We start from the raw sequence: 72,089 nt of genomic DNA, 5'->3' as shown, positions 1-72,089 counted from the left end.
ATGGCATCACCCTTCGTGCTTTACGCTCTTCCTCACCCAAACAACAATCACAAGGAAAATAGGATAAGGGAATCTATAACATCGAAATAAAATCAAGTAACAACAGAAAATCAGTAAATAAATGTAAAGGACAACATAACTCAATTATCAGTAAGAATCAGGTAAATCAAAGACAAGCGCATGACATCACCCTTCGTGCTTTTCTCTCGTCCTCACCATAAGAATCAATATAAATTGTACGGCATCACCCTTCGTTCTTTTACTCTCATCCTCACCATGAAATCAATATAATAGGCACATAATGGTACATCATGCGGCACGGTATCCCCCTTCGTGCTTTACACTTTATCCTCACAAAACAAATAATGCACGGCATCACCCTTCGTGCTTTAACACCCTTCCTCACCCAAGCAACAATCACAAACAATAGGGCAAGGAAATAAGGGAAATTTGCAATAAGAATCCCGACAAGGGAGCAACAAGTCAACAATTAAATCCCGTCAAGGGAACAACATCAATAATATCCACATCCCGGCAAGGGAGATAACAAATAAATCAACAATAGCCCGACAAGGGTGACAACATAATGATCTTTTCTCTTTCTCACTTTTACTTCACAATTCACTTCACAACTCGAGCGAATGCTCTAGAGGTTCAATTATCACTTATACCTTCACAACTCATTTCACAACTCTAGCCAATGCTCTAAAAGTTCAATTGTCACTTACACTTTCACAATTCATTATACAACTTGAGCCAACGCTCCTCAATGATCATGGTTCACAATTCTTTCCACAAACTTTATACAACAATTAGAAATCTTCACCAAGGCATGAATAATACAACGAAATCATGAAAATCACAATATAAGACTCACGGTCATGCTTGACACCAACGTATAAATACTCGTCACTATACTGATACGTCGTACTTAACAATTACCACATAGAAAATAGGACTCAACTCCTAATCCCTCAAGATAAGGTTAGACCAAACACTACCTCGATGCCACGAACACAACTCAAGGTTCAATTATAGCTTTACCCCTTGATTCCACCACCAATTCATTTGTATCTAGTCACAAGTTACTTAATTACATCAATAAATGCTAAATGAATCAATTTGAATGCATGAAAATGAGTTTTCTAAAGTTTTACCCAAAAAGTCAAAAATTGCCCCCGGGCCCACATGGTCAAAACCCGAGGTTCAAACCAAAACCCGATTAGCCATTCCCCACGAACACAAATATATAATTTGTTTTGAAATCGGACCTCAAATCGAGGTCCAAATACCCAATTTTTGAAAAACCTAGGTTCTATCCAAAACTCCCAATTTCCCCCATGAAAATCATTGATTTGAAGTTGAAATCATGTTAAAAGATGTTAATGATTGAAGAAAACTAGTTTAAAAATGACTTACAATTGATTTGGAGAAGAAAGGTTGTTTGAAAAATCGCCTCTTATGTTTTTTTTGGGGGTTTTGATAAAAGCCTATCCTGAATGATCCTGACCTTGTCCAAGGCATCCTCAACCAGATCTGTACCCAACAACCGAACCTCTCCCGGCTCAAACCATCCGACCGGAGACCGACACCGCCTACCATATAAATCCTCATAAGGTGCCATCTGGATACTCGACTGGTAGCTGTTGTTGTAGGCAAACTCTGCTAAAGGAAAAAACTGATCCCACGAGCCTCCAAAGTCGATGGCACAGGCTCGGAGCATATCCTCCAAAATCTGAATAGTCCGCTTAGACTGTCCGTCCGTCTGAGGATGAAATGTTAGACTCAACTCAACCTGTGTTCCCAACTCTCACTGAACCGCTCTCCAGAAATGCAAGGTAAACTGCGTACCTCAGTCCAAAATGATAGACACGGGCATACCATGAAGACTAACAATCTCCTGGATATACGTAGCTAACCTCTCGGATGAATAGCAGACTGCCACAGGAATGAAATGCGCTGACTTTGTCAACCTATCAACAATGACCCATATTGCGTCAAACTTCCTCCGAGTCTGTGGGAGTCCAACAATGAAATCCATAGTGATCCACTCCCACTTCCACTCGGGAAGTTCAATCCTCTAAAATAAACCACCAGGACTCTGATGCTCGTACTTAACTTGCTAACAATTCAAACACCGAGCCACATATGCAACAATATCCTTCTTCATTCTACGCCACCAATAATGCTGCCGCAAATCCTGATACATCTTCGCAGCGGCCGGATGAATAGAGTACAGAGAGCTATGGGCCTCTTCTAAAATTAACTCCCGAAGCCCATCCACATTTGGCACACACACTCGACCTTGCAATCTCAAAACTCCATCATCATCTAAGATAACCTGCTTGGCACCTCCGCGCTGCACCGTGTCTCTAAGGACACATAAATGGGGATTAGCATACTGCCGATCACGGATACGCTCCAATAAAGAAGAACGAGCGACCATGCAAGCTAATACCCGACTAGGCTCAGAAATATCCAACCTCACGAAACGATTAGCCAAGGCTTGAACATCCAAAGCAAGCGGCCTCTCACCGACCAGAATATAAAAAAGACGGCCCATACAGGCTGACTTCCTACTCAAGGCATCGGCCACCACATTGGCCTTTCCCGGGTGATATAAGATAGTGATATCATAATCCTTCAACAACTCCAACCACCTCCTCTGCCTCAAATTCAACTCCTTTTGCTTGAACATATACTGAAGACTCTTGTGATCCGTGAACACCTCACATGCCACGCCATACAGATAATGCCTCCAAATCTTCAATACGTGAACAATGGCTGCCAACTCTAAATCATGAACCGAATAGTTCTTCTCATGAATCTTCAACTTCCGCGAAGCATAGGCAATGACCCTGCCCTCCTGCATCAACACTGCCCCAAGTCCAGTACGTGATGCATCACAATAAACTGTATAAGGTCCTAAACCTGTGGGCAAAACCAACACCGGTGCCGTAGTCAGAGCTGTCTTGAGCTTCTGAAAGCTCGCCTCACACTCGTCCGACCATCTGAACTGGGTACTTTTCTGGGTCAACCTGGTCATCGAGGCTTCAATAGATGAAAATCCCTCCACGAACCGATGATAGTAGCTTGTCAATCCCAAGAAACTCCGATTCTCTATAGCTGATGCTAGTCTAGATCAGTTCTTGACTGCCTCAATATTCTTTGGATCAACTTGAATACCCTCTGCTGATACAACATGACCCCGAAATACAATTGAACTCAACCAGAACTCGAACATCGAGTACTTAGCATATAACTGACTATCCCTCAAGGTCTGAAGAACCACTCTAAGATGCTGCTCGTGCTCCTCCCGGCTGCGGGAATATATCAAAATATCATCAATGAAGACTATCATAAACGAATCCAAATAAGGCATGAACACTCGGTTTATCAAATCCATAAAAGTTTCAGGGGCATTTGTCAACCCGAATGACATAACCAAGAACTCATAATGCCCGTACCGAGTGCGGAAAGCTGTCTTAGGGACATCTGATGCCCTAATCCACAACTGATGGTAGCCAGATCTCAAGTCAATCTTTGAAAATACCTTGGCACCCTTAAGCTGATCAAACAAATCATCAATCCTCGGTAATAGACACTTATTCTATATCGTAACCTTGTTCAACTACCGGTAATCAATACACATCCTCATCGACCCATCCTTCTTCTTAACAAATAACACCGGCGCACCCCAAGGCGAAACACTGGGTCTAATGAAACCCTTCCCAAGCAAGTCTTGCAACTGTTCCTTCAACTCATTCAACTCAGGCGGGGCCATACGATACGACAAGATAGAAATGAGCTGAGTGCCAGAGCCAAATTAATGCAAAAATCAATATCCCTGTCGGGTGGCATACCCGATAGGTCTAAAGGGAATACCTCAAGGAACTCACGAACGATGGGCATAGAATCAATAGATGAAACCTCAACACTGGAATCACGAACATATGCCAAATAGGCCAAACACCCCTTCTCGATCATATGCCGAGCTTCACATACGAGATAACACTGCGGGTAGAATGACCAGGAGTCCCTCTCTACTCTAAGCGAGGCAAACCCAGCAAAGCTAAGGTCACAGTCTTGGCATGATAGTCCAAGATAACATGGTAAGGTGATAACCAGTCCATCTTTAATATGACACCGAAATCATCCCTATCTAGAAGAAGCAAATCTACACGAGTCTCAAGACCTCCAATAACCACTATACATGAACAATGGACGCGATCCACCACAATAGAATCACTAGGCATGACCAGATATGTCGCAAATAAAACCGAAGCTTCTCTACCACAAACCAGAATAGTACCTGTACCTCCACCTCTATTACCTCTACCTCCACCTCCACCTCTTGCTAACTGAGCGAGCTGGACGAGTCCCTCAATTAACCTCCTCACTCTCTCTCATAGTGGGAAGTATGATAAGAGCATGACGAGCCAATTCGATGAATCTAATCTCGTACTGAGTAACAGTCATAGAACCCTGCTAGAGACGCTCAAACTACCTCCGATAGGCCCCTCTCTGAGTGATGGAGAGAAATTTCTCTAGAAATAGATGCATGAACTGTTCTCAAGTCAAAGCTGATGACCTGACTGGTATAGCCAATCAATAATCTCTCCAACAGGTCTTGGCGGATCCAGGCAAGCGAAAAGTAGCAAAATCGACTCCATTGGTCTCCACGATCCCCATGTTCCTGAGAACCTCATGATAATTGTCTAGATAATGTTGGGGATCCTCAGAAAATGTACCGCTGAAAGTAGTGAAGAGCTTGGTGAAACCTATCCAACCTCCATAAAGCCTCCGAAGACATAGCTGATCTATCACCGGTCTGTGTTGCTGCTCGGCAGAAGAAGCGGTACATGACCTCGTCATTCGTGAAAGGACAAGAGTAGAGGTTTCAATTCAGCATTGAGAACAAAATTGCACGATAAGGAAGAATAGAAGCAAAACTTTTTCTAACTCTGTAGCTTCTAGGGGATAAATACAGACGTCTCCGTACAGATCCTTCAGACTCTACTAAGCTTGTCTGTGAACTGTGAGACCTATGTAACCTAGAGCTCTGATACCAACTTGTCACGACCCGGATTTCCCACCCTCGGGAATTGTGATTGCACCTACTAATGTGAGCTAGGCAAGCCATTATGTGAACAGTTTACCTTTTTAACCCATCTTATATTCATTAACAATTGCGAAGAGATAACATTTAAACAACGGAATATAACATAAGCGAAAGAAAAAAACAATATGCTATCTGAATTTGAATATCTAATACAACTATTTGGATTTTGACTACCCAGACTGGTGTCACAGTTTCACAGACCGTCTATGAATACTACAAATAGAGGTCTGAATGAATTAACTACAACACTGTCTCTGGAAATACGTGTAAGAAACAAGAAAGTAGATAGAAGGAGACGCCAAGGCCCACGAACACCTGCAGGGATACCTCAGGTCGCCTGATGAACAAGATTCAACAATCTCACTATGGTCCGAAGTCTACAACACTGGGGTCTGCACAAAAGAGTGTAGAGTGTATTATCAGCACAACCGACCCCATGTGTTGGTAAGTGCCTAGCCTAACCTCGGCGAAGTAATGACGAGGCTAGGACCAGACTATAAAATAAACCTGTACAATTTAACTATATACAGCAGAAAAGAAGTACAGAATGAAACAATCATATACAGTCAAGCATGGGAGGGGAAAAACATGCTGCGGGGAAAACATTAAATAGTAATAGAAGAGCAACAAATAAGTATGATGATCGCCACAGTTCAATTGAAAATAGGAAGGGGAAATCATGTTGCGGGGTACAACAAGTATCAACAGGAAACCAACAATTCAGTGTAGAGAAACCGTAACACAGTTATCCATAAAAATTAGGATATCAAAGACAAGTGCACGGCATCACCCTTCGTGCTTTTACTCTCTCTCACCAAAATAATACACGGCATCACCATTTGTGTTTTAACACTCTCTCTCTCCAAAATAATACATGGCATCACCCTCCGTGTTTTACGCTCTTCCTCACTCAAACAACAATCACAAGGCAAATAGGCTAAGGGAATCTATAACATCAAAATAAAATCAAGTAACAATAAAAAATCAGTAAATAAACGTAAAGGACAACATAACTCAATTATCAGTAAGAATCAGGTAAATCAAAGACAAGTGCACGACATCACCTTTCATGCTTTTACTCTCATCCTCACCATGAAATCAATATAATAGGCACGGAATGGTATATCGTGCGGCACGGTATCCCCCTTCGTGCTTTACACTCTTTCCTCACAAAACAAATAATGCACGGTATCACCCTTCGTGCTTTAACTCTCTTCCTCACCCAAGACACAATCACAAATAATCGGGTAAGGAAATAAGGGAAATTTGCAATAAGAATCCCGGAAAGGGAGCAACAAGTCAACAATTAAATTCCGGCAAGGGAACAACATCAATAATATCCACATCCCGGCAAGGGAGATAACAAATAAATCAACAATAGCCCAGTAAGGGTGACAACATAATGATCTTTTCTCTTTCTCACTTTTACTTCACAATTCACTTCACAACTCGAGCCAATGCTCTAGAGGTTCAATTATCACTTATACCTTCACAACTTATTTCACAACTCGAGCCAATGCTCTAAAAGTTCAATTGTCACTTACACTTTCACAATTCGTTATACAACTTGAGCCAACGCTCCTCAATGATCATGGTTCACAATTCTTTCCACAAACTTTATACAACAATTAGAAATCTTCACCAAGGCATGAATAATACAACGAAATCATGAAAATCATAATATAAGACTCACGGTCATGCTTGACACCAACGTGTAGATACTCGTCACCATACCGATACGTCGTACTCAACAATTACCACATAGCAAATAAGACTCAACTCATAATCCCTCAAGCTAAGGTTAGACCAAACACTTACCTCGATTCCACGAACACAACTCAAGGTTCGATTATAGCTTTACCCCTTGATTCCACAACCAATTCGCTCGTATCTAGTCACAAGTTACTTAATTACATCAATAAACGCTAAATGAATCAATTTGAATGCATGAAAATGAGTTTTCTAAAGTTTTACCCAAAAAGTCAAAAATCGCCCCTGGGCCCACATGGTCAAAACCCAAGGTTTGAACCAAAACCCGATTACCCATTCCCCCACGAACCCAAATATATAATTTATTTTGAAATCGGACCTCAAATCGAGGTTCAAATCCCCAATTTTTGAAAAACCTATGTTCTACCCAAAACTCCCAATTTCCCCCATGAAAATCATTGATTTGAAGTTGAAATCATGTTAAAAGATGTTAATGATTGAAGAAAACTATTTAAAAAATGACTTACAATTGATTTGGAGAAGAAAGGTTGTTTGAAAAATCGCCTCTTATGTTTTTTTGGGGGGTTTTGAAAAATGCAAAATAACTAAAAATCTTGTCTATTTATACCCTTCTCAGACCCTCTGTGCGGACCGCACAAAATGGGCTACATCTGCATAGGCCTTCATGAGGGTACTACGGTCCAGTGCCCTGTGCGAATCGCACGAAATGGACTGCGGCCGCACAGGCCTCCACCGCGCACCGCACAAAGCCGACCACGCACCGCACTGGCCCCCTTCCGTGGTTGCACACATTTTAGTGCGGACTGCACTGGCGGGTTCAGAGACCTGCAACTTCTCTGAACCTGCCACAACTGTATTTTTAGGCCTAAGACATCCTAGAACCTACCGGAAACTCACCCGAGCCCTCGGGGTTCCAAACCAAGTGCACACAAAACCTCAAAAACATCCTACGGACTTATTCGTGTAATCAAATCATCAAAATAACATCATGAACATCAAATTAAATCTCGAGATCAATGAAATTTTCTCAAAACTTCTTTAAACATCAACTTTGCGATTTAAGTCTGAATCACGTCATATGACATCCGTTTTTCACCAAATTTCACAGAAATATCTTAAATCATATATAAGACCTGTACCGGGTGCAGGAACCAGAATATGGGCCCGATACCACCATGTTCTAAGCAAATTCCATTTCAAATTCCTTTAAACAATTTCAAAAAACAATTTTCTTTAAAAAAAATCATTTCTCGGGCTTGGGACCTCGGAATCCGATTCCGGGCATACGCCCAAGTCCCATATTTTCCTAGTCCGTTTACCCAAAATGTTGACCGAAGTCAAATTTATTCATTTTATAGTCAAAATTTATCATTTTTCACAGATTTTTACATATAGTCTTTCCGACTACATGCCCGGACTACGCATGCAAATCGAGGTGATGCTAAAAGAGGTTTTTAAGGCCTCAGAACACAGAATTTTATTTTAAAACAAGTAATGACCTTTTGAGTCATCACAGAGTATATGCCTAAGGGAGGGTGCTACTTCTGTAAAGGATCACATCGGGCAAGTGAATGCCCAGAATTGGGGAAGCTTGCAGCAATGATTGAGAACTTTGCTCAGGTGTGACACAGGAGGGACCGCATGCACTAGGGGCGTGCACTTGGAATCTAAGCCAAAAGTAGGGGACTCCAAAGCCTATCGTGGCGCCATACAAATGGAGCATGGTGGTAGCAAGAAATGTTGGGTGGACATAGTTAAAGAGGATGATAAGTTAGAAAGTGATGGCATGCTATTGAACTTAGACAATGCACAAGCATAGGGGTCAAGTTTGCTAGCAAGGCTGGGACCACGGAGGGTAGCCAAATAGGGAATGAAAGCATGGACCTAATGCTTGAGAAGCTGCTAGACTTGGTGTCACGACCCGGTTTTTCCACCGTCGGGACTGTGATGGTGCCTAACATCACACTTGCTAGGCAAGCCAATGTTAGAGTTATATTCACCTTTTCCTTTACATTTTCATAATTTAGAATTAATAAAACTAATTCGAACGGAAATAAACGCGAAAGTATATATTAAACCGGTTATCTATATGCTATTAACAACTCCAAAACTGTTACCACCCAGAAACTAGTGTCACAATTCATGAACTTTCTACAAATTACTACAGACACTGGTCTGAAAGAAAAAGTACATCTGTCTCGAAAGAAAATAAAACAGAAATACAGAACATAGAAGGGGACGCCAGGGCCTTTAGATGCCTGCAGGGCTACCTTGGGTCTCCTTGATGAATGCTTGCAACCGACCTCTCGATCAGCCACAACCAGCTCCAAAATCTGCACAAAAAGTGCAGAGTGCAGTATCAGTACATCCGACCCCATGCACTGATAAGTGCCAAGCCTAACCTCGACGAGGTAGTGACGAGGCTAATGCAGGGCATTTATAATATAACCTGCATACAGTTTATAATAAAGCAAATAGAAGTACGCAACGAAATGGAACAGTAAATTGGCAGTAAAAATAAATACGAAACTCAATTATCTTGCCAGTACTCAGCTATATCAAATCCTTATAAGAGTCACAATGCTACATAATAGAATCACAATAGAGGAAAAATACATAAACAATAAAATAATATGGCGCGCATCCTGATCCCACCATATAATCAGTAACAATATGAACATTCACCCTTATTACTCCTTGTTGCGGCATGCAACCTGATCCCACCAGTCCACCCTTAATACTCCTCAATATATATCACCCGTATTCCTCCTGTTGCAGCGTGCAACGCGATCCCACCTGTCCACCCTTATTACTCCTTGTTGCGGCACGCAACCCGATCTCACGAAACAATCACATTTCACCTTTATTCCTCATGTTGCAGCGTGCAACCCGATACCACCATAACAGTACCAATCACATAATAAAAATATAAATTTCACAGTTTATCTCAAAAACCCTCCACAATATTTAAACCTCAAACCAAATCAAATAGAAGACTATACAATTACGACATCTCATCAATTATTACTACACAGCAAGACCAACCAAAATGTATCATGAAACACCAATAAGACAACTTGAATCGATAATGTAATAAAATAAAACTACGAAACAATTAATACCTTCAATAAAAAAACTACATCTAATAAGAATCAATTAGAAATGGAAGCATCAATAAGCATGTAGCAATTAGGATAGGAAGACAATATATTGGAAACGGGGAAGGGAACAAGCTAAACAAATAATTTGGCGGTGCATAAGTACTCGTCACCGCACCTATACGCTACATACATGGAATTCACATAGCAACTAAGTCGGGGATCCCTAGTCTCACGAGTCAAAGTTAGACCAAACACTTACCTCAATCCAATAGCCAATTCAAAGCTCAAGTACCGCTTTACCTCTCGATTCCACCTCCAATCCACTCGTATCTAGTCATAATTAACTTAATAACATCAATTATCACTAAAGAAATCAATTCCAATGCATAATGATAAGTTTCCCAAACATTTTCCTCAAAAAGTCAAAAATGACCTCGGGCCCGCTTGGTCAAAACTTGAGGTTCGAACAAATACCCATTCACCCACATGCCAAAATATGCAATTAGTTTTGGAATCCGACCTCAATTTGAGGTCTAAATCCCCAAATTTTGAAATCCCTAATTTCTACCCCAAAATCCCCCAATTCCACCATGAAAAATCTTAGATTCTAGGATGAAATCTTGTGAAAAGAAGTAAAAGATTGAAAGAAATGAGTTAAGAATCATTTGCCTATGATTTGGGGAAGAACTAGCCTTTGGAAAATCGCCTCTTGAAGTTTAGGTTTTGAAAAATGGGAGAATGAATGAAAAATCCCGTCTAAGTCCAAAGTTATTAGCTGCAGATGTCGTATTTGCGAGCTATCGCAAATGCGAAGCCCTTCACAGTCCTGCTGCTTTCACAAATGCGAGGAAATTGTCGTATTTGCGACCACTGTTCCTCGCAAATGCGAGTAAAAGATTGCATTTGCGATCATACCCTTCCCAACCTCCATTTGCAATTGTGAAGGTTTGTTCACATTTGCGAACTCTGCCGGCCAGGCCTTCTAATTGCAATTGCGATGAAAGGCTCGCAAATGCAAACCCTACAGGGCTCGCAATTGCGATGCCTGATCTCGCAATTGCGAGATCAGGGGCCTGCAACAAGCTGAAACACACCAACAATATTCCCTAAGTTCCAAATCACTCTGTAGCCTATCCAAAACTCACCCGAGCCCCCGGGCTCCAAACCAAATAGGCACACAAGTCTTAAAATACCATACAAACTTGCTCGCGGGATCAAATTCACCTAGAACTACGAATTTAGCACCAAATTGCATACAATTTTCAAGATAGTTTCAAACTTCTATTTTCTCAACCCAAGGTCCGAATCACGTCAAATAAACTCCGTTTTCACCAAATTTCATAGACATGACTTAAATATTATATTAGACCAGTACCGGGCTCCGGAACCAAAATACGGGCCAGGTACCAACGTGATCAATCATTAATCAATTTCTTTAATTCCTTAGATTTTCAGTATTACAATTTTCATGAAAAATTTATTTTTCAGGCTTGGGACCTCGGAATTCGATTCCTGGCATATGCCCAGGTCCCATATTTTACTACGGACCTTCCGGGACCGTCAGAACACGGGTCCGGATCTGTTTACACAAAATATTGACCGAAGTCAATAAAAATTAACTTTTAGGCCAAAAATCATTATTTTATAAAAAATTTCACATAAGGGCTTTCCGGATACACGCCTGGACTGCGAATGCAAATCAAGGAGAGATAAAATGAGGTTTTTAAGGTCTCGAAATACGGATTCGAATTCTAAAGCAGAAGATGACCCTTTGGGTCATCACACTTGGTCGAGTCATGGGGTGATTCAGGCCAAGAGCAAGGAAAAGCATATCCGATGGGCGGAGCATTGAAGCCATCATTGCAAGCCGTCCAAAGTACAAACGAGGCAAGAAGAAAGGTGACCAGTAACGTGTGACATGGAAAGGCGAACTGCTCCATAGGGCATCATGGCTAATGTACAAAGATCTCCAGCGACGCCAATGTGAGGTGCACACGTACGTGTTGATGCTTTGTGCCGAGGGCGGCACAAAATTGGGTGGGGGAGAGTGTCATGGCCAACCACATCATCATGTCACATAGATGCCACTTGGCATATATTTTTTCCATATGGAAAGTTTACATAGGAAAGAGGTTAGAACTTGTAGGAAAGTTCTAGAGAAATATAGAGGTTTCCCTAGGAAGACCCTAGAACCCTATAGATTTGTTAGAAAAGTCCTTAGAAGATCATAGCTATATAGAATATTCTAGAGAAGGGACTCACTTGTAAATATTAAGGACGTGTGTAATAATTAATATTTACACACTAGCCCCTAGGTGACTAATATAAATAAGGGACATTCATTTATAACTAATCAAACAAAACAATCAAGTTCTCTCTAATACAAAAGCTTCCTTTGGCAATTCTCTTCTGTTCTAACGTTCCCTTAGCGATCTTGAGTGTAGTAAGGCTGACTTGGCTTAGCAAGAACGTAAGCAAGTTGTGCAAGTGTTAACCTCGAAAATGGTAATAACAATTAGATTTGGTTTTGCGGTTCTAAAAATACGTGATTTATTTTTATGCCAGTTGTTAGGCAGTAGATGCTAAGTGTGAGACTAGAAAATAAGATAAGAACTTGAAAATAGAACGCTATACAAACCGAGAGGTTGAGGATCGGGGCCTCGGGATCGAGCTAAGTGCTAGGCTAGGGCCGATTGACGAGGAACAAACAGTTCTAAGAGCTTTAATGTGGGCTCTTTATGATCAATGATAAGTAATAAATGAAGAACAATCAATGAAACACAATAAATGTAAGCAATAAATCAAAGGAAAGAAAGTAGAGAATGTTTTGAGTTAGAGAGCAGAGAATGTTCTTGTTGTTGTATTGAATATCATGTGTGCAAAAAATAACAATGGTCCCCTTTAAATAGGAGGGGGAATCCCAACATAGTGCATATGCATTTATTACAAAAATATGCAGTTGGTACAACCACTTAATGCCACGGTATGGGCTTGTACTATTCTCATAGACTTGGTCAACTTTAACCACTTGCCTTGGGAACCTCCCACTTATTCATGATAGTCATCGATTTGTGCTGCCCCGAGGTCAGCATCGGGAATCCTCGGGGTCAAACCTCGAACTGTGCTTTGAGACTCCTGAAGACGGGCTATGGAATGCCATAATGATCATAAAATTGGGCTCTCCGATTTTAGCCGTATACAGATAGTCCCCGCATTTTTTAGAATGGAATGATATGAAACGACTTTGACACTGATCTCCTCGAGCTTCTTATGATGACATCATGCTTATGAAGTAGGCTTTTGTGATAACTAAGACGTCCCACCGGTTCATCTTTCCAGAAACATTCAATGCATCGTCGATTTATTTTCCCAAAGCAATGATATCGTTGATGATCCGCTTCCCAAAAAGCATTTATTGCGCCTGTCGATACATTTCCAAAGGCGTTGATTGCACCGTCGGTTACGTTACTGCCTTTCCATAAATGGAAGGTTACTTGAACCAAAATTCCACCCAGACATTCTTCAACAACCTTTAACCTTTTTCTTCTCTTCATCCTCATCCAAACTCTTGCTTCCATGGTTCAAGCCTATGACCGTAAGGTCACAAGGCAGCAGTTTTGCCAGTTATGTCATGGCTCCTTTTTAGAGTTTTTCTCCATTGAGTGGGATTGTACTGGTTTGTTATTGTTGTTGTTGTTGGACCGAACACTGGAACCGGACATCGTAATCCCTCTTGTTCTTGATTAGTTAATATGATATTTCTTGAGATTTTTTATCACCCCTCGGACTAAGTCTAGATTGATCTGGTACATACTTAGGATGCCGAGACTTCTGAGTTCGAGTTGAGTGAGAGCAGGGTCCCGATTTTCTTTGAAATAGGGGTTAGCCCTTTTAGGCCTTGCTGCTAACCCTCGAGTGAGAGTTTGCTCGATCATCTGAAAATAAAGATAGCCTTTAGATTTTCACGAACAGTCCCCGAATGAGAGTCTGCTTGAACTTAGGAGGCCTCGAAAACTTGATTTGAACTTAACATGAAGATAGCCCTAAGGCGTTGTAGATGAGCCCTGAGTGAGGATACACTCGAGCTTGGATGGCCACTGGGCCAAAATAACCGAGAGACTGTTTAAATTGATCTGAAGGCGAAGATAGCCCCGAAGCCTTATTAATAATTCTCGAGTGAGAACTGGCCCGGGCTCAGGTAGCCCGAGGGCCAAAAAATCAGGTGAACGACCTGCACTTGTAATAGCTGAGATCCTCGAGATAGGGTACCATCTCGAGGTTAGGTTTATGTGGATAGCTTCTTAGAGCCCAATTTCACGTTGATAGAGATCCTCGAGATCGGGCACCATCTCGAGGCTAGATTGGCATAGATGGTCCCTTAGAGCCCACTATTATGGTAGCAGAGATCCTCGAGATCGGTCACCATCTCGAGGCTAGGTTGACATGGGAATTTTTGATCCCTCGAACATTGTATGACAGCGTCGTTTGTATGGCGCGGTCATGAAGCGACCGAGATGGACCCGCCGGTACACGTCTCCGAAAGTGATAATGGCCTAGTTAGAGCCTGTTTGGCCAAGCTTATGGGAGGCCAAACGTACTTTTTTCCCCCAAAAAGTACTTTTAAAAAATATTAATTTGCTTGGCCAATACAGAAAAGCACTTTTTGCCAGCAGCAGAAGCAGTTTTTCTGCTTTTGGGAAGAAGCAGAAAATTCTAGCTTCTTCCAAGAAGTAGAAGCAGAAGTAGAAAATTAATTTATTCAAGACAAAACTATCCTCGCTATATTTATATTTTCCAAATTATCCCTTATTAATTTAAGTTTTTTCTTTTCATTTTTGTTTCTAGTTTTTACCATCCTATTAAAATTAAAGATATCACATATATGAATCATCTTGTAACTTTTCAAAAAATTTATTGACTTTTTTTGTTTTTGATCTTTTCTTTGTGTAATGTCTCGTAACTTTCCAAATTATCTTCTTCTTTTTTCACACTAAAGTAAATTATCTGCATCTTTTTTGAATTATCAATTCTCTTCCTACAAATAATTATTTATAATTTCTTCTATTATATGCTATTAGTTCCCGAATCTTTAAAATAATTATCAAATCTGATTTGTGAAAATGACCTACAAATTGGTAATAAATTTACAATTGCATTGTATAATCTATCTATATATTATCTATCTATATATTATTAAAAGAAGAAGAAAATGCATCCATATTTAGTCAAGTGGCAGCCTCACAATAGGCCACTTGGCATTTTAGGACAAAGTTAGTAAGGTTAGGTAATAATTAGTTTCTTTTTGAATTTAAATTTTAAAAAATAAATAAATTATATATTATGTGTTGTTAATATTAGTTACTCTTTGAATTAGAATTTAAACATACTTAACTATTTCTTTTACAATTTTTTATATATTTAAAATTATTTTTATTTTACGCTTAATGCCATCTTTCAAGTTTGACACTCTATATCATTTAGCTACAACTACCATGGCTATATATAATTTCATTTGACAATATTATTTTACCGATAAAGAATTCAACTATTATGCTAATGAAGATATTACTGCAGAGATTGATGAAGGAGATCAGCCTTCTGATATTCCTTTAGAAATGCGAAGCAAGTCTTCTACTAATATTGAAGCGTTGTGTGATAGAAGTAGAGATGAAATTATTGAGAAGTATTATCATGTGTGAGTGACTTTACTTATTATTTCATGATGGATTATTAATATATAGTAATTTGTGGATAGACTTCTAATTTATACTGAATGATGTTATTTTAATGATTCAAATCATCATATGAAAATAAGTAATTATACTAGATAATATCATATACTTTAGTATAACTATATATGTAAAATTGATTTAAATCTTTAATATATTTTTTTACTTTATGTTTTATATTTTAATTAAATAAAATAAAAAATAATAAAAGTCTCTTACGATAAATATTTAAGTTCATTTTTATGTTTAAAAGAATTATACGGCCTTGATACTATCCTTTTTGGTAATTTGACACTCAAAAGCACTTTTTGAAATAATTTGCCAAGCACAAATTATTTACCAAATGTTCCAAAAAATACTTCTTAAATGAATTGGCCAAACACAAACAGTTTTTTTTTCAAAAGTACTTTTAAAAAAAGTATTTCTGAAAAAATACTTTTCAAAATAAGCAGATTTTGACAGCTTGGCCAAACGGGATCTTAGAATTAATTAGCCTCGAAAGTAGACGGACAGTCGCCGCTTGCTATATATGAGTTTGCTCTCCCTCTTTTTTGTGGATTCTGCTACTTTGAGCAGCTATCCTTTTTACAGAGCTCTCCTTCCTTGCGTCAGCTTTTTCATCATTTTAATTTGAAGTTTTTGCCTGAGTCTTCATTTCCCTTCTCTTGTTTCACCATAGCTATGTCTGCTACGCCCAAATCCATTTACCAAGAAGAGGAGGGTTCCGCCTTTGCTTCCCGCTCGATCGGTGGTACACCGCTGGCGCCTAACGAGCTAACCTTGAGATGCTTTGTCTCGAGGAGGGACCTTTCGTTAGATTAGACCTCCCAATGTTGAGGGCCGTTGGGATCATGCATCGAGGTTCACTTCATCAATAGGAGAGGGACACCTCGAGGCAATGAGGAGAGACTACGGTTGGGGAGAAAAGGTGGTACTGCAGGTACCTTCCCTAGAAGAGATTATCACGGCTCACGTAGAGGGTTTTTTGAATGTATATACGTATCCCTTCAAGTTGGGTCCTCTCGATAGGGTCGTGCTTGAATTCTGTAGAAGATATCGAGCTACCCTGGTATAGGTTCACCCGTCATTTTGGAGGATAGTATTGATGATGAGGCTCTTTGCGGAGGAAGCCGAACTTGAGTTCACCCTTAGCGATCTCATTAGATTGTACCAGCCCTTTCATTGCCGAGGCCTGATAGCTTTACGATGCCGATCCGCCAGGCCCTTTGTTGCCGATGATGAAGAGAAAGGGGACCAAGGGTGGATGAATCGATTTGTCCGAGTGCGGACTATCGATATCATCCATGTGGAGTTCCCGCCATTTCCTGAGGAATGGAATTTCACACGTAAGTGGTACACTTGTATTTTTATCATTTTATTCATGGTGGAAAACAATTCAGTTTTTACAAAAAAATATTTTTTTTTCATGTTTTTCAGTTTTTGTAAAGCAATTTTTTTGGAAAAACTGGAACTTTTTTTGTAAAAACAGAAAAAGTTGTTTTTCATAAAATATTTTTTTTTCAATTTTTTCAGTTTTTCGAAAGCATTTTTTTTTGTAAAAATTGAAAAAATAAATTTGTAAAAACTGAAAAAGAAAATTTTAAAAATTGAAAAAAATATTTTCGTTTTTTAAAAAAAATATTTTTGTTTTTTAAAAATTGAAATTTAAAAAAAAAACTGGAAAAATGAAAAAAAACTGAAAAAATGAAAAAAAAAAAAGTATTTTTCAAAAACAAAAATATTTTGTTGAAAATATTTTTTTTTCAGTTTTTAAAAAACGAAAATATTTTGTTAAAATTAATTTGTTTCTTCTGTTTTTACATTTTTTTTCAGTTTTTACAAAAACAAAATGCTTTAAAAAACTGAACAAAATATTTTTTTGTAAAAACTGATTTTTTTTTTAAAAACTGATAAAAGAAGACTTTACTAAATTAGTGGACTACTGGTTCATTAGTTTAAAAAAATAGAAATATTTTGCAAAATATTTTTTTAAGTAATTATTTTTAATTTAGCATTGACCTAACAGTCAAAGGGCATAGGTGAACCAAAAAGGTGGATGGAGGGGTATTTTTAGCCCAATAGGTGAATAAAGGGTATTTTTAAACCTTTTCCAATAGTTTAGAGGCATTTTAAACCCTTTTCTGAAAAAAATTCCTGCTTTTAAATTTGTTTACCTCGAAAATGGTAATTACAATTAGATTTGATTTTGTGGTTCTAAAAATACGTGATTTATTTTTATGCTAGTTGTTAGGCGGTAGATGCTAAGTGTGAGGCTAGAAAATAAGATAAGAGCTTGAAAATAAAATGTTTGTGCAAACCGAATGGCCGAGAGTCGGGGCCTCGGGCTGGCCTATACGGGGCCTCGAGGTCGAACTAAGCGTCAGGTTGTGGGTGGCCGATGAAAGAATAATAGTTCTAAGAGCTTTAATGAGGGCTCTTTATGATCAATGATGATCAGCAAATGAAGAACAATCAATGAAACACAATAAATGTAAGCAATAAATCAAAGGAGAGACAAGAGATTGTTTAAGTTAGAGAGCAGAGAATTTGTTATATTGAATATCATGTGTGCAAAAAATAATATGGGTATCCTTTAAATAGGAGGGGGAATTCCAACATAGTACATATAAATTTATTACAAAAATATGTGGCTGGTACAACCATTTAATGCCACGGTACGGGCTTGTACTATTCTCATAGACTTGGTCAGCTTTAACCACTTGCCTTGGGAACCTCCCACTTATTCATGATAGTCATCGATTTGTGTTGCCTCGAGGTCGGGCATCGGGAACCTTTGGGGTCGAACCTCGAATTGTGCCTCGAGCCTCCTGAATACGGGCTATGGAATATCACAATGATCAGAAAATTGGGCTCTCCGATTTTAGCCGTGTACAGCAAGATCATGAGCAAGTTGTCAAGTGCCACATGTGTACTTAGTTAAAGGCTAATGACGTGACATAAAACTTACTATTTATAATTGTACCTAGGGAAGAAGGTCCTAGAATCAAGCCCTTTTTTAATGTCAATTATGAGGGCCATTGAAGAATGTGTAACAAGAGGCATGAATGTCAAATTCTTTGTAACAGGCAGTGTACTAAATGTTGTAGAATATTCGTCGCCAAATACTACTTGGTGGCAGACATTTATTTCATCTTTATGAGTACCATTCTTTACGGTAACAACGGTTTTAGCTATCCCCTGCCTTTGGCTCCACGTGTCACTTCCTTATGATCATTTAATATAACATATTTCACTTTATACAGTAAGACACCTTTATAATTTTGTTGTAAACCAATTTCCTTATATTGGATTCCTTTGCTCTTTCTCTCTAAAATGAGAAAAGGAAACTCATTAAAACTAAATTTGGTTAGTTTGGTTACAACTAGTATTGTATATATGATCTTTTTCAGAGGTTAGAAAATATAATACTAGTTGAAATTATTTTAAGACGGCCAAAACAAAAAGGGATCTTTACACAAATAGTCGGATAGATTTATTATTTATTTTTTCTCGCAGGTATACATATATTATGCACTAATTATACATAGTTATACATATGTTATTATATTTATATTATATATTTACTAGCTATTTCTAATTAAAGCGATTGGGTGAATGATTAATCGAGTTAATTCTTCAAACAAAAGAAAACAATTGGGTGGGGTTCCTCCCACCTTCCAACTTGAGGACGGGGTGTCATAAGTTGAGCCCAAACTAAAGGGCATTATGGTCATTACACACTAAGTTAGTTTAACGGTCGTTCAGGTAGTTAGTCAGTTAGAGATTTCCAAAAATTAGTTAGTGTATAAAATTCTCATTTTGTACTCTTTGGGGTTAACAGAAGAAATACAACTTTGATTACTATCTTCTCTTTTCTCTCTCTCATTCATCTTCTTCCTCCTTCTGTTCTTGAAGCTGTCAACTATTTCATTTCGGTTTACTTTGTGGTATTTGAGCTTTTGCTCATAAATTCGAAGCTGAAAAATAAAATTATTGATTCAATCTTTTTCTGAAAGTGTCGATTTGGGAATTCATGAAAAGGGTTCTATTGAAGAACAATTAGAAGCCACAACTGGTATTGATTCCAGGGAGCGTGTGACTTAGACCAATGAAAACACGATGAATGAGATGAATTCAGTCTCCAGAGTTGATTACAATCATCCCCTTTTCTTGTCACGAAATTCATATTATCTCATTTCAATTAACTGAATATTTCTCTATTGAGCATAGATCTATGTGTGTTTCCATGTTAGGTCGAAACAAATTACGCTTAGCAGAATGGACGTGTAAGAAAGAAAGATTTCCTTTGACAATGTGAAATCATTGGGAATGTGTGAATACCATTGTATTATCTTGGATTATGAATTTTGTCCTAAAAGTTTGCTAGGAGGAATCATGTATGCATCGAGTGCACAAGTAGTTTGGGATGACATGTCTGAAAGATTTAACAAAATTTATGGCACATGATCCTTTAATCTTCACAGAGAAATTGCAAACTTGAACCAAGGAATTTCATCTGTGTCTGTGTACTACTCAAGACTCAAAGATATGTGGGAAGAATTTGAGGCACTAGTGCCATCTCCAGGTTGTGATTGCCCAAAATCTAGAGATTTTGTGGTGTACTATAGAAGCTGGAGTTGTATCAGTTCTTGATGAGGCTAAATGACTCGTATGCACATGCTAGGAGTCAGATTCTTATGAGAAGCCCTCTTCCAACTGTGAACCAAGCATATGCTATAATTGTTAGTTATGAAATCTAGAAATCAATGGCAGCAACTGCTGGAATACTGGGTTCAAATCCAGTTGCAAATGCAAGAACATATGGCACTCCACTATGCACAAGAACCACTGGCAATCAAATATTCCAAAAGAACTATAATCTATATTGTGAATATTGTAAGCTTAAAGGTCAGACCAAGGAGAATTGTTATAAGCTATTGGGATATCCTCCAGATTTTAAGCCAAAGATGAGAAGGGGAACTGGTAACAATGCAACCTACAATGTGGTCACTAAACATGATGCTACACAAACTGATCAGCTAGGGTACAATGAGTTTATTGATAACACTGCAAAAAATAATAACTCACAGAAACCTACAGCTTACGGCCAATCTGGAGATCAGCATGTATGAAGGCATCTTCAAAATGCCAACTTAAGTCAATTGGGCAATCTAGGAGCTTGTACTCTCAGCAAAGAATAATATGATCAGATACTGTAGCTGCTCAACAAAATGCCCTCTGTCAACTCAGTTGTCAGTTTTTCAGCAAATGTGGCAGGTATATGCAATGCCTTATTAGCCTCTAGCTCTCCAAGATGGATAATAGATACACGAGCTACCAACCATATGGTAGCAGATATAGATCTGCTAGACAGTTCCACAGTTAAACAATCTCAGTATCCAAAGGAAGTATATATGCCAAATGGGGACCTGGCATATGTCACTCACACTGGAAGTAGCAGATTATCAGATAGTATTTCAGTTTCAAATGTGTTTCACATTTCACAGTTTAAATATAACTTGTTGTTAGTTGCTAAGTTAACCAAGGAATTACAGTGTTCAGCTACTTTCTTTCCTGATTTTTGTGTTTTTCAGGAGCTCTTCAGTGGGAGAATGAAGGGGATTGGTAGAGAATACTATGAGCTCTACATCTTTAAATGTCCGGAAACTAAGAGGAAAGAAGACATCATGTTAGCCGCTAGAAGTGAAGACTCACAAAAAAATCTAAACATGACTAATGTAGAGCTGTGGCACAAGAAATTTGGTCATGTGTCTACCGCAGTGATTAAGAAGCTCATTCATGTAAATGCAGATATTATAGCTAGCAAGTTAAATAAATGCATTGTTTGTCCATGTACAAAGCAAACAAGACTTTTATTTTTTACTAGTAGCATCAAGTCCACTGATTGTTTTGATTTGATTCATATGAAATTTATGAGGACCTTATAGAACTACCACTTGTGATGGAAATAAATACTTCTTAACAATAGTAGATGACTACTCTACAATGACTTGGGCTTTTCTACTAAACTGAAATTAGATGTGTGTAGTATCTTATGACATTTTCTTATTTTTGTCAAAACTCAGCATGACAAGAATGTAAGAGTAGTTAGAACGGATAATGGGATTGAGTTTCTAAACTCAATCTGCAGTAATCTATTTCAAAATCTAGGAACTGTTCATAAAAGAACATGTGCTTATACTCACCAATAGAATGGGGTAGCAGAAAGAAAGCACATGCATATTCTAGAAGTTACAAGAGCCATCAGATTTCAAGCTAGTATACCAATTAAATTCTTGGGTAAATGTATTTTAGCTGTTGTATATCTTATAAACATATTGCCCAGTCCGGTGATTGACAACCAAACTCCATATAAAATGCTATATAACAGAAAATCATCATATTAGCACTTAAAAGTTTTGGGATGTATGTGTTATGCTAAGATCATTCACCAATATGACAAGTTAATGACAAGAACAAAACTAGCAATCCACAAGGGATATGCAGAGGTTCAAAAGGGATATGTGTTGTATGATTTAATAGAGAAAATCTTCTTTGTCAATAGAGATGTTGTATTTAAAGAAGATGTATTTCCATTCATACATCAGAAAATCAACAATAAACCTCTATTTCCTAACCATGTGCCATTAGATCTCCAACACAGTTGGTATTTAAACTCTCAACAAGCTCAGTGATCATTTGATACAGAACAACCCATTAATCAACGATAACAACTTAGAAAACACAGACTCCTATGTTAGTGCAGACATGGGAGACTCCTATGTTAGTGCAGATATGTATCAAAGTCGTGATCTTTCTTTCACAGGAAAAACAGGAAACTATAATTGACACTTCACTATCAAGTACTGCTATTCAGCACACACACAATCAGTCACAAAGTTTTCCTAACACTACCTTAACATAACCAAAATACAAAAGGTTTAGCAGAGACAAAGAACCTCCAATTTGGATGAAAGATTTTGTATTCTCAAATATTAATCAAGAAGTTCCATATGCCATTTCAAAGTCCCTTTCATATGAACAACTATCTCCTACTTATAAAACTTATATAGCTGCTACTTCAACTGAAATAGAACCTACATTATATAAAGAAGCTATCAGAGATCCTAGATAGATAGAGGCAATAAAGGCAGAAATTGATGCACTACAAACAAATCATACTTGGGACATTGTGTCTTTGCCAGAAGAAAAGATACCTATTGGATGCAAATGAATATACAAAATCAAATACAAAGCTACATGAGAAGTTGAAAGATTTAAAGCAAGGTTAGTGGCAAAAGGATATAGCGAAAATGAAGGGATTGACTATCAAGAAACCTTCTCTCTTGTGGTAAACAAAATAGTTAGAACAATGCTATTGCTGCTGCAAGAAACTGAAACATACACCAAATGGATATTTATAATATATTTTTTCAAGGTGACCTCTATGATGAAATCTACATGGAACTTCCAAAGGGATTTAAGAGTTAGGGGAAGAACAAACCAGTATGCAGACTCATTAAATCCCTTTATGATCTGAAACAAGCCCCTAGACAGTGGAATATAAAATTAACTGAAGCACTTCTAAGGAATCAGTTTCAACAAAGCCAACTTGATCACTCAATATTCATCAAAAGAACTTCAGAAGGAGTCACTATGATATTAGTCTATGTAGATGACATGTTAATAATATGGGACAACTTGAAACTAATTGTTGTTCTAGGCATAGAATTTGCTAGATCCAAGCAAGGTATTCTAACGCATCAAAGGAAGTATGCATTAGAGCTTATATAAGAAGTTGGACTATCAGTTGCAAAACCTGTTGTTACTCTTTTGGATACTAACATTAAACTTACTACTAAGGAATATAATGACCACTGTAACAAATCAGAACAATCTAGGGATGTCAAGTTTGGCCCAAGCCCAAATGACCCGCCCAACCCATCCAAGGTTGTGTTGGTTATTGACCCGCTCATTTATTAACTTAGCCCATCTTGACCCAACCCATCTCAATCCAATTAAAGTTGGGCTAATTTTTAGCCCAAATTGATCCATGAGTAAGTTTGTCAAAATATCTGAGAAGTAATTTTATTTTTTGTTTAATATTTTAAATATGACCATAACAAAAGCAAAAAAATCCTTATTTAGTAATTATACAATTTATAAGAAAATAACATATATTAATTAAAGTTTAATAAGAGTTGGGCGGGTTGAGTTATGACCCGAATTTTAACCCATCTTGACCCAACCCATCTTAGCCCAAGTAACTTTTGGGCGGGTCATTTGACCCGCCCAATTATTGACTCAACCCATTTTGACCCGCCCAAAATTGACCCAATCTTCCCATTTGACACCCCTAGAACAATCTAAGAGTGAACCTTTAGTAGATCAGAAGACTTATCAGAGGTTAGTGGGAAAGTTACTCTATTTAACTATGACTCGACCTGATATACATTCAGTGTTCAAACCTTGAGTCAATTTCTTCAACAACCTAAAAAATCTCATATAGAGGTAGCTCTTAGGATTGTCAGATATGTGAAGAATCAACCACGACAAGGTATTCTACTAAGCGGCAATAACAATAATACCATCACTGCCTACTGTGATGCAAACTGGGCTGCATGCCCATACTTCAAAAGATCTGTAATTGGTTATCTTATCAAGCTAGGAGATTCCTTAGTCTCTTGGAAATGCAAGAAACAAACTACTATGTCTAGAAGCTCTGCTGAAGCTGAATACAAGAGTATTGCAGCCATTGTTGTTGAGATAATTTGGCTGCAATGATTGCTCAAAGAGATTGGAATAGAATTCAAACTTTCAGTTGAAGTCTATAGTGATAGCAAAGTTGCAATGCAGATTGCAGCTAATCCTGTTTATCATGAATGAATCAAACACATCGAGATAGATTGCCATTTTATAAGGGAGAAAATCACTCAAGGTCTGATAACAACTAAATACATCAATACCAAAGATCAACTTGCAGACCTCCTTATGCAGAGTTCAACATAGCTATTTGAGTTCCAAGCTAGGAGTTTACAATATTTTTGGACTACCTATCTTGAGGGGGAGTGTTGAGAAATGAACTATTTGATGAAAGGGCATTATAGTCATTACACACTAAGTTAGTTTTACGGTAGTTCAGGTAGTTATTCAGTTAGAGATTTCCAGAAATTAGTTAGTGTATAAATATCTCATTTTGTGCTCTTTGAGGTTAACAGAAGAAATACAACTCTGATTACTATCTTCTCTTTTCTCTCTCTCGTTCATCTTCTTCCTCATTCTGTTCTTGAAGTTGTCAACTATTATATTTCAGTTTACTTCAATAGGCTAGTAGCCCCTTTTGCTAATACTATTAATTTTAATATATAACTTTTTCTAGAACATGTCCTGTCATTAACCAAACACTGAAAAAATTAGAAAAAATATTGTATGGGTTAAAATCTGATTGGAGTAATCTTGTCTAAGAGATGGTAACTAAGAGTTGATTAGGCCGAGGTCACACTTAAGGAATGACATATTGGAGAGTTGAGCAGTTAAGGTCGAGGTCGAGCACTCAGACTGACTCAAACGGCTAGTTTAGTAATAAGATATTTTAAAAGAATATTCCTAAGAATATTCTCTACACTTGTACTTTCAGTTAGGTGGGGGAAATATCCCATATAAGTAGGAATAGAGAGAGAAGAGAAAGGTATGTAATATTCTATATGATAAGCTCTCTAGAAAAGTTGACTCTCAAGTAACTGTTTAACCCAAAAATAGTTTTCAAGGTCAAAGCAATAATTTTATATGACGGGCCACAAGTAACCGATTCAGTCCGAAAGATATAAAATTTCGTTAATACAACGTGATAGAGAAGTGAGAAATAAATTCAATGACAAATAATATAATAAAAATAAAGCAGAGAAGAAAGAATTCTTATTGAATGATCCTTGATAGGATAATGAGCCGAACAGAGCTTGAAGGACCGAATTATGGCTAACTTGGGAGCAAGATACTATGAATTACAATGTATAGAATTGTAGAGAAGAAAACTAGATTTCCTGATGGTGGTAAAAGTATGTCTATTTATAGGGCTAAATCTAAGTAACCAGTCTCCTTGAATTATGGGTCCATTATGATCATTCACTCAATCCATCCATTACTTTTGGAAGACTTGCAACAACTAGCTGTGTAAATGCTGGAATTTCGTAACTAATGAGTTAATTCCATAACTGATGAGTTAATTCCGTAATTAATGAGTCAATCTCATGCTTGTTGAGTCAATCTCGTGCCTGTTGAGTCAATCCCATACCTGTTGAGTCAATCCCGTGTCTGTCTGGGCTATTTCATGATGATCAGTTCCGGGCTAATAGGCACGGTATGAGTTTGTTCGGTCCCGGGGGTATTTAACATATCATCTTTACATGTCATTCTTCACTTTTCTTCAAACTTTACTAATACGTGTCGCCATTTAATAGACCCACATGGCGAGTCTAATTTTTAATAATACAGATAGTCCCTCCACTTTCCGGTTACTCACTATGATGTGACCGGGAAGTGGAAGATTTTATCCTTTTCATCCTTGCCTTTGCCTCATTAAAAACCTTGCCAGAAAAACCCAATAGGGACAAAAACCGGACGAAGGAATAAAGAGTGCAGAACTTAGATATTCAGATTATAACTCCGTCGCTTATGTTCCTTTCGTCAGTAATCGGTTGGTTTACCCCCTGTCTTGTTTCGGGGTTTGAAGACAAATCCTTGCCTTATGTTTGCAAAGTTTGATATATATATATTTCAGCTTTATTTTCTGCCTATTTTAATGTTTGGGTTTTTGTTTCACCCTTTAACTTTTCATTAAAAATGCTTCAATGCTCCGTGACTTTTTTGAATAAGCACGAATTATAAAAGAGGGACCTTTTATGAACGACACTTAATAAAGAAGACGTCTCAACTTCATAATGGTGTAAATATACAAAAGAGAGATAGGAATTTTCACATGTTTTTCTTTAACAATGTTTTGAAGAAAGTTTTTACATTTAACTTTCATAACATTTCACATGTGTTTGTGTATCGTCTATAACTCATTTTGCATTTTTTTTTCTTTTAACAAATTCGATATAAGTTTGGACTCGTAACTGTTTTTTTTTGCAACAGTTTTTTTTAATTAGTACAAGGAGATAACTATTTTTGTTTACAACAGTTTTAAATATAAGGGTATGAATTTTTACCCATAACTATTTTTATTGATAATAATTTTCATTTGAATACAAGGGTAATGCTTTTTCATCTGTAACTATTTTCAGTTACAACAGTTTTTGAATAAATACAAAGATGTGCATTTTTACCCGTAACTAATATTCTGCCTTTAACCTTTTTTGAAACATTCGTTTATATTTACGAATATGTTTTCAAAGGTTTTCGAGTCAGGCTTGTGTTTTTGGCTCGTGACTTTGCTCTTAACTTTCGATTTGTTGGGTAGACCTTAGGCTTGACTTGAATTTTGATTTTTCTAGTCTTCTTTGCCTTCCATATATATAGTCCCCAAGTGTTAGAGCTTTGAAGTATGAAATCTCGAGCATTTGATTATTCCTTCCACGTGGTCCATTTCCTGAAAGGAAAAACATACGGGACTCGGAGGTAAAGGAAAAACTCGAGTAGATGATGACAGGAAACGCTATGAAGAGGACGTCTCATTTTCATTCAGGAGTAAAATAGGATCGATTGATCTGAGTAGACTTTTAGTCTGAGGGAATATTAATCCTGGTAGGATTTACAAGAGTATTGACCCCATTAAAATTTATGGGAGTATTGACCCCGGGAAGACATTGACTTTGAGGGAGTATTGATCCCAAATAAATATATATCTTAGTAGATTTGTCCTGAAGAGACATTTAATCTGATTGGATTTTGAATCTAAATTGGAGTATATGAAATTTACGGGATAATCGATCCGAGTCATAATACAATTAGCCATTAAGAAAGGCTTAGATATTTAGCTTGAATGGTCGTTGTTGGACCGAATATAAGTCGCGTGTTTGTTCAAAGTGAACTTTATTCTGGTGGCTTATTTGCATACATTTATCTTGACTTAGATGTAACACTCTCGTTTTTTATCGTGGGATTCTTGACTCTGACATGGAGTTCTTGATCCTTTTTGTGTACGTGTAGTATATGTATTTTTGAAGAACTCATTCAACACTGTTTGAAGTGTTTATGCTTGATATGAGTAATACAACTAACTGAGTTGAGCTGGTAAATAATGTCAGGTCAAATTGACTAATCTTCAAGTATGAGTAATCTCCCTAGTGTTTGAGTTTTGAGGTATGAGAACTCAAACACTGGGATCATAATTTGACAATCCGCGGTCTAATAGTCCCCAGTATGATAGTTAATTTCGATATTGATGGACTTTTAGATGGTCCAGTTTCAACATAAGGACGATACCGAAGCTCTTTTTATCAAATACTTCGTACTCTGGCCGGGAACTACGGAGGTTCCAAAATGTTGTCGAGGATCATGCCATATCTTGATTTGAGCTATTCATACTAACTTTGATGAGTTTTTGATTTGAAGCCTTATTACCGGAGTAATTTTCACTACTTTCTTTATAAATTTCTCGCATCATATATTTTGTTTGTTTGGTCCATGTGGCATTTTAGCTTTTGGAGCCTTGAATATTCTCAAATATAATTCTCCTCCAACAAGGCAGGTAGTACGGGATGAGACACACTCAGAGTTATCGAGAGCATGCTTATCTTTGGGTAAAGTCTCATTCTGCAAGTAATAAATGAATTTATTATGCCAATTCCAAATTAAATTAGTCAGGCTTACCTCATTTTCATTCTAATTGATGATAGATCAGAAGTCGCCTAAATAAGAGATAGATCGATCCCGAGACTGTTTGATTCAGAAAAGATATTTCTCAATAAGTGCCCGGAGTTGCTTTCTAAGTCGGTGATATCAGCAGTACATCTGAGACTAACACATCCGGCTCGATTTTCTTGGGCTGGTTAGTTTTCTTGGATTTGATCAATCGTTAAATCAATATTTTTGCTCTGAATCCCCAAGCTAATTTAAGCCATGTAGCATATGATTCATACTCGGCTTTGTTGTTAGTAATAAAATAACTTTTATGAATTATCTAACTACTTTCCCTGATAGGCATTAAGCATTGTCCCTAACTCGGAAAGTTTAGTACTTGTGGACCTAATTGTGTACAAGGTCCAGATCCCGAGAATTATTCCAGAAATAACATGTTCGGGTAATATGTTCGAGCTAAGATTAATCATGAAATCTGCTAAATTTGTGATTTTATAGTCGTACGTGGCTGATAAACAATATAATATTCACTTAGTTCGACTACTCATTTAGCTAGCCTTCCTGACAGTTCATGTTTATGCAAAATATTGTGTAATGAAAATGTAGTGACTACGGGAATTGAATGACATTGAAAATAAAGCCTTAGATTTAGGGCAACTACAATTAATGCCAACTTATCAAAATGTAGATATGTAGTTTCCGTATCTAAGAGCATTTTATAATAGATAGGAGAATGTGTACCTTTATCTTCTTGAATTAAAATTGCATTTACTGAGACATCCGAGATAATTTGGTGTATCAGCAATCATCTTTCTCCTCAGAATTTTGAAAGTAATGATGCGTTGTTGTTAGATAGCACGTTCGAATGATTCGACTTTTCGGACTAAACCGATCTTTCGAAGTTCTGTAACTTTATCTTTTATTATTTGACTCTAGTTTCTTCTTTTGCTTGACCGGATTATACCGCGGGTCAATATTGAGCATATAAACTTTTACCTCAGGTGGTACACCTGTTATGTAAGCATGGAGGCAAGCAAAGCAATTTTTGTTAGCATGTAAAAGTTTAATCAACTTACCTTTAAATTCGGTGTCGAGTCTTGACCAACGCAATCTTTCATATTTGGGAAGTCAATGATAATTTCTAGTTCTTCAACATTTGACCTCGTGGTTTCTGATGCCTTCGATTCAATGATTGCTTCCGAAAATATTTGTATAATTGTCCAAGGTTATTAATGAACATTCCTTCCTCATGATCTATTTCATCCCGCAGCTATCTCTTCTTTTTTAGTTGTTAGGTGTGATATCTTTGTAAGCAATCTCGTGGGTGTTTTACCCATGTTCCTCCTAAACTTCATTCTTCTCCTATGAAATTTTACAATTTAGCAAGGTAATTCCTTATCTGTTCGGGTAGATCCGGATCTTTTCCAGCCCGTAAAGAAAATCTCGTATCTCTTTTGCTCGGACCTATTTTTAGATTTTTGCTTTTAGATTCGGATCACCCAAGAATCACATCTACTTGATCTCCGGACCTGTTTTTGACTTTCGATTGAATGAATGTGTCTTCCTCTATTCGAAGCTTTGTATTATATCGAATGTAAATTTTACTCCTCAGTTCCGGGAAGATCCGACGTTATTCTTCTGACTCCTTCAATCATATCCGGAATCACCTCGGTTTGGTTTTCGAACCTGTTTTTGGACACTTATTAGTGTCGATTCGACTTACCGTGTCTTCTTCTGTTTAAATTCTGGTGCTGCAACGGTTATGCATATCATTCTCGTAGGATAGATAGGAATTCCCAGAGGTGTTCTATCCGCTCGTTCTGTTCCTTGATCTGTTTCTATAAGGTTAGAACTAAATTTTGCAAATTAAAATTACCTGGTGTATCTGAACCTCGTGTTCCGGAACTGTTGCGTACAGATCCGTTATAATCAGTTCTGGTACAGATAGTTGCGGTACTAATATATCGATGTACATTCTCTATTTTTCTCCGCTTGTTACTTACATATCATTATCATGGCTATTCTTTCCTTTTTATTTTGCATGGTACGCCATCTCCAACTTGGTTGTCCTCAACTGTGTTGATTGGTAAATTTCGGCCATGATACAGGTTTAAACTGAAAACAAGTGAATATTAACAAAAATTGTTACTATCTTTGGATGAATAGCAAATTTGCTTGAGTTTCCGGTAACGAAACCAAACTGTTTAACCCAAAAAATAGTTTTCAAGGTCAAAGCAATAATTTTATATGACGGGCCACAAACAACTGATTCAATCCGAAAGATATAAAATTTCGTTAATACAACGTGATAGAGAAGTGAGAAATAAATTCAATGACAGATAATATGATAAAAATAAAGCAGAGAAGAAAGAATTCTTATTGAATGATCATTGATAGGATAATAAGCCCAACAGAGCTTGAAGGGTCGAATTATGGCTAACTTGGGAGCAAGATGCTATGAATTACAATGTATAGAATTGTATAGAAGAAAATTAGATTCCCCTGATAGTGGTAAAAGTATATCTATTTATAGGGCTAAATCTAAGTAACTAGTCTCCTTGAATTATGGGTCCATTATGAGCATTTACTCAATCAATCCATTACTTTTGGAAGACTTGTAACAGCTGTGTAAATGCTGGAATTCCGTAACTGATGAGTTAGTTCCATAACTGATGAGTTAATTCCATAACTGATGAGTTAATTCCGTAATTAATGAGTCAATCTCATGTCTGTTGAGTCAATTCCGTGCCTGTTCTGGGCTATTTCATGATGATCAGTTCCGGGCTAACATGCACGGTATGAGTATGTTCGGTCCCGGGGGTGTTTCACATATCATCTTTACATGTCATTCTTCACTTTTCTTCAAACTTTACTGACATGTGTCGCCATTTAATAGACCCACATGGCGAGTCTAATTTTTACCAATACAGTAACTACAAACATTGTCTTTACAAAAGATTCAATTTGTTGCTGGTCCCAAACTTTCTCACATCAGATCCTAGAAAGCTTTTTAAATTCCCACGTTTGATTGTCTTACATCTTTGTCAGAGAGAGAATCATCCACCTCATTGAATATTTGGGCGAATCATTCTCTCTATTTATATTTATTGCCATTTATAATATTAATTGCTTGTCATTATCCCCTCATTCATTCATAAGAATATTATTAAACACTCCCTTGGTATTTAATAGCCTTGAATGCGGTTTTACATTATTAATATCTATTAATCTCGAATCTAAGATTTATTATGTTTAACTAGGATTTGCCCATTTATCATTTTATTTAATTAGTTTAACAAAAGGGCTTAGCACTTTTTGTTCAAACAAGTATATTTCTTAGAAAACATTATAAGTTGAAAGTGATTAGTTTATCACCCTTGTTTCCAAGAAACTTATTCAATTTCTCAGATTATGGAGTAAATTTATAGTACGGCAAAATAAAATTCATTTTTCTGTTTAAAAAAAAAAAAAATCGTCGGCAGTGTTTGGATAACACTTCATTTTCTCGTCATTATAGCCCCAACAAACATGCCTGATATTTAATAAATATGCAGTTAATTCAATAGGTTTGGAATATCCAAGTTAGTCAAATGGTATGAACTAGAAGGTAGTGGTGGTGGTGAATTCAACCCGAGCTAGCTAGCTGAGAGTTTGCATTAAGAGCAAGAGGATAGTGACAGGAAAATAATGTTCTTCCATATATATATATATATATATATATATATATATATATATATATATATATATATATATATATATATATATATATATACTGAGTATTTTATTGTTATACAAGCTTTCGAAGGCCGCTCTTTTTGAAAAATTTGATGTGATACGATACGACTCGTCAAAGGAAGAACTGGAAAACCAGCTAACTTGGTTTGAGATAAGCTGACAAAATTTAAGGAAGATTGACTATGTATTGGGAAAAATTGTACACATAGAACTTTCTTGCAATACATAGTGGTTGGCTTCGAATCAAATGAAGCCTATATAGATGTTCACTCCTATTTCCTCTAAAGCTCTCCCTATGGGAAACACAATCAGTCCATACAAGGATCTACTGAGTCATCCACCCGGACTAATTCAACCTTGTAGCATATCTTGCAGCCCTTAGACCGGTCTCCCCTCATTCATGCCTTCCTTCAAGTGACATGTTGAGACACGTGGACTGGTCAAATAGTCAAAGAATTATAATTAGTCAAGAGGCACGGGTAGCAGTAAAAACGAGCAAAGGCAAAGGAAGAGGCACGGGAGGACATTTGAAGGATTCAGCGCCCGTACCTATTTAAATCATTTATCAAAAGGAATGGATCTGACCATAATAAAGAGCGCAGATATGAAATTCGACAGACATTAAATACTGGATACGTTAGAGAATTTGTATTAGTTACAATGATTGTGTAACGTAGCATTCAATGTCTTTAATTATTCATAATAGCCTCATTATGATTTGGAGGAAACGCATATCTTCAAGATACCTATAAAAGGGAGGTATCTGGTCATTTGTAAACACAAGATACAATTGGAATATACTTTGATTCACTTGTTTTTCTCTTGATTACGCTCTGGTTACTCTAAATTACTTTCTTCTACATATTCTTTTGATTATCAGTAACTCATGTTCTTCTAAATTCTAACTTTGACTTAAATTCTATTTTTTGGTTAAACAAATTGGTTCCGTTACCGGGAATCTGATAATCTATTTTCTTTACACTTGACCTTCCTTGTTACATCAATTATGTCGAATAACAATGACAACACCCCAGGAAACCAAGAGAATTAACAAAGTCAGGGAGGCCCACAGAATATTAACATTCAAGTTCCTACTCCGCAGGACTCTCCACGGCAATCTCGTGAGGGTACTCCTGATGGATCTCAAATAAACGAGTATGCTCAATTTGAAAATGTTGAAGCTGTTGATGAAGCTTTGCAGAAATTAATTACTGCTCAGGTCAACAAAGCTGTTGAGGCGTTTGTTAACCAGTTACCTGTTGCAACACCCACACCTTCTCCAAATAATAACACTATAGAAAACCCTTATTCCGGGCTTGTTAACTCAGGCAGAGGTGGAACTCCCAGTAAACCGCAGGAGAGAGAACCAGGTAATGTAATTAATTCTGATTTACAAAATTTAGTACTAACCTTGCAGAAACAGCTCAAGGAGCAAAGTGAACGCATAGAGCAGATACTCGGGGTGCCGCCCATAATCAAAGGGGTAGACATCGAAAGATATTCGCAACAACCCTGGAAGCCAAGTGTTGCTCCAAAAAAGTTCAAAATGCCTGATATTCCAAAGTATGATGGAACAACAGACCCACGAGACCACGTGACTGCATTCACAACGGGCGTAAAAGGCAATGATTTGACTAAGCAGGAGATCGAATCGGTATTAGTCAAGAAATTTGGTGAAACACTCACCAAAGGAGCACTAACATGGTATTCCCTTTTACCTAAAAATTCTATAAACTCTTTTGCTGAGCTTGCAGATTCTTTCATCAAAGCACACTCGGGAGCCCAAAAAGTGGAAAAAAGAATGGAGGATATTTTCAAAATTAAGCAAGGAGATTCAGAATTGCTTAGAGAGTTCGTGGACAGATTTCAACGCGAAAGAATGACATTGCCGCGTGTATCTGATAACTAGGTAGTTATAGCTTTCACAAGCAATTTGAATGAAAAAAGCTCGGAAGTTACGAGGAGACTCAAGGAGAGCCTTCGAGAATTCCCAGCTACAACATAGAATGATGTTTATAACAGGTATAACATGAAGTTGAGGAAGATACTGTTCCCCGATCTCAAAAAGAAGAAAGTATACGTTCAATATGTAAAGAGAACGAAAAAAGATCCGGTAAAAACAAGTACAAGCCCTATATGGGACCTGCGGGGAAAGACTCGCGGTCAAAACAAGATAATTAGAGGCATGATTACAGATCAAGAAACAGAGAATCAGGTTCTTCATCAAGATTTAGGAACGAAAGAAACAACTATGAGTCACGGGATGATGATAGAAATTTTAAAGCGAGATTCAGAGGTTACAACTTCAATGTCAGCACCTCCGAGCTCGTAGTTGTTTTGAAAAGCATGGGAGATAAGGTTCGATGGCCAAAGGAAATGAGATCGAATCCAAACAGGTGCAACCCTGACCATTGATGCGAGTTCCATAATGATCACGGGCATAAAACAGCAGATTGCAGATTTTTACAAAGTGAAATTGATCATTTATTAAAACAAGGATATCTTACTGAGTTGTTCAGCGAGAAAGGCAAGCAAGCTTACATGAAGAAAAGGCAGGAGCCTCCAAAACCACTTTCTCCCAAATGAACTATTAACGTTATAAGTGGGGGTGAAGACATCAATGGTGCGTCATATACTGCAGCTAACAAAACTTCCAAAGTAACTATTACCCAAGGGAAACAAGTGTGACATGTTCTAGAAGAAGGCAATATTACATTCAATGATGCAGATACAAATGGCGTATTAATCCCTCATAACGATGCATTGGTAATATCTTTAATTGTGCATGATACTAATGTGAAACGAGTTTTGATTGATCCAAGTAGTTCCGTGAACATTATTTTGCTAAGAGTGCTACGTGAGATGCAAGCTGAAGATGGAGTAATATCAAAGGCACATACTCTATCTGGATTTGATAATTCTAGTGTCGTCACAAAAGGAGAGGTAACACTCACTACTTTTGTTGAAGGGGTCGTCAAAGATACAAAGTTCCAGGTAGTAAACATGGAGATGGCTTACAACATGATTCTGGGGAGACCGTGGATCCATGAAATGGATGTTGTTCCTTCAACCTTGCATCAAGTTATCAAATTTCCATCGCCATGGGGAATTTGTCAAATTCACAGAGATCAATATATGTCCAGGGCTATTAACTCCGTTGCAGATACAAGCACGAGAAGTGGAGGCAAATAGCAATCACAGAAGGCAGTTGAGGACATCACAACACAAACCTCAACTGAACAAGAGCGAACAGATGTAGACTCAAGGCCTGATACCATTCAAGAACCAGAAGAGAATGAAGATATCAAAACAACGATAGAGGAATTAGAACCTGTCGTGTTATTCGCTCAATTGGTTGATAAAAAAGTCTATGTCGGAGCTAATCTTGACCAAGGAATGAAAGGTAAGTTAATTGAATTTTTGAAAACTAACATGGACTATTTTGCTTGGTCCCACTCCAACATGACAGGAATACCACCGGAGATGCTGACTCATAAACTAAATGAAGATCCGTCATATCCTCCTGTGAAGCAAAAGAAAAGAAAGCAGGGAACTTTCAAGAATCAGGTGATTCAAGAAGAAGTCCAAAAATTGCTAAAAAATGGTTCCACTCGAGAGGTAAAATATCATAACTGGTTAGCCAATACTATTGTGATTTTGAAGAAAAACGGTAAGTGGCGGGTTTGTGTAGATTATACAGATCTTAACAAAGCCTGCCCTAAAGATTCTTTTCCACTACCACATATAGATCAATTGATTGATGCAACTGCAGGTCACGAATTGTTAAGTTTTTTAGATGCATATTCAGGTTATAATCAGATTAAAATGGATCCGACAGATGAAGAAAAAACTTCAATCATAACAGATAGGGGGGCTTAGTGTTATAAAGTAATGCCCTTTGGTCTAAAGAATGCAGGTGCAACGTATCAGAGGTTAGTTACCAAAATGTTTCAGGAATATTTAGGAAAGACAATGGAGGTATATATAGATGATATGCTTGTTAAAACTCAGTACTCAAAAAATCACATATCACACTTATCTGACACATTTTCAATTTTGTGCAAATTTAATATGAAATTAAATCCCGAAAAATGTGAATTTGGCGTTGCATCAGGCAAGTTTTTGGGTTTTCTTGTTTCTAATCGTGGAATTGAAGTAAATCCTGCACAGATTAAAGCCATTGAGGAAATCCCTAACATACTTTCAAACAAGAAAAAAGTTCAAAGATTAACAGGGAGAATTGCAGCCTTGGGAAGATTCATCTCTAAATCATCATAGAAGTATTTTAAATTCTTCTCAGCCCTTAAGAAGCAGGATCATTTTGAATGGAAAGAGGAATTTCAATAAGCACTTAGGAATTTGAAAACGTACTTATCAAATCCACCTTTGTTGGCAAAACAAAGGCTGGGGAAAAGCTACTCCTCTACCTTGTTATTTCGGAAGTGACGGTAAGTGTTGTTTTGGTCCGAGAAGAGCAAGGTAAACAATCACCTATCTATTATGTGAGTAAATCTTTGTTAGATGCAGAGACGAGGTATCCTCAGTTAGAAAAGCTTGCACTTGCGTTAATCATGGCATCTAGAAAGTTATGACCTTACTTTCAGTGTCATCCTATCATTGTGGTAACTACCTACCCTTTACGTAACATATTACATAAGCATGAGTTATCAGGTTGGTTAGCTAAGTGGGCAATAGAGTTAAGTGCATATGAAATTGCATACCAACCTAGAACTGCTGTAAAATCACAAGTATTAGCTGATTTCGTGGCTGATTTTAGTCAGGGAATACAGTTAGAAACAGAAAAAGAATTACAGGTGTTCAATGGAGCTAACCCAGGAACTTGGACTTTATTCACTGATGGCTCATCTAACGTGTGGGGAGCAGGTTTGGGGGTAGTATTGGTACCACCTACGGGTGAAACCATTCGGCAAGCTATTAAATGTCATTCCATAACTAACAATGACGCAGAATATGAGGCTATGATTGCAGGTTTAGAACTGGCACGGGAACTTGGCATAAATCAGATTATAATCAAGAGTGATTCACAACTCGTAGTTAATCAAATGCTGGGGACTTATACAGCCAGGGAAGCAAGGATGCAGCAGTACTTGGAAAAGGTACGGGAATTGATAAAACAATTTCAAGATTGGAAAATTAGACAAATACCCAGGGACGAAAATCTTGAAGCAGACGCCCTAGCAAATCTCGCATCTGCGGCCGACGTGGCAAACAATGCAAATGCCTCAGTGATACATTTATTTCATTCAGTTCTTGATCCTGATGCGAATGAGGTAAATTTTAATAACTTAACCTGGGATTGGAGGAACGAAATTGTTGCTTTTTTGCAGTATGGAACCGTCCCTGATGACAAGAAAAAGGCTTATGCGCTTCGAAGGCAGGCTGCTCGATACTGCTTGAAACAAGGCAATCTATATCGTAAAATATTCGGTGGACCCTTAGCAAGATGTCTTGGACCTTCGAAAATAGAGTATATAATGAGAGAAATACACGAGGGTCATTGCGGGAATCACGCAGGTGGAAGATCACTGGTAAGAACCTTAATTAGGGCAGGTTATCACTGGCTTAAAATGGAAGAGGAGGCAGAAAGTTTCGTGGCCAAATATGATAAATGCCAGAGGTACGGTAATAATATGCATAGACCTGCGGAATTATTACATCCGGTCATTGCGTCGTGGCCATTTATGAAATGGGGAATGGATATCGTAGGTCCATTACCGAAGCAAAAGGACAGGTAAAATTTTTGCTTGTTCTCACTGATTATTTTACTAAATGGGTAGAGGCAGGTGCATTCAAATAGGTGCGAGAAAAGGAAGTTAGAGACTTTATTTGGCAGAATATCATATGTCGATTTGGAGTACCAAAGGAAATCGTATGTGATAATGGTCCTCAGTTTATTAGAGCTCAGATCACGGAATTTTTTCAAAGCTGGAAAATTAAAAGGATTATGTTAACACCCTATCATCCGGTGGGTAATGGACAGGAAGAATCAACGAACAAAGTCATTATCAATAATTTAAAGAAACGACAAGAGGAATCAAAAGAAAACAGGCCTGAAGTGTTACCTGGAGTTTTATGGGCATATCGCACAACTACAAAAACAAGTACATGAGAAACACCGTTCTTATTGGTTTATGGAGCTGAGGCTTTAATTCCAGTTGAGATAGGGGAACCAAGTACACGATTCACACAGGCGACACAAAAATCTAATGACGAGGAGATGTAGGTCAACCTAAATTTACTCGAGGGGCGGAGAGAAGTTGCTTTAATAAGAATGGCAGCACAAAACCAAGTCATAGAACGATACTACAATAGAAAAGCACGCCTCTGAGTCCCGTATGTTTTTCCTTTTCAGGAAAAGGACCAAACGAGAGAAACTATCAAGTGCTCGAGGCTTCATACTTCAACACTCAAACACCTGAAGGACTACATAATATACACGGACATATGTATAAAGAAGGCAAAGCAGATTAAGGAAAAATCAAGCCTGAAAGAGTCAAGTACAGAGTAAAAGTCATAAAGCCACGAGCTAAGGCTAAAGAAAAACCTCACTATCGTTAGGGTAAAGGCTATGTACTAAAATGGGTTATAAGGAAAAACCCCGTGTCTATTATTCTTCTTTTGAATCTGTTACAAGAAAAACAGTTACGAGAAAGTTATAGATGTAATTCAAATACATGTAAAGTTTTATTCGGAACTAGACAAGGTTCAAAAATAAAATATTGTCAAAGTTATTTTAGAGAAACATGTGTATTCCTATTTCTTTTGTCATATGATAATACCATTATAAAGTTGAGACGTCTTCTTCATTAAGTATTGGAATATAAAAGGGCCCTCTTTTATAAAACTCATGTTTAAATTAATCATGAGGTTAACAGAAGCATTTTTTGGGAAAAAAAATGCAAATTATTTTGTAAGTCCTTAAAAATAAAGGCGAGAATAAAGCAGAAGTTTAAGATAAAAAACTTCTTAATATGTAAAAAAATCTAAGACTAAGTTCGAACTTAGTCATAAAACTACGAAATTGTTTAGATTGCCCCATTAAAAGACTTGGGGACTGACGTTTCTAGAATCAACCCTCAAATGAAGTTAAGGGTTTGATTACAATCTTCCAAAATCAAAACAAAAACAAAATCATTTGAATGATTAAAACTGGTCACTGAGAAGTTTGTGGTATTGAGGCAGGAACGTCAATAGCAGCAGGCTCAGTTTAGGCAGGTGCATCAGCAGGCGCGATTTCAACTTGGCTTGCAGCAACGGGCTCGATCGGGTTTGAAATAGTCATGATACCCGTATCAGCTTCAACATTCATGAGAGCTTCAGCCACGGGAACTTCATCCACGGGAGAAGGGAAGTCGTGAGTTTGTTGAGCCTTTTCAATAGTTTCGTTGATTTTAGCTAACTCCAACTCCAAGTTGAAGTTTTCTTGGCCAGCTTCAAGTAGGGTATCACGAAGGGAATTCAAAAAAGCCCAACTTGCCTCAACATCAGATTTTTCTTCAAGGATCTCATAATCCTTTTCCCAAGTAGCGATCTCATTTTTTAGCTCTTCATTTTCAGCCAAGACGGAGCTGTGGGAAGCTTGAAGTGAGGCGTGGGAGCATTCTAAAGCACGCACCTTATCAGCAGAGATTCTGAGGTCTTCTTGTGCTTGAGTCAAATTTTGCACAAGCTCTCCAGCGTAAACTTCCTTTTGGTTTAAAAGAGCCTTTAACTCTCTGATCTCTTCACTAGCTTTAGATAGCTGCTCGGAGAAGGAGGACTCGAGACGCTCTTTGTCTTTCTCTGCTTGGTGTGAAGAAGCCTTTGTAATCGCCAATTCTGAAGTTAAAGCCCGTACTCGCTGCTCTAAGGTATTCTTGCTCTCTTGTAAGCTCTCTATATCAAGCTGAGCACTCTTAAATTGCCCCTTCCAATTGGTTGCTTCTAGTTGAGAGTCATGTGCTATCTTCTCCAAAGGGCAATTCTTTTCATCAATTCTGTGCCGATAAGATTGGCCTAAAAAAGAAAAAATAAGAATCCCAAAGATGAAAAATTTTGCAAAGTAAAAAAGGGAGAGAAGGAAAATACCTTCAGAGTGGCATGCATGATATCATTCATTAAAGTCAGGGAATTGTGGCTCTCCAGCTTTGCTTTTTCAATTGGGCCAATAAGAGGCTCCATCCATACATCCGCCTGACCTAACTATCTTAAAGAGCTGTTCTCAGCAGGAATTTCAATAGTTACCCGCCTCATAAGGGTACTTCTACTTGAAGAGCCCGTTTCAGTATGATGAACTATAGGAGGGGGAATAGTCAAAGGAGGAGCCGGCGAAGAGGTAAGAGCAGTAGAAGAAGGAATGAAAATAGCTGGGGCTGGTAAAGAAGGAATCATAGGCACGGGTAATGAAAAAGATGATAAAGGTACTTCGTCTAAAACAGGCCTGACATCTTCACAACCAAATCCATTGACGAAAAGTTGGTCGATAGACTCACGAGTATCGTGGGGGAGTGACGTCATCATCAGGAATTATTATTGGGGTTTCAACAGGTTCGGTAATAGAAATCGAAACTTCAGCTTCGTCATCGTAAATGATGCATCTCCTAACTCGTGGCCTCGTTACCAAAGAACTCTCATTGTCCTCTTCTTCAGAATTTTCCTCTTCAGCAGCCTTCCTTTTCGCAGAAGAGGAACCCAAGACTATTTCTCGGGCTCTCTCTAAAGAGATACGGGTTCCCGAAGGAGTACGAGTTCCCAAAGAGACACGAGAGGCTGCAACTGCTTCAACAGTAACCCCTCGAATAGAAAATCCTGACAAAAAGAAGGATAAAAGTTAAAACAATAAAGGAGAATATAGGCACGAAAAGAACAAAATGTGAACTCTTACCATGAGTCTTTACCTTCCAACCAAAGCGGTTAGAAAGTATTTTCCAAGATCTACTGTCCATTGGCGCGATCTTCAGCAATTTATCTACCCAACCACGGAAATTGGGAACATCCCCCACAACTCCCATGGTTGCTAAAAAAAGGGGGGTAAAATTAGAAAAACTGATAAACTTGAAAGAAGAAGGTACGAGAGGGACAAAAGACCTACGTGCAAAATTCCACTTCTCAAGAAAGGGAACATCATCTTCACCCACTAAACCAACAGTGGGGATAACAACAAATCGGGCATACCAGCCACGATCCCTGTCATCTTTGGGGCTCACCAAAACCCTCTTACTCCTGGCGACTAGTGTAAAAACACCATTACGAAAAAGCCTAGGTGAGTAAAGATGAATCAAGTGAGGGAAAGTAAAAGGAGCTTCAGCTTTAGTGGCTAAATACCTTAAACATGTAATAGCCCTCCATATGATTGGGCCAATTTGACCCAAGCAGACATTGAAGAAATGGCAAAATTCAAGAATGACTAGGTCGATTGCTGGTCTAAACCCTAAAGTAAAAAGGTAAGTGTAAACAAAAGAGAACCCATTTAAATAGGAAGTAATTCTCTAATTCGGATTAGGGATAATAATGGGAAAATCATTACTCCAATGACAGTCCTCACGAACCACAGGAGTCAAAACCTCTGTAATTTGAGTAGGGTAAGCATCGACACGATCTAATGCGGAAACCTGGTTTCTAAGAGATTCCCTGTCATGGTAAAAAGACAATTCTGAAAGGACTATCTCATCTACTAAAGGTTCGTGTAAAGGTTCAGAATGATCTTTACCCCTAGAAGAAGATTTGTGAGAAAGGGAACCTCTGGTTCTAGAGGAAGGACCAGAATCAGAAAAAGGCATAGACGAACCACCTCGAGTAGATCCTAAACTACGAAGTCTACCTCCCCTTCTATGCCTAACATGGGCATTGGAGAAGGAGTCAGTAATGGAAACTCTTTCAGGGTTAGGGCTTGGAGAAGACATATCGAAGAAGAATGATTTAAGGGAGAAGTAAACATAGATTTGGAGAAATAAGTGTTCAATAAGCTTTATGTGATAAAATACAAGGGACAAAATTATATTTATACCGATAAGCAACCGCCAAAGATAAACGTGCGGAGGTGGAAAGACCATAATTATGATAACTGGCACTTCATTAATAGTGGAACCGTAAAACCCTTGAAAAAGGTTGTAAAAACTGCAGAGCTAATGGAAAATTGATACGTGTACGAAATATTAAATGGAAGTGACAATTGAAGCGTCAATTTTGTCATAGCATTAATGGTGACAAAAATTCTTGTTTTAATGAAATCCACTTCCCAAATATTCAATTGATGAATAAATGGAAAGTGGAGGGACTATCTGTATTGGAAAAAATTGCATTTATATATGCAAGTGACATATTGAGACATGTGGACTGATCAAATAGTCAAAGAATTATAATTAGTCAAGAGGCACGGGTAGCAGTAGAAACGAGCAAAGGCAAAGGAAGAGGCACGGGAGGAAATTTGAAGGATTCAGCGCCCGTACCTATTTAAATTATTTATCAAAAGGAATGGATCTGACCATAATAAAGAGCGCAGATACGAAATTCGACAGATATTAAATACTGGATACGTTAGAGAATTTGTATTAATTACAATGATTGTGTAACGTAGCATTCAATATCTTTAATTATTCATAATAGTCTCATTATGATTTGGAGGAAACGCATATCTTCAAGATACCTATAAAAGGGAGGTATCTGGTCATTTGTAAACACAAGATACAATTGCAATATACTTTGATTCACTTGTTTTTCTCTTGATTACGCTCTGGTTACTCTAAATTACTTTCTTCTACATATTCTTTTGATTATCAGTAACCCGTGTTCTTCTAAATTCTAACTTTGACTGAAATTCTATTTTTTGGTTAAATAGACTATGCATAGCTGGCGACATGTTAGTTGATCATATGCAATCTGAATTCGGAAGGATGCATGATATTTGTTTGCAATATATTTTCTTTCACTTAATCATGATCAATATAGCGTATTTTTACTTTATTAAATGTAACGACCCGACCGGTCGTTTTGAGCTTTTTGCACTTTGCTCGCCAATTCTCGGGCATAACTTGCCCCGTGTGGTATATCATGACTTATGTAAATCGTTGGTGTTGGGTTTCAGGTTAATCAGAATGAATTTGGAAGAACAATCTTAGTTGAAAGCTCAAAATTTGAAAGTTTTGACCAAGATTTGACTTGTCTATGTGATCTCGAATTGAAATTTTTATGGTTGGGTTAGCCCCGTTAGGTGATTTGGGACTTAGGAGCGTGATCAGAATGCATTTTGGAAGTCCGTGGAAGGTTTAAGCTTGGATTGGCGAAATTGAGATGTCGACACTTTCCGGTTGATAGGTGAGATTTTGATATAAAGGTCGGAATGAAATTCCGAGAGTTGCAGTGGCTTCGTTGTGTCATTTGGGATGTGTGTGCAAAATTTCTGGTCATTCGGATGAGGTTTGATAGACTTTTTGATCGAAAGCATAATTTAAGAGTTCTTGGAGTTCTTAGGCTTGGATCCTATGTTAAATTGGTGATTTGATGTTGTTGTGAGCATTCCGAAGTTTTGAGCAAGTTTGAGCGATGGCATGGGATGCGTTGGTACAATTGGTTTGAAGTTCCGGGAGTTCCGGGATATTTTAGTGCGAAAATCATAGCCGTAGCAGGTCCACAGGGGTTGCAGGCCCCGGAATCACTCACGTGGTCCGCACAAAAATAAGTGCGCCCGCGGTGAGTGCAGTGCGGACCGCACCAAATCGGGCGCGGCCGCGGTAGGCGTCGCGCGGACCGCACAAAAGTGGGCGCGGCCGCGGTGATGAAACGTTCCATTGGTCTTGCTTCGAAAGCTCATATCTTTTGATATACAAGGAATTTCGGGATGATTCAAAAACGAAAATTGTATCCCTTCGTGTCTAGTTTCCAGAAAGGTAAAGATATCGTAATTTGGAAATCTGTAGCAAAAGTTATGGTCAAAATACTAAATCTTGTCACTGCATAGGAAGGCCTGTGCGGCCGCGGTTGTTTTTGCGCGGACCACACTAGCTAGCGCGGACCGCGGTCGATTTGATGCGGCTCGCGGTGGCTAAAACCTGGAGGGTACTCTATAAATACGAGGTTTTGGGTTTTATTTGATATTTTGACCTAAAGAACTCGGATTTTGGCGATTTTTCGAAGGTTTTGCAAGAAATTCATCGGGGTAAGTCATTCTAACTCAGATTTGGCTAGAATACATGAATCTATCATTGAATTCATCATTTAATTCGTGATTTGGAATGGAATTTGGGAAGAAAATTGTGAAACCTTTCAAAAAGGTAAAATGATGATTTGAAGAGCCAAATGGTATCGGAATTGGATAATTTTCGTATGGTTAGACTCGTGAGAGTATAAGGATTCTAGTTTTGTAAATTTCGTCAAATTTCGAGACGTGGGCCCGGGGCTCGGGTTTTGGTAATTTCGGGAATCGTGCCCTTTATTGATTGTTTTTGCTTGGGCTTTGTTCCCTTAACATATTGTGATGTATTCGTTCTGATTTTGGATAGATTCGACGCACGTGGAGGCCGATTTGAGGGGCAAAGGCATCGCGAGCTAGAGAATTAGCCGGTTCGAGGTGAGTAATGATTGTAAATGATACTATGAGGGTTTGAAACCCCGGATTGCATATTGTAGTGCTTTGTTGAGGTGAGGCACACGCTTGACGACGAGCGTGGGGTCGTGTACTATTGGAGATTGTGATTTGGTCCGTCCCGATTGATGATTTTACTGCGTATTTAACTGAAAACTGATTGTTATCATCATTATTTGGGCTGAATGTCATACTTGGGCCTAGTGCTAGCTATTTGAACCCTTCAGGGATTTGTTGTTGATATTTCCTCACTGTTTGATTATATAGTTGAATTCAGTCATATTATTTTCTATTGTTTTTAAAACTCAGCCATGTTTACTCTGCTTTAACACTTGAAATGGTATTTTAAATAATATTTTGGACTGAGCATCATGTTTTACTGTTGCACGAGGAGCTTATGTGATTTTGACTGAGTAAGGCCGAGGGCCTGTATTGTGAGGATACTCTTGGATCGGGTTGCGCACCGCAGCAGTGTTATACTGATATTGATATGAGGCCGAGGGCCTAGATTTGATGCCACGATATGGCTTAATATTGTGCTTGGGCCGTAAGGGGCCCCTCCCGGAGTTTGCACACCCCTAGTGAGCGCCGTCGACGAGATATATGGATCGGGCTGCACGCCGCAACGATATATGGATCGGGTTGCATGCTGCAGCGGTGCTGGTACTGTTCTATTTGTTTACTTTATTTCATTTGTCTGCCATTATTTGTTGTTGTGCTACTTCATGTGATATCTATCTGATTGCCTGGCATTATCTGTTAATTGAGTGTTGTGCTCGAGGGGCGGATTTCCGTGCTTATCTGCACTATTTGTTTTGCATTCATTTGCGTAACTGTTGAGAAAGTCATTTTCAAAAGAGGTTTAAACTGAGCTAAGATATTTCTAAAGATTTCACAACTTCACTATTTTTCTCAAGGGGTTTTTCACTACTTCTCTACAGCATGTTGGTTGCCTTACATGATTTCTTACTGCTCAGTTGTTATTTACCTTTATTACTTACTGAGTCGGAGTACTCACATTACTCACTGCATCTTGTGTGCAGATGCAGGTATTTATACGCCCGATAGCGGGTTTTGGTTGAGCAGAGGTAGAGTTATCGGAGTTTAGCGAGGTGATTGCCGGTGCTCGCAACACCGCTTTTCTCCCTTTTGTTCATTATTCCTGCTTGTATAATCTAGACCTCGTAGTTGTATTTACACCCTAATAGATGCTCGTGACTTGTGACATCCCGGTTTGGGCTGTGTCGGGATGGTTTCCACTGTTGTTATCGTTAAATTCCGAATTTTATGGATATTATATCATGTATTATTACTGTTTATGATAATTAACTGCTTAAAGAGGTGTTCCGTTTTATTTGGTCTGGCTGGCCTTGTCTTCACGAGAGGCGTCATCATGACCGGATTCAGAAATTGGGTCGTGACATTAAATTACTTAATGATGGTAGTTAATCTATTTTGGTATAAACATCTAAATTTTAACTGGAAAATATATAAGTATGCGTATCTCTTCCTTTTTCAATGTAACTATGTAACTTTTTGGCTAAGTATTATTCGCGAACCTTCCTTCACATTTGACTTTTGTAACGTTAACAAATTTATTACTCTTGGGTAATTGTATTTTTATTTGTTTTATTTCAAAATTTCATTTAAAATCGATTTAGAGGAATTTTTAGTTTTAATTTCAACTAGCCTTTTTGTTTAGTTTACTTCAAAGAATTTACTTAGTTATGAATATCCATATAATTCAACTCACCAATAATGTCAATCGTATATAATGTATTAAATATTTGTATTTAGGACTCTTATTATATAGGGGGCCGGGATCAAGCTATAATTTTAAAATAAACATAAGTATTATAACTAATAGATTCATATTAACAATACTGTGAATAGTAGCGACAAAGATAAATGTTGTTCATATCTTAATGAAATATACCAAGTATTGACAATTCTTAGCAAGAGGTGGAAATGAAGTGATGAATTTAGTAAAGAATGCTAGCCACTCAGAAGTGTTATTAACCTTGGACAAAATGACAAAACAAAAGTTAGATACGAGTAAGGCTGTGTGGGCATGCATGTCATATACTACATGTAAGTGTGGTCTCAAAAGATGAAACATACAGCCATCAATGCCCCATTTGGAGGGAGGGTGGGAGAGATATTTCAGTGTGGGATAAGAAGAGGGAGTTCATTATAAGGCTCTGTCACTGTGTCTCATCTCTGCATTGAATAATTAATTAATCCGTGGCATTGTGTAGTTAAAAGACTTGTTCATATATATATATTTATGTGTGTGTGTGTGGAGCTCTTGGCTAAGGTGAGTAAGGACCACACATACCTTAATATATGCGTTTCTACCACTGGGTCCTCCTTTTTTGCTGCAATTCTCGCCCTTCGTGCCTTCATATTATGTGGTCCTACCACTTACGAGCAGGGGTGGACATAATTTGGGAAATCCCAAAATTCAAAGCGAAATTCAATCTTTTGAATTTTCAGGTTATATTTATCGGATTACGGACTGAATTCTCGCCCTTAATGTCTTGAGGTCACGGGTTCGAACCGTGGAAACAGTCTCTTGCAGAAATGAAGAGTAAGACTGCATACAATAGGCCTTTGTGGTCCGGCCCTTCCCCGAACCCCGCACATAACGAGAACTTAGTACGCCGGACTGCCTTTTTAATGCCTTCAGATGTGATATCGCCCATCCCACCCAAACAAAATGCATGAGCTAATCCGTCCAATGTGCATATATGAATTCAGATCAACTCCATTAACGATTCACAATTATATACATCCGCTCTAGAGACTTCATTATAATCATTATTCTTTACATGAAAATTAACACGTCCAACCATCCAACCGTAGATCAAACTATAGCTAGGCAAAATATAATAGATTGCGAAGAATTGAATTTATTTAGAATGAAAAAAACAAATATTCCTAGGAAATTCTTGAATTTTCATTTTGTTACTGGCTTTTGGTTTGAACTCCACTCACCATAGTCAAAGTGTTAAACCATACCACCATGGCACCAACTCATTCCATAGCTAGCAAAACCCTAGCATGATTAGGGGGAACAAAGATATATGGGTCAATGCACTCAAGCAAGTGCTGTTTAATGTCATTACAACGTGTGGGCCCAATTTCATACGCGTTGTATGGTTAGGCTGGATCAGTTTGGGCCCTACTTGAGCAGACGAGGAAGTAAAAATTGCACGGGACGTCCTATTTGGTCGCCCCCATTTAACTTATACCCATTTTTTTTAAAACTTTTAACTTGTATTCACTTTTTAAATAACTTCAGCTCCTTTTTCCTCGTTCGTTTTCTTCTTCTTCTTTCTTTCTTTCTTCGTTCTTATCGTCCAATTCATAATCTTTGTTAAAAAAAAAAACTTTCTTATACCAAACACAGTACACACTCCCATGGTTGGTTCATATCTATTTGCATAATTCATTAATGAAAGGAGTTACACTATCTATTATAGTAGGTCTGACTCTGCGCTCTGCTCTGACTCTGCGCTCTGCTCTGACTCTGCGCTTTGCTTTAAGGCTAAAAAGTCAAAAACTCAAATACAATATAGTAGTAAGTGCTGAAGCAAAGCATTTGATTCGTAGCTTACTTCAGTGAAAACATAAGAAAAAAGTAAACATAACAAATAGTTCCAATTTGTTATACAGTGCCGAAGTTTTTACAAATGAACTAAATAACTCAGCTCTAGAGCTGAAGTTCGACTGTTACAAAACAAACTGAAGTTTGCCAGTTACAAAAACAAAAACTTCAGCTCTAGAGCTGAAGTTCGCCAGTTACAAAACAAAAACTTCAGCTCTAGGCCAGTTACAAAACAAAACTTCAGCTCTAGGCCAGTTACAAAAAAAAACTTCAGCTCTAGAGCTGAAGTTCGCCAGTTACAAAACAAAAACTTCAGCTCTAGAGCTGAACTTCAGGCCCGTCTTCTAGAAATGCTGAAGTTTTGCGTGATTGTCTTTGCTACTTCAGCTCCGTATGTTGAAGTTATGCGAAAAAGCGGATACACTTGCAATTTTTTTGCAAAGAAAATATAAGTTAAAACGTGATACAAAAAGCGGGTACAGATGCAAATGCCCGATGAGGAAGTAGATTTCATTCCTGGTTCTGGCTGTCACCAGCCCATTAAATATATATATATATATATTCCTGAAAAAGCCACGTCCATGCCCCTAACACCATACGTGACCAGACGGGCCTGGCCCATATTCTGCATCTTCCTTATGTCTTTCCTTCGTTCTAAAGCTTTTAATGCTAGGATCGCAACTTTGTTCTCACTCCTCCATTGTCAATTTTTACAAAAATTTCGATTAAGTTTAAGTTTTATGCATTAATAATATATTCTCAACAATTATGTCATCACTGGACAATCACTAGTAACTCTTTGTAATATGCATTTACTTCTGACCTGAAAAAATAGTGTTCCATCAGTTTTAATTTTTGTGCCGCATTTGATTTAAAATGGAATTTAAAACGAAAAAAAAAAAAGACTTTTGAATCTTGTGGTCTAAGAGCAAAAAGTACTGTATGACTTTCAATTTGTGTGGCAATTCTCATTAAAGGTAAAGAAAAACTTTAAAGTTAAATTATTTCCAAATATAGAAATGTGTCATTCATTTTTTTGGATAAACTAATAAGAAAATTATGTCACAAAAATTTAAAATGGAGAGAATCTATATCTATATCTATATATATTTATTAAAGCAAGAAAGTTACCATATATAATTGACCTTATGGTTAAGCCAAGTGACAAACTAATAAATGTCAATAGTATATGGTAACTTCATACATACATACATACATACATACATACATACATACATACATACATACATACATACATACATACATACATACATATATATATATATATATATATATATATATATATATATATATATATATATCACAGAGAGAATTTGAACTAAAAGATAATTTTGAATTTATATAAAGTTCTAAAATTCGAATTTAAATTAAAAAAAATTATCTTTTTTTATCATATTATCATACTTAATTCGATTAATGATCATATGCAATCATGTTAGGAACTTTTGTTATTTTTTCTAATTATTTAATACTACTTCGTCTCTAGCAAAAAAAAAAAATACTCCATATAACTATAAAACTCTTTCACATTTAAAATCATATAAGTATAGTTCTTTGAAACACCGTAGCTAGATTTGAATAAAATAAAATTCTTTTAAAATAAATGTATTATATAGGGTACACGTCTATGTTTATTAAATAACAAAAACGAGTTTACAAAACTAAATAAAAATTTACTTACATATATAATAAAATAAATATACATGCTGGAGAAAGAAACATCACAAAATCAGTCAATATTATAATAAAAAAAAAGTTGTTTCTTTTTTCTTCTTGAAGAATATTTGTTTGAAGAGTCAATTTGCATAAATGGACATCAAACAAATAACAAAACTTTGGCTATACAATTGCTATCATTAATTTCAATTTAGCACATTCAAGGAATTGAAGGGTATAAGCTGAAACCCCTTTATTTAGCTGTAGTCAAGCCAATACTGCAAGGGTATAATATTTTTTTCGTTGAAGAATATTAGTTTTGAATCATTAGATTATGTGAAAGGTTTTTTGTTTTCAAACTCAACAAGAGATAAATTGGTTTCTAATTGATAGTTTCTATAGCGACTTTTAAGTGTAACAAAGAGTATATATAAAGAAAATCTATATATATATATATTAAAGCAAGAAAGTTACCATATATAATTGACATTATGGTTAAGCCAAGTGGCAAACTAATAAATGTCAATAGTATATGGTAACTTTATTCTATATTTGACTATTTTAATTATATATATATATATATATATATATATATAGAGAGAGAGAGAGAGAGAGAGAGAGAGAGAGAGAGAGATAGAGAGATAGAGAGATATTTGAATTAAAAGATAATTTTGAATTTATATATAAAGTTCTAAAATTCGAATTTAAATTAAAAATAAAATTTATCTTTTTTTATCATGTTATCATACTTAATTTGGTTAATGATCATATGCAATCATGTTAGGAACTTTTGTTATTTTTTCTAATTATTTAAATACTACTTCGCCTCTAGCAAAAAAAAAAAAACTACTCCATATAACTATAAAACTCTTTCACATTTAAAATCCTATAAGTATAGTTCTTTCAAACACTGTAACTAGATTTGAATAAAACAAAATTCTTTTAAATAATATATAGAGCACACATCTATATTTATCTATATAATAAAAAAGAGTTTACAAAACCAAATAAAAGTTTACTTACAAATATAATAAAGTAAATATACAAGCTGGAGAAAGAAACATCACAAAATCAGTCAATATTAAAAAAAAAAGTTGTTTCTTTTCTCTTCTCGAAGAATATTTGTTTGAAGAGTCAATTTGCATAAATGGACATCAAACAAACAACAAAACTTTGGCTATACAATTGTTATCATTAATTTCAATTTAGCACATTCAAGGAATTAAAGGGTATAAGCTGAAACTCCTTCATTTAGCTGTAGTCAACCCAATATTGCAAGGGTATAATATTTTTTTCGTTGAAGAATATTAGTTTTGAATCATTAGATTATGTGAAAGGTTTTTTTTCAAACTCAACAAGAGATAAATTGGTTTCTAATTTATAGTTTCTATAGCGACTTTTAAATGTAACAAAAAGAGTATATATAAAGAAAAAATTAGGATGACGTGAAATATTTTTTTAAATGTAAACAAATTATTTAGAAAAAACTCTTTACTTTTTTTAATTCAAAGATAAGATATTTTTTGTGACGACCCGTCTAGTCGTCTCATGAGTTACCGCTTCGTTTTCCCCACTTTAGCTTTTTTATGCTTCGTTATTCGTATTTTTTTGTGGTATCGGGTTGGGAGGATCGAGTCCGGAATGAGTTTGGTGAAGTTTGAGACACTTCGTCTCTTTTAAGAAGGCTTAAGTTGAAAAAGTCAACCGGATATTGACCTATGTGTTAGAAGGCTCAGAAGTGAGTTCCGATGGTTCGATTAGCTTCGGGAGGTGATTTGTGACTTAGGAGCGCGATCGGAATGGGTTTTGGAGTTGTAGAGAAGATTTAAGCTTAAATTGGCGAAGTTGATATTTTGGCGGTTCCGATTGATAGGTGAGATTTTGATATAGGGGTCGGAATGGAATTCCGAGAGTGACAGTAGCTTCATTGTGTCGTTTGGGATGTGTGTGCAAAATTTTAGGTCATTCAGACGAGATTTGATAGACTTTTTGATCGAAAGTATAATTTAAGAGTTCTTGGAGTTCTTAGGCTTGAATCCTATGTTAAATTGGTGATTGATGTTTTTGTGAGCGTTCCGAAGTTTTGAACAAGTTTGAACGATGTCATGGGATGTATTGGTACAATTGGTTTGAAGTTCCGGGTAGGTTCTGGGATGTTTTAGGCCGAAAATCATAGCTGTAGCAGGTCCAGAAGGGTTGCAGGCCTCGGAACCCACCCGCGCGGTCCGCACAAAAAGAAGTACGGCCACGATATGTGCTGTGCGGACCGCAAAAATGAAGTGCGGCCGTGCTAGGTGTTGTGCGGACCGCACAAAATGCTGTGCTGCCGCGATGGGGAAACATTTCATAGGTCCTATTTCGGAAGCTCATATCTTTTGATCTGCAAGAAATTTTGAGATAATTCAAAAAAAAGTTGTATCCCTTCGTGTCTAGTTTCCAGAAAAGTAAAGATATCGCAATTTGGATATTTGTAGTGAAAGTTATGGCTAAAATACTAAAGCCTGTCACTGTAGAGGAAAGCTTGTGCGGCCGCGGTCGTTTTTGTGCGGACCGCACTGGTATTGTGCAGACCGCGTTCGATTTTGTGCGGTTCGCAGAGGTGGAAATTTGTGGGTACTCTATAAATACGAGATTTTGGGTTTTACTTGATATTTTGACCTAGAAAGCTCGAATTTTGGCGATTTTTCGAAGGTTTTTCAAGAAACTCATTGGGGTAAGTGATTCTAACTCAGATTTGGCTAGATACATGAATCTATCATTGAATTCATCATTTAATTTGTGATTTGAGATGGAATTTGGGAAGAAAATTGTGAAATCTTTCAAAAAAAGTAAAATGATGATTTGAAGGACCAAATGGTATCGGAATTGGATAATTTTTGTATGGTTAGACTCGTTAGAGTATACGGATTCTAGTTTTGTGAATTTTGTCAAATTCCGAGATGTGGACCCGGGGGTCGGGTTTGACCAATTCTTGGAATTTTGTGGTAATTCGATTGTTTTCGCTTGGGCTTTGTTCCCTTAGCATATTGTGACATATTCGTTCTGATTTTGGATAGATTCGACGCGCGTGGAGGCCTATTCGAGAGTCAAAGGCGTCGCGAGTTAGAGATTTAGCCGGTTCGAGGTGAATAATGTTTGTAAATGATGCTCTGAGGGTTTGAAACCCCTGATTGCACATCGTAGTGCTATATTGAGGTGAGGCACACGCTTGATGACGAGCGTGGGGCCGTGTACTATTGGGAATTGTCACTTGGTCCGTCCCGACTGATGATTTTACCGCGTATTTGACTGAAACTTATATGTTATCATCATGGTTTGGCTGATTGCCATATTTGGGCTTCGTGCCAACTATTTGAACTCTTCGGGGATTTTTATTACTATTTCCTCACTGTTTTGACTTATTAATTGAACTCAGTTATGTTATTTTCCACTGTTTTACTGCTAAGCCATTTTTACTCCGTTTTTGAGACTTAAATGATATTTTAAATGATGTTTTGGGCTGAGAAATACTTTTTTACTAATGCCCGAGAGGCTTGTGAGTATTTTTGACTAAGTAAGGCCGAGGGCCTAGTTGTGAGGAAACACTGATACTGATTTGAGGCCGAGGGCCTGAGATATGTATGCCACAAGGTGGCTTGTTGATATTGTTTATGAGGCCGAGGGCCTGAGATATATACGCCACGAGGTGGCTTTATTGATATGAGGCCGATGGCCTAGATTTGATGCCACGAGATGGCTTGATATTGTGCTTGGGTCGTAAGGGGCCCCTCCCGGAGTCTATACACCCCTAGTGAGCGCGGGTACCCATTGTAATGTGAGATTGAGCTCAAGGAGCTGATATTGTTCTGCGATTGAGCCCAAGGGGCTGGTACTGTTCTGAGATGTTGCCCGAGGGGCGGTTTTTGTTGATACTGTGCCCGAGGGGCGAACTTTCACTTGTTATTACCTGTTAATTACTTGTTTTACCTGCTGAAAAAGGGATTTTACCTGATTCTCCATTGATTTACTAATTTTAAGTGATTTTATTTCTTCGGTATAGAATGCCTTGTGTTTTACGTGTTTTCTTACTTTCAGTCATTATTTATATTTATTACTCACTGGGTCAGAGTACTCACATTACTCCCTGCACCGTGTGTGCAGATTCAGGCGTAGCAAGTCCCCGCTTCTGAGTACTGATCCTTCTAGTTCAGGAGCAGTGTTTCGGAGACTACGAGGTAGTTGTTGGCGTCCGCAGCCCCCGTGTCTCCCTTATCTTATTATTTCTATGTTCTTCAAATAGTTGTACTAGATATCGTATTTAGTAGACTTGTATCAGGATCCTTAGTTGCTCATGACTTGTGACACCCCGATTAGGGCTGTGTCGGGTTGGGTTTCCATTTTGTTATCTCTATTTCCGCTAAATATTGCTATTAAATCATGTTTAAAGTATCTTTATGTTATTTAACTGCTTAAAAGGGTGAATTATGTTCAATTGGCTGGCCTTGTTTTCACGAGAGGCGCCATCACGACCGGGTTCGGGGTTTGGATCGTGACATTTTTGAACATTAGTAGTGAGTTTTAAAATTATTATAATAGAAGTTATATCATGGATAAACTCAAAAAACCAAAATCTTATGGAATATTTACATAATATCTTACCATATTTATTGTTTACTTTTTATAGTTAAAATAAATAGATGATATACCGACAACAAACGATTATACACATATTATATATGGATTATATATAAATTACACATCTTTCAATTTTTTAATTTAAGTGGTCGAGTGAGCACCTATTTAGGCTGATTAGGTAAAGCCAAAAGAAAAATATGAAATAATTCAACCAAAGATTAAAAATATAACTAAAGTTCATATGTAGACAATTTTTATTAAAACTCATCCTTTTATAGTAAAATAAATTAATATAATAAGATAAAAGAAAAAAAATATTGAAAAAAATGTTAGAAAGATCTAAGAATGAGAAATAAAAGATGACAACAAATTTCTTCTTATATTTCATCTTTGTTGAGTATAAAAAATTTGAAAGTTAATCTCATTGATTTCAAATATTTTCTTTTCAACTCAAATACATAGATTATAAGATAAGGATATCTTAGGATTTTTTTTAATTTACATTATGTGCCGTATTTAAAAAATTACTATTACTAACAAACTAATATGATATTCGAATTTGAATTGGAATGCAATTTGAGTAGTTTGCATTGAGGTTAAGCCAAGTATAGTGTCGAAAAATAAACTACTTGACAATTTTAAGACAATATATGCAATATTTATAAAAATAATAATAATAATAATAATAAACTAATTTAACATTTATGGTTCAAAGAACAAAATTTTTGTATATATAGGGTATTAAAAATTAAAATTTTGGGGCTGGAGATATCGACAAACTTAAAAGAAATGTTAACGATGAGTTTTGAATTAAGAATGATATTTTCAATTACATTATTATAAAAATAATGTTTTAGAAACTGAAATTAAGAAAGAAATATTTTTTAAGAGATATCAACACATCATAAGAGTTCAAGTAGTAGTAAAAGAGTTAAGTGTCACGACCCGAATTTTCCACCCTCGGGAGTTGTGATGGCGCCTACTCGTGAAAGCTAGGCAAGCCGCGTATTATAGGGTCACTAAATCATTTATTAGCCCTTTTCAACAATTTAAACTAACATGTGATTAACAGCGAAATATTAACGATAAATAGATACAAGCAGAAGACTTAATTTGATAAATTAACCATAAACAATACGACAATGCCAACATACATCTCTATCCGGAATCCGATGTCACAATATCACGGGCTGTCTATGAATACTACATGCAAATGTCTAAAAAGAAAAGTACAATCTGTCTCGGAAGTAATGAAAACAGAATACATATAAAGATAGAAGAGAACGTCGGGCCTGCGGACGCCTGCAGGACTATCACGGGATCTCTAACTGGACTGAAGGCAACCACCCAATGCTATGGTCCAAAAGCTGCCGCTCTGGGATCTGCACATAGTGCAGAGTGTAGTATCAGCACAACCGACCCCATGTGTTGGTAAGTGCCTGACCTAACTCGGGTGAAGTAGTGACGAGGCTAGGACTAGATTACCAAATAAACCTGTGCAGTTATATAATATGCAGTGGAAAATAAAACAGGAATAAACAAGTAAAGATGGAAGGGGGTACATGTTGTGGGGGAATATCAGTACCAACAGTAATTTAATAGAAAAACATAAGAACAATTTAGAATTTACAACAAAACAATAAGGAACTCGTAACCAATCTATGAACATTTCGTATATCAATTGTTGCGGCGCGTAACCCGATCCCAACACCTAATAACTCTGTTGCGGCATGCAACCCGATCCATATCATTTATCACTGTTGTGGAGTGCAACTTGATCCAATTATATTATTATTGCGGCGTGCAACCCGATCCGAAATATAGTATTGTTGCAGCGTGCAACCCGATCCAAATATAATAATGTTGCGACGTGCAATACGATCCAAATATAATATTGTTGGGCATCCAACCTGATCCAAATATAATATTGTTGCGACGTGCAACCCGATCCACATATATAGTTCATCACCAATCACAACAAGAGTCCCAGCAAGGGATCAATAAAGAAACACCACTATCCCGGCAAGGGAAAATCATCTATAACCAAACTTGTTCCAACATCTAACTACCTCAATTAGCACCAATACTCAATCATAAGTAATTTCTACGAGAATAATCATAATCCTTGCTCAACACATAGAATCAACAACTTAGGCATTCGTAGGATTTATCAAGAACACAACGATTTCAATTTAAGACTCACTGTCATGCTTGACACCAACGTATAGATACTCGTCACCATGCCAATACATCGTACTCAACAAATAACATGTAGCAAATAAGACACAACTCCAAATCCATCAAGCTAAGGTTAGACCAAACACTCACCTCAAACTTCCACGGCTAACTCAAGCCTCAAACACCGCTTTTCCTTTTGAATTTGGCTCCAAACAACTCGTATCTATTCCAAATTGATTTAACAACATAAATAAACGCTAAACAATCCAATTCCAATGCTTAATTATAGATTTTCCATCATTCTTCCCAAAAAGTCAAAAATCGACCCTAGGCCCGCTTGGTCAAAACACGAAGTTCGGACCAAAATCTGATCATCCATTCACTCATGAGCCCGAATATGTATTAGCTCCAAAATCCTACCCCAAAACGAGGTCTAAATCTCAATTATGCAAAAAGCCCTAACTCTACCCAAATCCTTAATTTTCTACCCTTAAGAACATGATTTAGGCCTAAAAATCTAACGGGTGTTAATGGAAATTGAAGAACATGACTCTAAGATTACATACCTATGAATTTGTGGTGAAGTTCTCATTCAAAAATCGCCCAATTTGGAGTTTGGAAGAAGAAGTTATGAAATTTTGGTTAAATCCCGTTTTGGCTTCTGTTTTAAAATCACTGGACATGCCTTCATCGCGTTCCCGATAGGTCGGTCGCGTTCACGATGGGTCAGGATTAGGTGACCTTCGCGTTCGAGTTTGTTGGCTCGTAGAGCTTCAACTCCTAGAGCCTTCGCATTCGCGAGCCAGTGGCCGCTTTCGCGTAGCACAAGATTCCCTTCCCCCTGCCCAAGCCATTAGCCTACGCGTTCGCAAAGGGTACTCCCCCCACAGCCTCGTGTTCGCATCCGAAGCTCTGCGTTGGCGAAGAACAAATTGACACTTGAGGAATTTGCCTTACGCGTTCGCGAGTGTGACCACACGAAGCACAAAACCTCTGTGCACTGAGAGCAGCAAAAAGATGCAACTTTTTCCAAGTTCAAAACTTTCTGAAACTCACCCGAGCCCTTGGGGCTCCAAACCAAACATGCTTACTAACTCAAAAACATCATATGAACTTATTTGTGTGTCAAATCGCCAAAATAACCTCTTAAACAACGAATTTAGCATAGAAACCTAAGAAAAATCTCAACACTTTCAAAGTATGATTTTTCACAACTACGGGTCTGAATCCCCTCAAACGACTTCTGTTTCTTACCAAATTTCACAAACTCATCTTATTTCACATATAAGACCTGAACCGGGCTCCGGAACCAGAATACGGGTCTGATACCATCAAATTCTAAATGCATTTCATTTCCAAAACTTATAAAAATTTCCAGAAAATAATTTTCTTTAAAAATTTATTTCTCGAGCTTGGGACCTCGAAATTCGATTTCGGGCATACACTCAAGTCCCATATTTTTTCACGGACCCTCCGGGACTGTCAAATCACGGGTTCGGGTCTGTTTACTCAAAATGTTGACCGAAGTCACCTTAAATCCATTTTAAAGTCAAAATTCAACATTTTCACAAATTTTCACAAAATGGCTGTCCAGCTACGCGCCCGGACTACACAAGCAAATTGAGGTGATGCTGAAAGAGGTTTTTAAAGCCTCAAATTGGGTCATCACATTCTCCACCTCTAAAACAACTGTTCTTCCTCGAACGGACATAGGAAGGAAGTAACTAAGTCGGGGAAAAGATGGAGATGACGGCTTCGCATATCGGACTCGAACTCCCAGGTCGATGCCTCAGCAGGCTGACCTCTCCAGTGAACACGAACAGAAGGAAAACTCTTCTATCTCAACTGGCAAACCTGCTGGTCTAGAATAGCTACCGGTTCCTCCTCATAAGACAAGTCCTTGTCCAACTAGACAGTGCTGAAATCTAACATGTGGGATAGATCGCCGTGATACTTCCAAAGCATGGACACATGAAACACTAGATGCACGGCTGATAAGCTCGGCGACAACGCAACTTTGTAAGCCACCTCTCCCACTCGATCAAGAATCTCAAATGGACCAATGAACCTAGGGCTAAGCTTGACCTTCTTCACAAATCTCATCACGCCCTACATAGGTCACACTCAAAGCAATACCCGCTCACCGACCATGAAATCCAAATCTCGAACCTTGCGGTCGGCATAGCTCTTTTGTCTGGATTGAGCTATACGAAGCCTATCCTGAATAATCCTGACCTTGTCCAAGGCATCCTGAACCAGATCCGTACCCAACAACCGAGTCTCCCCCGGCTCAAACCATCCGACCGGCGACCGACACCGCCTACCATACAAAGCCTCATAAGGATCCATCTGGATACTCGACTGGTAGCTATTGTTGTAGGCAAACTCTGCTAAAGGTAAAAACTGATCCCACGAGCCTCCAAAGTCAATGACACAAGCTCAGAGCATATCCCCAAAATATGAATAGTCCGCTCAGACTGCCCGTCCGTTTGAGGATGAAACACTATGCTCAACTCAACGCGTGTGCCCAACTCTCGCTTAACTGCTCTCCAAAAATGTGAGGTAAACTACATACCTCGATCCAAAATGATAGACACGGGCACACCATGAAGACGAACATTCTCCCGGATATAGATCTCAGCTAACCTCTCGGAGGAATAGGAGACTGCCACAGGAATGAAATGTGCTGACTTGGTCAGCCTATCAATAATAACCCACACTGCATCGAACTTCCTCTGAGTCTGTGGGAGTCCAACAACGAAGTCTATAGTGATCCGGTCCCACTTCCACTCGGGAATCTCAATCCTCTGAAATAAACCACGAGGCCTCTGATGCTCGTACTTAACCTACTGACAGTTCAAACACCAAGCCACATATGCAACAATATCCTTCTTCATTCTCCTCTACCAATAATGCTGCCGCAAATCCGTATACAACTTAGCTGCGCCCGGATGAATAGAGTACCGGGAACTATGGGCCTCCTCTAAAATCAACTCTCGGAGCCCATCCACATTAGGCTCACAAACTCGACCCTGCAATCTCAAAACTCCATCATCTCCTAAAGTAACCTACTTGGCATCTCCGTGCTGCACCGTGTCTCTAAGGACACACAAATGGGGATCATCATACTGCCGATCACGGATACGCTCCAATAAAGAGGAACTAGAGACCGTGCAAGCCAACACACGACTGGGCTCAGAAACATCCAACCTTACGAACTGATTGGCCAAAGCCTGAACATATAAGGCAAGCGGTCTCTCACCAACCAGAATATAAGCAAGACTGCCCATACTAGCTGACTTCCTACTCAAAGCATCGGCCACCACATTGGCCTTTCCCGGATGATATAAGATGGTGATATCATAGTCCTTTAACATTTCCAATCACCTCTTATGCCTCAAATTCAACTCCTTCTACTTGAACAAGTACTGCAGACTCTTGTGATCCGTGAACACCTCACATGCCACGCCATATAGGTAATGCCTCCAAATCTTCAATGCGTGAACAATGGCTGCTAACTCCAAATCATGAACCGGATAGTTCTTCTCATGAATCTTCAACTGCCGTGAAGCATAGGCAATGACCTTTCTATCTTGCATCAACACCGCACCAAGTTCAATACGAGATGCATCACAATAAACTGCATGTGGCCCTGAACCTGTGGGCAAAACCAATATCGGTGCCATAGTCAAAGCTGTCTTGAGCTTCTGAAAGTTCACCTCACACTTGTTCGACCACCTGAAATGGGCACCCTTATGGGTCAACCTGGTCATCGGGGCTGCGATAGATGAAAACCCCTCTACAAACCGCGATAGTTGCCTGCCAATCCCTAGAAACTCCGGATCTCTGTAGCTGATACTAGTATAGGACAGTTCTTGACTACCTCAATCTTCTTTGGATCAACATGAGAATACCCTCTGCCGATACAACATGACCCAGGAATGCAATTGAACTCAACCAGAACTCACACTTCGAAAACTTGGCATACAACTGACTATCCCTCAGAGTCTGAAGAACCACTCTAAGATGTTGCTCATGCTCTTCCCGACTGCGGGAATAAATCAAAATATCATCAATGAAGACTATCACGAACGAATCCAAGTAAGACCTGAACACTCGGTTCATCAGATCCATAAAAGCTGCTGGGGCATTTGTCAACCGAATGACATTACCAAGAACTCATAATGCCCGTACCGAGTGCGAAAAGCTGTCTTAGGTACATCAGATGCCCTAATACTCAACTGATGGTAGCCAGATCTCAAGTCAATCTTCGAAAATACCTTGGCACCCTGAAGCTGGTCAAACAAACCATCAATCCTCGGCAACGGATACTTATTCTTGATTGTAACCTTGTTCAACTGCCGGTAATCAATACACATTCTCATCGATCCGTCCTTCTTCTTAACAAACAACACCGGCGCACTCCAAGGCAAAACGCTAGGTCTAATGAACCCTTTTTCAAGCAAGTCCTGCAACTGCTCCTTCAACTCTTTCAACTCAGGCGGGGCCATACGATACGATGGGATAGAAATGGGCTGAGTAACCGGAGCCAAATCGATGCAAAATTCAATATCCCTGTCGGGTGGCATACACGGTAGGTCTGAAGGAAATTCCTCAGGGAACTCACGAACAACCGGCACAGAATCAATAGGAGGAACCTCGACACTAGAATCACGAACATATGCCAAATAGGCCAAACACCCCTTCTCGACCATACACCGAGCCTTCACATAAGAGATGACACTACGGGTAGAATGACTAGAAGTCCCTCTCCACTCAAAACGAGGTAAACTCAGCAAGGCTAAGGTCATAGTCTTGGCATGACAGTCCAAGATAGCGTGGTAAGGTGATAACCAGTCCATCCCCAATATGACATCAAAATCAACCATGTCCAGGAGTAATAAATCCACATGAGTCTCAAGACCCCCGATCACAACTATACAAGAGCGATGGACTCGATCTACCACAATAGAATCACCCACCGGTGTAGACACATATACAGGGACACTCAAGGAATCACTAGGCATGACCAGATACAACGTAAAATATGATGACACATATGAGTATGTAGACCCTAGATTAAATAAAACTGAAGCATCTCTACCACAAACCAGAATAGTACCAGTGATAACTGTATCGGAAGCCTCAGCCTCAAGCCTGGCTGGAAGAGCATAACATCGGGGCTGGGCCCCACCACCCTGGACTACATCTCTGGGACGGCCTGCAACTGGCTGGCCTCCACCTCTAGCAGTCTGAGCTCCACCTCTTAATCCTCTACCTCCACCTCTAGCACCTCTACCACTACCCCTAGGTGGCGAAGCGGGCGGTGGAACACGTGGTGCCTGAACCATAGCACGAGAACCCTGATGCTGCGACTGAGTACCCACTAATCTCGGACAAGTCCTACGGATATGATTATACTCACCATACTCATAGCATCCACCTGAATGCTACAGCTGAGGAAACTAAAACTGACCCTGGCGACCTGAATGGCCACCCCGAAAACTCTGGATCGACGGTGCACTAATAGGAGCTGGTGGTGCACTGTAGGGCTGCTGATCAGAATACTGCATGTGAGAACCACGGCCACCTGAAGCACCGTAAGAAACCTGAAGGGCTGACTGAAAAGGCCTAGGAAGATGGCCTCTACCATACGAATCTCTGCCTCCAGACAAGGTACCACTGAATCAGCCTGAATAACGAGGCCTCATGTCAGACCCCTAACCAACTCCCTGCGATAGAACCATCTCAACTCTCCTGGACACATTGGCTGCCTCCTGGAAAGAAATCTCACTCCCAGTCTCTTTGTCCATCTGAAGTCGAATAGGCTGGATAAGTCCCTCAATGAACCTCCTCACCCTCTCTCTATCGGTGGGAAGTATGATAAGAGCATGATGGGTAAAGTCGATGAATCTCGTTTGATACTGACTAACAGTCATAGAACCCTACTAGAGACGCTCAAACTGCCTCCGATAGATCTCTATCTGAGTGATATGGAGAAACTTCTCCAGAAATAGCTGAGTAAACTGCTCCCAAGTCAAGGCTAGTGATCTAGCTGGTCTAGCCAAACAATAACTCCACCAAGTCTTGGCGGATCCAGATAAGCGAAAAGTAGCAAAATCGACCTCATTGGTCTCCATTATCCCCATGTTCCTGAGAACCTCATGACAGTTGTCTAGAAAATCCTAGAGATCCTCAGAAGATGCACCGATGAAAGTAGTAGGGAAGAGCTTGGTGAACCTGTCCAATCTCCACAAAGCATCGGCAGACATAGCTGCTCCCTCACCGGTCTGAGCTACCACACCCGGCTGAATAGCTCCAACTGGCTGAATTGCTGGAGTCTGAAACTGGGGAGCTACCTGCTCTAGAGTACGAGTAGCAGGAGTCTAAGCTCCTCCTCCAGCCTGAGAGACGGCTGGTGCTATAGGAAGCAAGCTTGCCCGGGTGACACTCTCCATAAGGCCCATTAGACGAACCAGAGCACAGAGAGTACTGGGGTAGCAATAAACCCCTCGGGAACCTGATCTGGGCCCACCGAAACTGTCTGGACTGGAACCTTATCATCAAAGACAACCTAAGGCTCTGCCGCTGGTGCTGCTGCTTTGGGCTGAGCTTTGCCCCTATCTCAGCCTCTAGCACGGCCTCAGCCTCACCCTCTGCCCCTCGTGGGAGCTGCTGCTGGGGGCTCGTTCTACTAATCAGTGGATGAGGAAGTGCGTGTTCTCGCCATCTGCAAAAAAATAGAGTAGAAATTCAATTAGCATTGAGAAACCAAACCGCACGATAGGAAAGAATAAATATGAAGTTTTTCTTAACTTTATAGCCTCTGAGGATAAATAAAGACGTCTCCGTACCAATCCTTTAGACTCTACTAAGGTTGTCCGTGAATTGTGAGACATATGTAACCTAGATCTCTGATACCAATTTGTCATGACCCGGATTTCCCACCCTCGGGAGTGGTGATGGTGCCTACTCGTGAAAGCTAGGCAAGCCGAGTATTATAGGGTCACTAAATCATTTACTATCCCTTTTCAACAATTTAAACTAACATGTGATTAACAGTGAAATATTAACGATAAATAGGTACAAGCGGAAGACTTAATCTGATAAATTAACCATAAACAGTATGATAATGCCAACATACATCTCTACCCGGAATCTGGTGTCACAATATCACGGACTGTCTACAAATACTAAATGCAAATGTCTGAAAAAAAAAGTACAATATGTCTTAGAAGTAATGAAAATAGAATACATATAAAGATAGAAGAGAACGTCGGGCCTGCGGACGCCTACAAGACTACCTCGTGATCTCTAACTGGACTTAAGGTAGCCACCCAATGCTACGGTCCAAAAGTTTCCGCTCGGGATCTACTCATAGTGCAGAGTGTAGTATCAGCACAACCGACCCCATGTGCTGGTAAGTGCCTGGCCTAACTCCGACAAAGTAGCGACGAGGCTAAGACCAGACTACCAAATAAACCTGTGCAGTTATATAATATGCATCGGAAAATAAAACAGGAATAAACAAGTAAAGATGGAAGAGGGTACATGCTGTGGGGGAATATCAGTACCAACAGTAATTTAAGAGAAAAGCATAAGAACAATTTAGAATTTACAGCAAAACAATAAGGAACTCGTAACCAATCTATGAACATTTCGTATTATCAATTGTTGCGGCGTGCAACCCGATCCCAACACATAATAACTCGGTTGCGGTGTGCAACCCAATCCATATCATTTATCACTGTTGCGGCGTGCAACCCAATCCAATTATATTATTTTTGCGGCATGCAACCCGACCCAAATATAGTATTGTTGCGGCGTGCAACCCGATCCAAATATAATAATATTGCAGCGTGCAACCCGATCCAAATATAATATTGTTGCGGCGTGCAACCCGATCCAAGTATAATATTGTTGCGGCGTGCAACCCGATCCACATATACAGTTCAATACCAATCACAACAAGAGTCCCGACAAGGGATCAATAAAGAAACAACACTATCCCGGCAAGGGAATCGACAATATAAGTAATTACGTTCCGGTAAGAGAAAATCAGCTATAACAAACTTGTTCCAACATCTAACTACCTCAATTATCACCAATACTCAATCATAAGTAATTCCCACGAGAATAATCATAATTCTTGCTCAACACAGAGAATCAACAACTTAGGCATTCGTAGGATTTATTAAGAACACAATAATTTTAATTTAAGACTCACGGTCATGCTTGACACCTATGTATAGATACTCGTCACCATGCCTATACGTCGTACTCAACAAATAACATGTAGCAAATAGGACACAACTCCTAATCTCTCAAGCTAAGGTTAGACCAAACACTTACCTCGAACTTCCACGACCAACTCAAGCCTCAAACACCGCTTTTCCTTTTAAATTTGGCTCCAAAGAACTCGTATCTAGTCCAAATTGATTTGACAACATCAATAAACGCTAAACAATCCAATTCCAATGCTTAATTATAGATTTCCCGTCATTCTTCCCAAAAAGTCAAAAATCGACCTCGGGCCCGCATGGTCAAAATACAAGGTTCGGACCAAAACCCGATCACCCATTCACCCACGAGCCCGAATATGTATTTAGTTCCAAAATCCGACCCCAAAACGATGTCTAAATTCCATTTATGCAAAAAGCCCTAACTCTACCCAAGTACCTAATTTTCTACCATTAAGAACATGATTTAGGCCTAGAAATATAATGGGTGTTAATGAAAATTGAAGAAAATGAGTCTAAGATTACATACCTATGAATTTGCGGTGAAGTTCTCGTTCAAAAATCACCCAATTTGGAGTTTGGAAGAAGAGGTTATGAAATTTTGGTTAAATCCTGTTTTGGCTTCTATTTTAAAATCACTGGACAGGCCTTCACTACGTTCGCTATAGGCTGGTCGCGTTCGCAATGGGTCAGGCTTAGGTGACCTTCATGTTCGCCTTCGTGAAGCTTCAGCTCCTAGAGCGTTAGCGTTCACGGGCCAATGGTCGCGTTCATGTAGCACATGATTCCCGTCCCCCTGCCCAGGCCATTAGCCTACGTGTTCGCAAGTGCCTGAATGCGTTCGCAAAGGGTACTCCCCCCACAGCCTTGTGTTCTTGTCCGTAGCTCCGCGTTTGCGAAGAACAAATTGACACTTGTGGAATTTGCCTTACGCGTTCGCGAGTGGGACGATGCGAACACGAAGCACAAAACCTTTGTGCACTGAGAGCAGCAAAAACCTGTAACTTTTTCCAAGTTCAAAACTTTCCGAAACCCATCCAAAACTCACCTGAGCCCTTGGGTGTCACGACCTGGATTTCACACCTCGGGAGTCGTGATGGCGCCTGCTAATGTGAGCTAGGAAAGCAAATTATTGGACCATCTACCTTTTTACCAATTTTATTCTCTTTAACAATTACGAAGAAATAACATTTAAACAACGGAATATAACATAAGCGGAAGAAAACCATAAGCTGTCACGACCTAGATTTCCCACCCTCGGGAGTCGTGATGGCGCCTACTAATAAGAGCTAGGCAAGCTAACCCTTAACTATCTAAATACTTACCAAATTACTTTCTTTTAACAACTACGAGAAATAACATAAAAATAGCAGAACTTTAAATAATTAAGCGGAAGAAAACCATGAAATGTCTGAAGGCTACGTCTATTACAACTTTTAAAACCTCAAATACCCCAAAACCTGGTGTCACAGTGCCACAGACTGTCTAAGAGTCATTACATACAAAGTCTGAAGAAAATACATAGTTCTGTCCCTGAGCAAAAGATAAAGGAAACAGGAAAAATAGATAGAGGGAGACGCCAGGGCCCGCAAACGTCTACAAGTCTGCCTTGGATCTCCGGGTAGATTGAAGGAAGCCCTCCAACTACTGTCCGAAAGCTACTCCGGGATCTACACACAGTGCAAAGTGTAGTATCAGCATAACCGACCCCATGTGCTAGTAAGTGCGTGGGCTAACCCCGCGAAGTAGTGACGAGGCTAGGACCAGTCTCCAGATAAACCTGTGCAGTTATATAATATATGGCGGAAAAGTAAACAGATAATAAGCAATTAAAGCTGGGGAAGGGGAACATGCCTCAGGGATAGCTGATAAAGCAAAATAGCAAGGAATAAATAAGGAAGCTGACAATATAACTTCTAACACAGATAAAGAAAAGTAAAGACAACTTTCACTTTCAGTTTCCATCTTGTTGCAGGCGTGCAACCCGATTCCATTTCACATATCTTGTGGTAGGCGTACCACCCGCTCCCATTCCATAATATCCTGTGGTAGGCATACCACCCGCTCCCATTTCATAATATCTTGTGGTAGGCGTACCACCCACTCCCATTTCATAATATCTTGTGGTAGGCGTACCACCCGCTCCCATTTCATAATATCTTGTGGTAGGCGTACCACCCGCTCCCATTTCATAATATCTTGTGGTAGGCGTACCACCCGCTCCCATTTCATAATATCTTGTGGTAGGCGTACCACCCGCTCCTATTTCATAATATCTTGTGGTAGGCATACCACTCGCTCCCATTTCATAATATCTTGTGGTAGGCATACCACCTGCTCCCATTTCATAATATCTTGTGATTTCAAGGAATCCCGGCAAGGGAAAATCATCAATATAACAACTTCCCGGCAAAGGAACACAATAATATTGAAATAGTTATCCCGGCAATGGAGAATCAGCTATAACCAATCTCAACTTAGCTTGTACTCAGTTCAATTATTGAAAATGCTCAATCATTGAAGATCATTAAGTAAATCACCCAATTGTCATTCAAGAACACAACAACTTTCAATTTAAGACTCACGGTCATGCTTGACACCAACGTATAGATACTCGTCACCATGCCCATGCGTCGTACTCAACAAGAAGCAAGTAGAAAATATGACTCAACTCCTAATCCCTCAAGTTAGGGTTGGACCAAACACTTATCTCGATGCCTTGAACACCACTCAAGTCTCAATTATAGATTTACCCCTCGATTCCACCACCAATCCGCTCGAATCTAGTCATAAGTTACTTAATTACATCAATAAGTGCTAAATGAATCAACCCCAATGCATGAAAGTGAATTTTCCAAAGTTTTACTTAAAAGTCAAAAATCACCCCCGGGCCCACATGGTCGAAACCCGAGGTTCGGACCAAAACCTGGTTACCCATTCCCCCACGAACCCAGATATATAATTTGTTTTGAAATCAGACCTCGAATTGAGGTCCAAATCCCCAATTTTAGAAAAAACTAGGTTCTACACAAACCACCCAATTTCCCCCATGAAAATCTTTGATTTGAAGTTAAAATCATGTTAAAAGATGTTAAGGAGTGAAGAAAATGAGTTAGAAATTAATTACCAACGTTTTGGAGAAGAAAGGTTGTTTGAAAAATCGCCTCTTATGTTTTTTTGGGGTTTTGAAAAGTGAAAAATAGCTGAAATTTCCATTTATTTATACCCCTCTCAGACCCTCTGTGCGGACCGCATCAAATGGACCGTGTTCGCACAGGCCTCCCTGAAGACCTGCAATTCAGCACCCTATGCCGACCGCACAATGGCGAATGTGGCCGCACAGCCTCCACCGCGCTCTGTACAAAGGCGACCATGGCCGCGCTGGCCCCTCCGCGGTCGCACGCGATTTCTCACGGACCGCACTAAAGGGTTCAGAGACCTGCAACTTCCTAAACCTGCAACATCTGATTTCTAAGCCTAAGGCATCTCAGAACCTACCCGAAACTTACCCGAGCCCTCAAAACTCCAACCCAAGTATACACACAACCTCAAAAATATCCTACGGACATATTCGTGTAATCAAATTACCAAAATAATATCACGAGTATCGAATTAAACCTCGAGATCAATGAAATTTCTCGATACTCTTTTAAACATCAAATTTCTCAATTAAGGTCCGGATCACGTCAAACGACGTCCGTTTTTAACCAAATTTCATAGGAATGACTCAAGTCATATATAAGACTTGTACCGGGCGCTGGAACCAAAATACGTGCCCGATATCATTGCTTTCTAATCAGTTTTCATTTCAAATTTCCTTAAACAATTTCTGTAAACAATTTCACTTAAAAATTCATTTCTCGGGCTTGGGACCTCGGAATTCGATTCCGGGCATACGCCAAAGTTCCATATTTTCCTACGGACCCTCCGGGTCCGTTTACCCAAAAGGTTGATCGAAGTCAAATTAACTCATTTTAAAGTCAAGACTTAACATTTTTCACAGAATTTCATATTTAAGATTTCCGGCTACGCGCCTGAATTATGCACGCAAATCGAGGCTACTCTAAATGAGTTTTCCAGTGCCTCGGATGCGCAGAATTCAATTAAAAACCTCCACCTCTAAAACAACCGTTCGTCCTCGAACGGACAGAAGAAGGAAGTACCTGAGTTGGGGAAAAGATGAGGATAACAGCTACACATATCAGACTCGGACTCCCAGGTCGACGCCTTATGAGGCTGACCTCTCCACTGAACACGAACCGAGGGAAAAATCTTCGATCTCAACTGACAGACCTGCCAGTCTTGAATAGCCATCGGCTCCTCCTAACACGTGGGATGGATCGCTGTGATACTTCCGAAGCATGGACACATGAAATACTGGATGCATGACTGATAAGCTAGGCGGCAATGCATGTCTATAAGCCACCTCTCCCACTCGATCAAGAATCTCAAATGGACCAATGAACCTAGGGCTAAGCTTGCCCTTCTTCCCGAATCTCATCACGCCCTTCATAGACGACACTGGGAGCAATACCCGCTCACCAACCATAAAAGCCACATCTCGAAACTTGCGGTCTGCATAACTCTTTTGCCAGGACTGAGCTGTACGAAGCCTATCCTAAATGATCCTAACCTTGTCCAAGGCCTCCTGAACCAGATCCGTACCCAACAACCAAGCCTCCCCCAGCTCAAACCATCCAATCGGAGATCGACATCGCCTACCATACAAAGCCTCATAAGGAGCCATCTAGATACTCGACTAGTAGCTGTTGTTGTAGGCAAACTCTGCTAAAGGCAAAAACTGATCCCACGAGCCTCCAAAGTCAATGACACAGGCTCGAAGCATATCTTCCAAAATCTGAATAGTCCGCTCGGACTGCCCATCCGTCTGAGGATGAAATGTTGTACTCAACTTAATCTGAGTGCCCAACTCTCGTTGAACTGCTCTCCAGAAACGTGAGGTAAACTGCGTACCTCGGTCCGAAATGATAGATACAGGCACACCATGAAGACGAACAATCTCTCGGATATAGATCTCAGCTAACCTCTCGGATGAATAGGAGACTGCCACAGGAATGAAATGCGTTGACTTGGTCAGCCTATCAACAATGACCCAAAGTGCGTCAAACTTCTTCCGAGTCAGCGGAAGTCCAGTAACGAAGTCCATAGTGATCCGTTCCCACTTCCACTCGGGAAGCTCAATCCTCTAAAACAATCCACCAGGCCTCTGATGCTCATACTTAACCTACTAACAGTTCAAACATCGAGCCACATATGCAACAATATCCTTCTTCATTCTACGCCACCAATAATGTCGCCGCAAATCCTGATACATCTTCGCGGCGCCCGGATAAATAGAGTACCGGGAACTATGGGCCTCCTCTAAAATCAACTCTAGAAGCCCAACCATATTAGGCATACAAACACGCCCCTGCTATCTCAAAACTCTATCATCACCTAAGGTAACTTGCTTGGAACCTCCACGCTGCACCGTGTCTCTAAGGACACACAAATGGGGATCATCAAACTGCCGATCACGGATACGCTCCAATAATGAAGAACGAGCGACCGTGCAAGATAATACTCGACTAGGCTTAGAAATATCCAACCTCACAAACCGATTGGCCAAAGCCTGAACATCCAAGGCAAGCGGCCTCTCACCGACCGGAATATAAGCAAGACTGCCCATACTGGCTGACTTTCTACTCAAAGCATCGGCCACCACATTGGCCTTTCCCGGGTGATATAAGATAGTGATATCATAATACTTCAACAACTCCAACCATCTCCTCTGCCTCAAATTCAACTCCTTTTTCTTGAACAAATACTGAAGACTCTTGTGATCAGTGAACACCTCACATGCCACGCCATAAAGATAATGCCTCCAAATCTTCAATGCGTGAACAATGGTTGCCAACTCTAAATCATGGACCGGATAGTTCTTCTCATGAATCTTCAACTGCCTCGAAGCATAGGCGATGACCTTGCCATCCTGCATCAACACTGCACCAAGCCCAATACGGTAAGCATCGCAATAAACTGTGTAAGGCCCTGAACCTGTGGGCAAAACCAACACCGGTGCCGTAGTCAGAGCTGTCTTGAGCTTCTGAAAGCTCACCTAACACTCGTCCGACCATCTGAACTGGGTACCCTTCTGGGTTAACCTGGTCAACGGGGCTACAATAGATGAGAACCCCTCCACGAACCGACGATAGTAGCCTGCCAACCCCAAGAATCTCTGAATCTCTATAGCTGATGCTGGTCTAGACCAGTTCTTGACTGCCTTAATCTTCTTTGGATCAACCTGAATACCCTCTGCTAATATAACATGACCCAGAAATGCAACTGAACTCAACCAGAACTCATACTTCGAGAACTTAGCATATAAGTGACTATCCTTCAGAGTCTGAAGGACCACTCTAAGATGCTGCTCGTGCTCCTCCTGACTGCAGGAATATATCAAAATATCATCAATGAAGACTATCATGAACGAGTCCAAATAAGGCCTGAAAACTCGATACATCAAATCCATAAAAGCTGCTGCGACATTTGTCAACCCAAATAACATGACCAAGAACTTATAATGCCCGTACCGAGTGCGGAAAGCTGTCTTAGGGACATCGGATGCCCTAATCCTCAACTGATGGTAGCCAGATCTCAAGTCAATCTTTGAAAATACCTTGGCACCCTGAAGCTGATCGAACAAATCATCAATCCTCGGCAGTGGATACTTATTCTTGATGGTGACCTGTTCAACTGCAGTAATCAATGCACATTCTTATCGAACCATCCTTTTTCTTAACAAACAAAACCGGCGCACCCCAAGGCGAAATGCTGGGTTTAATGAAACCCTTCTCAAGCAAGTTCTGCAACTGCTCCTTCAACTCTTTCAACTCAGGTGGGGCCATGCGATACAGCGGAATAGAAATAGGTTGAGTGCCTAGAGCCAAATCAATGCAAAAGTCAATATCCCT

The sequence above is a fragment of the Nicotiana tabacum genome, chromosome 8 (genome assembly GCF_000715075.1).
Source record: "Nicotiana tabacum cultivar K326 chromosome 8, ASM71507v2, whole genome shotgun sequence".
NCBI classification, from domain to species: Eukaryota; Viridiplantae; Streptophyta; class Magnoliopsida; order Solanales; family Solanaceae; genus Nicotiana; species Nicotiana tabacum.
The sequence above is the reverse complement of the archived record's forward strand: the minus strand, read 5'-3'. Positions refer to the sequence as shown.